Raw genomic sequence first — 72,089 nt, forward strand, 5'->3', positions numbered from 1 at the left:
TCATTACCTATTTTACCATTCATTTAAACTATTTTATTTACTATTTTATCCTCTAATAATATTATTTTAAATTTTATTAAAAAAATTAAATCCCATTAAAACACGAACAATACTATCAATATTATAAACGAAGGGGATATAGATTTTGGGCTAAACATTTTATAATTCCAATTATACTCTTCCACAATTTTTTCTATATTAATGATATATTGTTTGTGGTATTAGAAGATATAAGGATTTATATTATATTTGTTAAATTACTTTTGTTATTGAAAAAGTGAAACATGTTTTTTTTTGGGTTTGTTAGAATTTGAAAGTCACAAATATTTGTACTTATAATTTTAATCAAAATTAAAATTTCACGTAAAAAATCGTTCATAGTTTACACGAGTTATTACAATAAAACGAATATACCATTTTAGACTAACTTTTTCAACTTTCAATTATACCTTTAAACAAATTTGACGATAAAAATGTTATTTTGTTGGTGTCATTCAATTTTATTTACTTCTTTTTTAGTTGTCATATTTCCTTTGCTTAAATATAAGAAGACTAGTATCGATACCCGTGCCAAGCACGGGCTAAAATTTTTTCATATTTAAGGGAGATAATGTTGTGATGTATCAAATGTAAGTAATAGTCTAACATTGAGTAGAGGATTGAAGGTTGAGCAACATATAAGTGAAAAAATTCATACACTTAGTGCCTTAAAATATTGGGTGAAAATGTGGTATCATTCTTATTTGTGTGGTTCCTCTCTATTCGATTCAACTTTGTGGGGAAAGCGGGAGTGATTCAAGGTGGTAGATCACAGATGCAAAGAGTCTCATACTTGAAGAAGAGATGTTAATGTGTCAATTGTGAGTTAAAGTTTTGCATGAACGCTAGAGTAAATTTTAAAGAACATTTAAATGATATACCCATATACCTAGTTAATTCCTTAAAGCTCTATATTGGATGGAATAGTAGATTTCGAAGAAGGTATCAGTAAAAAGACTCATATACTTGATGCTATAAGATATTTTGTATGGATGTGGTATCAATCTCACTCGTGTGGTTTCTAGTATACTGTGGAAATCATACCCAGTGTAGGATTCCCTGGTAGTTACAAAATTATGATGAATTTTTTTGTTAGTTTTTGGATCCCCGGTAGTCCCCCAACAACTCAATATATTCCGTATACTTTCACAGACAAAGCACACACTCCTTAATTTTTTTCCCTTATCATTTCTCTTATGTTAAAATTCATTTTCATACTATATTTTTATTCAACTTCTATTATTTTAAATTCCTTTAATTTTGATATTAGGTGGGATGTAACAATCGAAAAATGCAGATGTGTTATGTTGAGTTTAGAAAATACATGCTTATTAAACATTTTAAAATTATATTGAGTTTTTTTAATTAAGTCTAATTTGTTGGTAAAATAATTACTCAAGATTCCTCAATTCCTTCAACAAATCTATAAAATTAACGACAACTCGTATTATTCACTACTCTCTTATGGACAAAACACACTGCATATTTTTTTCTCTTATTATTTCTCTCATATCCAATGTCCTTTTTCGTATTCATTGTGTTTCTTCTAATTTTCTTAATCTCTTCTCGTGAAAGAAAGGAACATAAACATACATCCACGAAATAATCATCAACCCAAATTTTTGAACATGTTGTGTCTCTATTTTACTTTCCATGACCGTGTCACATAATTAAGAACACATGTAATCACACAGTTGGTTAAAATATGGTAACATTTTCAAGTGTGAGTTAACATTCTACATATTGGATGAAAGAGTCGATTTTGATCAAGATAGAAATGAGATGACCCATTTACCTAGTGCCTTAAGGTTTTTTGTGAAGACGTAGTGTCAATCTAACTTGTTTGGTTGCTAATAACATAACATGATTATCCAACCTAATGTAGGCTCTATTGGAAGGCCTAACATTATGATAAACTGATTTGTTAGTTTTTGAATGTCATTTGTTTGATTTTTTTTTTATCTTAAATTTTAGTTAGTAGATGTCATTCGCTTTAATGCTATATTTTTTATTCAAACTTAATATTTTTTTTCAAATTCATTTACTTTTGGCATTTGATGGGATTTTACATTTGACAAATGCAGATGTATTATGCTAAGTTGATAAAATACATGCTTATTAAAAAATTTAAAATGATATAACACTTTTTTTGGTTTAGTCTAATTCTTCTTCTAGGAAATATTAAATTTAAGTTTTTCCATGTTGTTCTCTTTCATACCATTTATTTCATTCAACTTGTATTATTTCAAATTCTTTTATTTTTGGTATTTGGTAGGATTTAACCTTAGAAAAGCACTTTTATGTTATGTTAAGTTGACAACATACATGTTTATTATACATTTTTAAATGATGTGGTTTGTTTTTAATTGAGTCTAATGTTTTGGTAAATTAATTATCGAGAAATTCTCAACCCTTTCAAGAAACTCATAAAATTACCAACAACTTTGGAAAAATGTGTTTCATAATGTAATTTCAATAATCAAGAACAATTAAACCAATAAACTTTTTTCAGTAAAAAACCAAGATGAGAGATGGCTCATGTATAATGAATATGCTATTTATCATGATTAATTTGAATTAAAAATGCATTTTCTACTTCATTGTGATTTTCCGACTCTAAGGGTTTAATCTAGTGGTAAAAAGAAAAACTTTGGATTTAAAGGTTCCAACTCATTACAGAAAACCCATTGCATATCTTTTTCTCTTATCATTTCTCTCATAATCAATGTCCTTTTTCGTATTCACTTTGCTTCTAATTTCATTTATCCCTTCTCATGAAAGAAAGGAGTGTAAACCTACATCCATGAAATCACCACTAACCCACATTTTTGAACATGTTTGTGTCTCTATTTTACTTTTTATGACTACGTCACATAATTATGAATGCATAAATTCACACACTTGATTAAAATACGTTAATGTATGAAGTGTGAGTTAAGGTTCTACATATCGGAAGAAAGAGTAGAATTTGATCAACATATAAATGAGATTACCCATATGTCTAGGGCTTTAAGGTTCTGCGTGAAGATGTAGTGTCAAATTAACTTGCGTGATTGCTATTGACCTAACATGATTACCCAACTCAATGTAGGCTCCACTGGAAATCCCGGCATTATGATAAACTCTCAGGATTTAGTCTAGTTAATTGTGATTTTCCAACTCTCAGGGTTTAATCTAGTAGTAAAAAGACAAATTTTAGATTTAGGCTAGTATCATTGGAGATAGATGAAATCATATTTCATACCTTTCACAAAATCAACATTCGTCGACATATTTTTTTTATTAAAAATAAAGTCAATATGATTTTTGTTTCTTATTTTATTAACTTCATTAAATATTATACCTCAAAAATCGTTAGTGCAATGATCATTAAAGAGTTATCCCATGTACATTTTTATTTATAAAATTAGACAAAAAGGCATTAAAAAAAGTGTTATTAAAAGACTTTTACATGCATTATGCTATTAAAAGGACACGACATATATACTTTAAAAAAATTGAAATACAGACTTTGTAGAAAATTAGTAAAATTGGAATTTAAAAAATCACCGGTTATTGCTCAAATTTAATTTTGGGTAACATTCTTCTTCAAAACTTTATTATTATTGTTTCTATAATTATATGATTTTTCCATTTTATTGAATAATCTTTCCTAAAAAATGTTTTCGATTGATCTTTTTTCTTTTATAATATGCTAAAATTTAGGCTTTCATTTTGAATCAAAAAGTTGAGATTTTTCATTTTTAATTTTTTTTAAATTTACAATTTAAAAAAAATGATAAAATGTTTAGATGAGTTAGGCTTTGGAAGCTCATCAGGGTCAAAACAAATCTCATGGCTCGAAGAGCATTTAGAGAGGTACTTGTAAATCATTCACTAAAGAAGTCCTCGCGCAAGCACACCATAAGTTAAATCAATTACCTTGCAGTTAAGTCAATTCTTTACCAATTGAGTCTACCTTCCTTTGTAATGCTACTATTAGTAATTTAGTATTAACTTATAAAAAAAAAAATTTAAAGACATGTTACCATATTTAAAAAAAAAAACATGATAGCAAATATTAATACTAATAATATCATTCAATTCTCCTTTTAAATATTGTTGTTATTACTATTTCTATAATTATATGATTTTTCCGTATTGTTAATTTTTTTTCTTTGGCTTAAATGTCACTTTGGTCCTGTAACTAATTTTAAAGTTTAATTTAGTCCCATAACTTTAAAATTGGTCAATTTAACCCATAAACTTATTTTAAAATCTCAGTTTGGTCCCTTAATTTTAATATAAGTCAAATTGATCTCTTAACTTGTGTAAGTTAGTGCAACTGATTAAACTTTGTTAGTATCATTAACAAAAAAAGCACCATTAAATAGAAGCAAATTTATATGTAGTACAAACCTATGGAATATCATCTTTTAAAAAAGGAATAGGTGTAAAAATATGATGACATATTCAATTTCATTATTTTTAGAAAAGTAATAAAGACCGTTTAGTGGAAATTATATTGTTGTATATTGTATGATTATTTTTAGGGAAAATGATAATGAGCATTTATTCACTAAAATATTAATAATGGGTATTTAGGTGTCTTTATATTTTTTTTTGTTAACCATATGGTTCCTAAGAGAAGAGTTCAACCGTGACGTAACTAAAATTTGAGTTTTCCTGAAAAAAATCATTTGATGGAGTTCATAAACAACTTGAGCCAAAATAAGTGATTTTCATATTTATTTTTTTAAATTACTATGATTACGATTTCAAAATCAATCAATTTTAATTTTTCAAGTTTGGAGAAGTGTTTTAAAAGAATTGTTTTTCCGTAGAAGTCAAGGATGGAACGAATATTGTGGAAAGAATTAAATATGGAGTCGTTTTTAAACCATTTGCGATTATAAGTTTTAATAATAGAATTGATGCTCCTTAAAAAAAAAGAATGAATACAAAGATATGGTGTTGAATAAAACATTAATATTTTTTTCTAAAAATTTTTAATAATTTAATAATCATTAATTAGAATATTATTTTTAATAATAGTATGAATTCATTTAAATATTTCATAAGGATGAAGGAAATAAAACTAAAAAAATCAAAAACATTATACACTAACGCAAGGTCTTGTTTTTGTTTTTTATTTATACGCCCATTAATTAATTAACTTTGTCCACTCAAATATCTATTTGTTTTAATTATAAAATATTAGTTTTGTTATCGTCTGTTTCAAATAAATCAAAGGAGCCATAAAAACAATTTTTTTTTTGTTATCTACAAAAGAAAATAGAAACATGAATAGAGATTCGGTCAAAAACAAAGAATATAGAAAAAAGCACCAAAAGAAAAATTTAAAAGAAAATATGAGTAGAAAATAGCAACATAAGAAATCACAATAAAAAGTAACACGTCATTAAGAAATAAACAAATAAAAGAAAAGAGAATGGGGTTGAAAACAATGATTTTTTATGGGAGGAAGATGTAGATGAAAATAATGAAAAACAAATTGTCTCTATATATAGGAAAAAAAATCATGTCATTATCAATTTTGATTGGCTCATGAAAAGTAAATGAGTCATTGATCCATTTTGATTGGCTAACAAAAAGTAAATGATTCAATATCCATTTTGATTGGTTGACAGAAAAACATTAAATGAGATGAAGAGCAAGAAGATGCCACGTGTACTATCGCTTATAGAGGTATGCTTTTGTATTATATAAAGATAACTCAAGTTTGTTAAAATATCAAATTGAAAAATACATGTTATCTATTATCACACTAGAATGGAAAATATCTCCTATACATATTCATATTCACCGTACATAAAATAAAAAAAAATTCCTTAAAAAAATAAAATAAAAAAATTGCAATTATTATTTTAGATCAAAATTATATTTTGTAGATGAAATATAAAAATATTGGTTTGGGTTTGGGCTTGTTGGATGGACCGTTTAGTATAAATAGCAACCAAGTTATACAATTGGAGAATTGATTCATTCCTTCAGCTATGAAGAAAATAAGGGTTATATCTACGAAGAAAAGAAGGGGACGACGAGAATAGACAGAAAAATTAGAAAAGAGGGTTTGTTTAACTAATTCTTCTTCTACGGTTCTGGTTAACTGTTACTGCTTTGTGTATATGTTTGAGAAAATTATTATAGTAGTTGTTATAGAAATGTAATCCCCTGATTATTATTGATGAGAAACTAATAATGCCTAATGAATATACAATAATGTCTAATCAATATAATAGTAATGCCTAATGAATATACAATAAACATAATTTATTCTAATAAATGTCATGACATTCGAAGAGTCGAAACTTCTTTTTCTTTCTGTATCCATTATTCTGTAGGGATCGCAGCTGCCATGACATTCGATTGGCAGTATGAGCTCTCTGCGATACAGGCTCCTCCAAAACCATCTCATGTCACGAATAATATTTCACCATCATCTGTGGATACTTGCGTTCACTCTTTCGCAAAAGATCTCGTGCCAACATCCAATGCTGTAACCGAACCACTTCCCCAACCGGTCTTGAAGGGCGACTCTTTGTCCATCAAAATTACGGAGGAAGTATATGCCAAGGGTATTGCCGCATGTTTGACCGATTTGCACGGAAGGCTTGTTCTAAACAAGGGTGATAAACCCTATAATGCCAAGGAAATCTCAGATAAGTTATCGAAACAGTGGGAAACTGCCGCACCATGGAAACTCATTTCCCTTGGGAAAGGATTTTTTGAGTTCTCCTTTGCCTCTGCTGCAAATATGCGACTGGTATGGGCTATGGGCAAGTTCAACTTGAAACTTGGGCTGCTGCAGGGTTATGGGCAAGTTCAACTTGAAATTGGGGCTGCTGCGTTTGTCTCATTGGACAAAGGATTTCAACAAACACACTCAACGACAAACACATGCACATGTGTGGCTCCGGTTAATGGAGTTGTCACAAGAGTATTGGTTGGAGCGCACACTCTTATGAAACAATAACTCATCCGGTGAATCGCTGATTCTATCCACCATCGTCGTTGAGGCGATGGAAGGAAGCAATGGAAGGGTTTGGAAGAGCGATTAGGCAAACAAGGTGAAAGAAGGGTTTGCCACAACGTGTGAATTATGGTAACTTCTATTTATAAGATTATAGATTACGGAATCAAATAATATTGGGGAACAAGTAAACATAAAAAATCACCTTTAAGAAAAAAAGTAAACATAAAATATCCGTCAAAAAAGTCATAGTAACAAAAATTTCAAATCTTATAATTTTTTTTTTTGAAAAAATCAAAATGATATATTAACACGAAACAACAGACTATCTAGACAGCACATGATGTACCATCTAAGACATCCGAAAGTACAACAAGTGTTCAACCAAAAGTCAAATAAACTAGCCAATACCCACACATAAGAATGGGTTTTGACATAAATAATGAAAACTATAATAAAAGTTTACATATTTAGCTTTAAACCACCAGAAGGAAAGAAGTTTCACATTCTCCAGGATCTGAATCGGAGAGCTTCTATATTTTGAAACAACCTGTCATTTCTTTCCTTCCATAACACCCACGAACAAGCGAACCAAATCAGATGCATAAGCGAACATCGAGATTTGCCAAAGCTGGAAGAAGTACTAAACTGGTAGAAATGATCCACAATATTAGATGGATCAGCCGAGTAAACACCAAGCCAATTCCTAACCAACTACCATAACTGGCCAAAAAAATTTCAAGACAAAAATAAGTTTGCCCACATCCAGAAACACAGAGTTGAGCCTCAGTAGTAATAATTCCTCTTCGGAATATGTTTGTTTTAGAGGGCAACCTATTCCAAAAAAGACGCCAAGCAAACACGGAAACCTTCAATGGAACGTCCGTCCTCAAAAGTAAAGCTACTGGGACATGCATATTGGTGGGCGACCCCGATGTGAGCACTCGATAAGCACCACGGACAGTATATCACACGACCGGATCAAGTGTCCATCTCCAAGAATCCTCAATATAAACATGCAACATAACATTTAGCAAAATAATCCTACACTCCTCTACCAAGGCCGTCTCCCACGCCCACAACCTCCTACGCCACTTCCAAGCCTCTCCTCCCTCATCCCATCCCCAAGCATACATTTGTGCAACAGTCGCCATTTTGTTTTCTGATAAGTCAAACAAACGATGGAACCTAACACAAAGAGGGACCTCACCTACCCACCCATCCAACCAAAAAAGAGAGCTAACACTGTTTTCGACAATGAGACATAAATTTTCAGGAAACCAACTACCCGACACCGCACCATCACCATCTCGGATGCTAGCTATCATCCTTCACCACACCGACCCCTCCCGACCACAAGCCTTCCACAGATCCCCTACTAAGCCGTATCTGGCGGATAGAATTCTAAACCAAAGGCCCTCTCTATCCTCCAACAGTCTTCAACACCACTTCCCTAACAGAGATAAATTAAATTCTCTAATTCTTCTTACCCCAAAACCACCAACCTCTTTAGCCAAACAAATGGACCCCCAATCAATCCAAGTAATTTTTCTGTTATCCTCACCTCCACCCCAAAAAAATTGAATTAAAAGACATTCAATAGAGGTAATGATACTTGAGGGAGCTTTGAAGAAGGAAAGAGCATAAACAGGGGCGAAGTCAGGACAAACTTTAGGAGAGCAAGACGACCACCAAAAGAAAGATGTATGTTTCTTCAAATCTTATAAGATACGACTAAAGCTCTGAGTTCATACATACATACATACATACATACATACATACATACATACATACATACATACATATATATGGGTTTTGCTAGAAGCCACCCATGAAGGTGTCTTTTAGCAACTCGCACCTCAAGGTGTGATTTCAACTTTTTAGTTATAACTTTGCTAAAATACATCTTCATAAAAATTAGTTGGTGTCTTTTAACAAATGCTCAGCGAATAACTTGCTAAAAGACACCTTCTAGCAAAACCCTATATATATATATATATCCTCTAATTATCAAACTTAAAATGTCTAGCAAAAAGACAATATTTCCCCATCTTAATATTTTTCCTTTTGTGAGAGAGAGTAACTTTCAAAAGATTGATGCGATTTTGTGACAAAAATTTCTTTTATATTGGTGCATCTAAACAAACTAAATTATTTTTTATAAAAATAATTTCATTAAATAAACACAAAGTAGATTATGATTTTTTTCAAAAATAAAAAAAATCTCTAAATATTGAATGTCAAAATTATTTTTATTTTCAATCATAACAAACGGTCCTACTAGGTTTTTAATAACTTTAAAAAATAATTTTTAAAAGCATTGTACTTGTTTGTTATAATTTTTTAAAAAACCAGGTTCAACAAAAAAAAATCTAAAAGCATCTTTTAATGATATGAGATTATAGAATCTTTTAAAAAAAATATAGAGAGGAAGAAAATAAGTATCAAAAGATGAAAATAATTTTGTAACAAAAAGTCTATTTTATATAGTTGTATCCAAACAAGTATTTTTTTTTTAAAAGAAGTGACTGTTATTACGATAAACAAACAAAATAGATATTATGTTTTTTCAAAAATTCCCTAAAAAATATTTTCTAAATTGAACGGAAAGAATCCTTTCATCTTAGGGTATTAATATTATTAATTGATCGGTTGATTTCAATCCTTTATCTTTTTGTCATGTTATGATGAGAATCAGGGTGAGAAATCATAGATGAATTGATGATGATTAGGGTTGTTGTTTTTCTTGAGAGTTTAAAAGCCAGAGAACAAAACTAGGGTAATTAAATTAAGAATTTAACCATGTAAAAGATGATTGTAATTAGGTGGATTATGTGGAAATTAGTGTTTAGATGTTAGGGTAACATTAGGGAGATGTTTATGAACAATTTGTGTATGTTTAGGGTCAAAATTGGAGTTGGGGAACCTCCCATGTCGAAATATCACAAAATATGAGATTTCTGCACAATATGTACACTGAGCACGACCATTCCCTCAGGGAGCATGACCCTTGCTCAAATTTCTGCCTATGTTTCATTTTTGTGTTGTTTTGGGGGCGCATGGTCATTTCCATGGAGAGCACTGTTGTGCACCCTTCTTAGACCTAGAAAACCTTACTTTTATGCCTCAAATGAGTCACTAAAGTGTAAGACAAGGTTCCTAACCAATGTTACCCAGGTGAATGAGTGTGTTTAAGTGTCTTGAAAGAGATTCCTTAAAGCAATGGTGAACCTATAGAACATGAATAAGTTAAAGAAGTGAAAGACGATGATAGGAAGGAATATGGAGTAGTTGTTTATGATAGTTTATTATGACACAATAATTAACGTGAAAAACTTCAAAACCATAGAAAAAAAACAACGGTTGTTATTTGTGCTTTAGCCATGAGTACCTAAGTCCTTTGAGATTAGATCATTAGATGATTATGTTCTAGCTCATGACAATGTCATATGTAACTCTGAACTTTTATGAATGACATTCTAGTTTATTCAGTATAAATTGTTCGTAATGATTTTATGATTCTGACCTATTTATACTATCCAGCTTAACGGACAATCTATGGATGGAAAGTTGTTAGGTTGTGAATTTAAAATTAACGTAGTAAAAACCTTTGATGATTATAGTTCACCTAGGAATTAGGTAATTATAATTGGAAAAGAGAGCTCTGGGTCAAGGGATTGACCTGAGCTATTTTGCTAATTGTCTTAAACTAAATAGCATTCTTAGGATTTAGAAGCAGGTTACTAATGAGTGATAAACATATTATTTGAAACACCTAATCCCTTCTCACATCATATTTAAAACCAAGTTTAATTTAAGTTATTTACTATAATTGCAATCATAACCAATTTACCTAAGGCAACACTCATTTACACATAATCCTAAGTGTCAATGAAATTGCTAAATAGAGATTAAACAATCCCTATGGATATGAATTAAATTATTAGTTCGATATAAGTTAGTTCAGTTGTTAATTTTGTATCAGGTACTTAAGATATATTAGATACCATACATATATTATAAGTTATATATATTTTCTTACCAATCAACATACAGAATCTAATACCAAATAACAGAATATCAGAAAGAGTAAACATCATAAGAACCAACCAAAAACAGAATTATGGCTTGAATATTATTGGCAGAATATTCCTACTGCCTAAGAGCCCAGCTCCTTCAGAAAATAATTCTCTCATCATACTCCTCAACCCTTATCAAATACATCACATTCATTCCCTTCCATTTCGTATATTCTTCTAACATCACACTCCATACAATTCAAAAGAAACCGGTTAACTAATTTCTTAGCAAGTCAAAGGTGTGAATGCAAAAGCAAGATTGTTAAAAAAGAAAAAACAAAACCACAACCAAACCAGAAACACAAACGGGAATCACATAAAAATCTGAAAGAACTAAAACAATAACAGAAGGAACAAATAAAACAATCCAGAAAGGATGCTAGCTTAATGAAAAATATCAATAATTATAGAGCCAGAATGGTAGATCACAATAGAATTTGTCAATAGAAACAATGAAATTTCTAGTATTCATCCTTAAATTCAAATGAAAGTTTACATCTTGGAGATTTCCTTGGACATGAGAACAATTCTTCTATAAACTGGCCTTTTTCCAAAAGCATTCCATTAGTAGCAACGCCGATTTTCATGTCCCGTAAAAGAGTCGCATTTTGCAAAATATATGTTGCAAATCGAAGATCATTTGCCGAGCCGTCAAAGTTTAAAATTGTACACATTCTCAGGCGAGACGAAACACATTTAAGCACCAAAATTGGACATTTCCAGTCTTTGGATGAGCTGCTCTTTTTCCACTATCAAAGGAAAAAAAAAAACATTTATCCCAACAATGAAATAACAATATATGGAGAGAAATAAAAGAACAAGGAAATAAACAATCTCATGAACAAACCTTTGTAATATAAATATTTTTAAGCATGGGGCAATTGCGGAGCAGTTCGACTACACCATCCCAACAATGAAAGGAGGAACAAAGAAACAATAGATTAATATATGTAAGGTTTGAAAAAACTGGAATGGCTTTGAAAGAAGCCTCTTGATCTGTGAATCTTGTTATTATGCGTAGACTCTTGACATTATCAATACCATTAAATGGAGCATCTACTGAACCAATACACACTCTAACCAATTTAGGCAATGTCAAGGATTTAAACGCTTCATCTGGTACATTGTTTTCATCAAGATTCTTCTCACTACGTATATAGATAGGTTCAGCATGTGAAAATCTTCTAAGATAGGACAAGCAGAAAGAAAATTTATGTAATCATTCCGATTTTTAAAACAAACGTGTTCCAAATGTAGGATTTTGAGCGATGGAAGATCAACACACGAAGTATCACTTGCAATTTTTAACCATAGAAGTTTGAGAACAACGAGGGTTTGGGAGATAAAAATAATAGGTTTCAAGGTGTGGAAATTCAAAGAGACACACAAGTTCACAACACAACGCCGTTTTGCAGCATCTAACCATGTGTCGAAGGTCATGCGAGTATCCACATCCCGGTGTCTAAAATTACAGTTGAGGTAAAACGTTCTGATGTGTTTGTTTGTTGCAAGAGGAGAGAGCATGAGAGTATTGACAAAATGACTGAAACGATGGAAGGCGTCATAGTCTTCGGTGGTTTCATCTTTAAAGATGAGAACCGGGAGTGAATAGGAAAGTGGGATCCACCGTTTCGAAAGAAGGGTCGTAGCGAAGGCATGTTTGATTGGGAGAAAAGAGAGTATGTGACACAACAACTCATCTGGTAGATCGCTGATTCTATCAACCAAATTGTTTCCACCATTGTAGAGTGCATGCTGTAAAACAAACAAACAAGAGTAAATGAGCATTTTGTACAAGAACAAACAGAATCAGAAAGTGGCTAGGGTTTCCTAAAAAAAACGAAATCAAAGTGTCACGCTCAAACAGAAATTTATGATACAAATAAGAAGAAGAAAGAACCTTCTCGCAAACCCTTGTTGTTCTCAAACTTGAAAGTTTATATGTTGGAAAGGATACTTCGAATGTTCATCTTCCATCGCTCAAAACCCTAAATCTGACATCAGTTTCTTTTCAAAATCGGGATGATTACATAAATTTTCTCTATGCTTGTCCTATCCTAGAAGATTTGCATGCTGAAAATCGGGATGGTCTGTTTAATGGTATTAATAATGTCAAGTTTCTACCCGTAGATATGGAATGCACAAAAGTGGTATCTTTGAGAGCCATTCCACTCTTTCCAAACTTAATTTCCATCAAACTAGTGTTTCCTAGTTATTCACATATTTGTTGGGATGGTCTAGTAGAACTCCTCCGCCATTGTCCCAAGCTTCAAATTCTTTTCATTAAAAAGGTATTTTCGTTTGCTTGTTCTTTTTTTTCCATATATTTTGATAAATGTTATTTGATTGATCTTTATGGTGTCATTCGATCCATGCATAATGTAGATAAACTCACTTAGTGGAATAATGTTTGTTTATTGTTGTATAAATTTTGATAAATGTTAATTTATATCCCATTTGCAGTGGAGGTTTACCAGCTTATCCGAGGAATGGAAATACCCAATTTCGGTTCTTAAATGTGTTTCATCTCACCTCAGATCGTGTACTATTTTAAACTTACAAGGCTCGGAAAATGATCTTCGGTTTACAAAATATATTTTGCAGAATGCGAGTCTCTTGCGGGACATGAAAATCAGCATTACTACTAGAAGAACTTGGAAAAAAAGTTGGATTCAAGAAGTATTGTTCTGCTGCCCAAGGAAATCTTTAGGATGTAAACTTTCATTTGAATGAGTATAGTTACTAGAATTGTCGGTTTTTTCATTAGTTTATATTCTAAATATGTTGCAACTATTTAGTTTGTTAGTTCAGACAACATATATGGTAGATTACCATTGCGACTCAATAATGATTATGTTTCGATGCTTTTAATTTTATTTTTCTCTATTACATTGAAATTGCGACTCAATAATGATTATGTTTCGATGCTTTTAATTTTATTTTTCTCTATTACATTGAAAGTGAGAATTATGTCCTTATTATTGTCAGAATTGTTTGACTGTACTTGTGTTTTGAATATGTTGGCACTGTTAACTGTCAATTCAATGCTACTGCCATGACTCAACATTTTTGGATGATAACAGTTGTTCTATAATTCTTCTTCCAGACCTAGTCGAACAGATAGCCTTGAAGAATTGTATATATTCTTTTGTTGCCTGAACATTCTTGTGCTTTTCTTTTTCAGCTCTTTCTAAAGCTATCCTTTTTCACACCTCTCTTTTTCTGTTATCCTTCAATTAAATACGATAGTTTTAACGGTAATTTATCCTTCAATTAAATACGATAGTTTTGACGGTAATTTTACTGTTATCCTTCAATTAAATCTGAAGTCATATGAGTGTGTGAGCGCGCACTTGTGCATGTATTTATTCTATCCTGTTTCTATGACATATAGCTTATTAGGTCAATTTTTAAAGTACCAATTCTTAGAACCAAAGATTCATAGTCAACATTAATTTGATAAAAAGCCATAGCCAGCAGAAGGAAAAATGTTAAGACACTTTACTTAAAAAAAAAAAAAAAGCAAGATCATCAACATTACAATAATATTGTCGAACATATGAAAGAAATATATCACTATCCCATGAACAAAAACAGTTGTGACAAAGAAACAACTAAATCGTAAACAAGTCAATCCTAGAAATCGTAGTGCCAAGATGATCTTAATTGATTGACATCGTTTAAAATCAAGCTGTCCACACCAGCAGATTGACAGAACTGAAGAATCTCTCTATAACAAGTTTCAACCGAGAAACCTGAAGCAGGATCGGGAATCCATACCAACGCATCTGCTGCACCAGAGTAGACAGAACAGCAGCCAGACTAGCTTCTGCTGAGTTCAGCCGCCTGGTCCATGACAGTTTTCAGTCCTATTTGTTATCCCGCCAATCTCCCATCTTAGCAAGTACAAAGTTTTTGTTTAGTCCTCATGATGTATGAAAGTTTCTGAGATGCTATTTCATTTGACAGTATCCTCGGAAGGCTAGTCATGGGAATTATATGTTACTTTGTATTTTAATATATGAATGTTAAATGAAATAGAAATATATGGTCTGACGCTTCAACTGATATTTGATTTGCATATGCTTAATAACAATTAATTACGAGCAAATCATTTCTCGTATGCTTAACCAATAACACTAGTAATGTAGATCACACCAGTTTGCCACGGCTGATATTAAATTCAGATTAGTAACTAACTTGTCCAAACTTAGTTTTTCTTTTTTTTTTTTGATCAAAGAAAAAAAAATTAAAATGCAAATCAGGAGGAGGCCTGAACCTTATTACAACATATATGTAGGCCAACTGTGACCAATCTATACTAAAAGAAAACTATGCTAATAAAAAGAGCACAACTCAGATGAAAGCTCCTAAAGACAACATTTATGTGGGCGAACCAAGCCATCCATTTGTGTTAAATGACTCTTCCTAGAAACATAAAGTCATGTTTTCCAATGCCTATGATGTTCCACACAAACGGTTTCATTAGGATGTGGTGATATTGAGATTTTTCTTGGATCTTGTATCTATTCTAGCAGAACTTGCTTCAGCCATAGACTTGGGGCTTTTCTGTTTTTTATTCTTCTTGCCACGCTTGACTTTGCCAACTGTTTCAGTGTCACTCAACAAGCACTGATCAGCACCTGTTTGCGTAATAGTGAGGTCTTCAGTGTCAGAGTCATCATCCCCCACATCTCCCCAAAATTGCTTCAAAATTTGGACACTCTTAAGTGCTGCAGCTGTTGGTGTCTTAGAGTTGTGTGTTGTGGTAAAAGGTCTCTTATCAATACTCAACTCAGCATACATAGTAGTATATGGAACAGGCATTAGGCGTGGTCTCAGTTCACAAGCTGAAGAGATGGATGCAGAGGCAACACTAAGGAATGACGGCCTCTCAGTTTCCCCAAAATCACCAGGCTTCGCAGTGCTTTTATGAGGAATAGGGACAACATCCTTCCGAGGGATATTGAGAACAGGCTCCAAAATAGCATGCACCTGATCAGCAACAGGTTGACATTGAATCTGATCCATTAGAGGGTTCTCCTCAAGATGAACTGCACTATCTTCCTGCAACCTGTCAAAAGGATTATGTAGAGTTAAAGCAGAGGGTGATTTTGAGTTCATCCCAAAAAGAGGATTTGAAATCACATCTTTCATGAAAACAGTGATGGCTAGGCTACATCCTCCTCATCTCCTTCCTCATGCAAGTTCTCTGTGTCATGTAGGTCATTCAAGCTTCCAAGTCGTAAATGAGAATCAGAGGAGTTGGTTATGTTGTGTAGTTCAGTAGCAGCCTGTTTAGATTGTGTATTTTCAGTATTGGTGGTTTCAAGGTCGAAAATCTTAACAGGGGAGTTCACAGGCTCAGCAGTATCTTTATGAATCAAATCAGAGCCATCTAGATTCTTGCTAGGCAGAGAGTGTGAGTCTTTTCGAGCACCAGAGACCTTGCCCAACATGTCAGCATCAACCTGTTTCTTGCCATTCAAATCATTTCTGGTTTTCAATTTGACAGGTCCTTCAGTGTTGTTTGATCCATTCAGGTAGAGGTGTCAATAGAGCCCCAAATTTCAAAGCCCACTTAAACAAGCCCCCACCAAGCCCACTAAATTAAAGCCCCCTAATTGAAAAGAATTGTTTGGGGTCAAGCCCACTATAAAATCTATTTATTTGTGGGCTTAATAAAGCCCCATATTATAATTTTTTTCTTAACAGTTTATTTACGCAAAATAGCTTATTCGAAATAGTTTATTTATGCAAAACAACTTATTAGAATGACTTTTTAAAAACCTCTTATTCAAAACTACTTATTTATGCAAAACAACTTATTCCGATCTCATTTTAAAAAACAACTTATTCAAAACAGCTTATTTATGCAAAACAGCTTATTCGAAACAACTTATTTATACAAAACAGCTTATTTGTGCAAAACAGCTTATTCAAAACAGCTTATTCCGATTTCATTTTAAAAAACAACTTATTCAAAACAGCTTATTTATGCAAAACATCTTATTCGAAACAACTTATTTATGCAAAACAGCTTATTTGTGCGAAACAACTTATTCAAAACAGCTTATTTATACAAACAGCTTATTCCGATTTCATTTTAAAAAACAGCTTATTCAAAACAGCTTATTTATGCAAAACAGCTTATTCGAAACAACTTATTTATACAAAACAGCTTATTTGTGCAAAACAACTTATTCAAAACAACTTATTTATACAAAACAGCTTATTCCGATTTCATTTTAAAAAAAACAACTTATTCAAAACAACTTATTTATGCAAAACAACATATTTATGCAAAACAACTTATTCAAAACAGTTTATTTATGCAAAACAGCTTATTCGAAACAACTTATTTATAAAAAAGAGCTTATTTGTGCAAAACAGCTTATTCAAAACAACTTATTTATACAAAACAGCTTATTTGTGCAAAACAGCTTATTCAAAACAGCTTATTTATACAAAACAACTTATTCTGATTTCATTTTAAAAAACAACTTATTCAAAACAACTTATTTATGCAAAACAACATATTTATGCAAAACAACTTATTCAAAACAGCTTATTTATGCAAAACAGCTTATTCGAAACAACTTATTTATACAAAACAGCTTATTTGTGCAAAACAACTTATTCAAAACAACTTATTTATACAAAACAGCTTATTCCGATTTCATTGTAAAAAACAACATATTCAAAACAACTTATTTATGCAAAACAACTTATTCAAAACAGCTTATTTATGCAAAACAGCTTATTCGAAACAACTTATTTATACAAAACAGCTTATTTGTGCAAAACAGCTTATTCAAAACAGCTTATTCCGATTTCATTTTAAAAAACAACTTATTCAAAACAGCTTATTTATGCAAAACATCTTATTCGAAACAACTTATTTATGCAAAACAGCTTATTTGTGCGAAACAACTTATTCAAAACAGCTTATTTATACAAACAGCTTATTCCGATTTCATTTTAAAAAACAGCTTATTCAAAACAGCTTATTTATGCAAAACAGCTTATTCGAAACAACTTATTTATACAAAACAGCTTATTTGTGCAAAACAGCTTATTCAAAACAACTTATTAATACAAAACAGCTTATTCCGATTTCATTTTAAAAAAAACAACTTATTCAAAACAACTTATTTATGCAAAACAACATATTTATGCAAAACAACTTATTCAAAACTGTTTATTTATGCAAAACAACTTATTCGAAACAACTTATTTATAAAAAAGAGCTTATTTGTGCAAAACAGCTTATTCAAAACAACTTATTTATACTAAACAGCTTATTTGTGCAAAACAGCTTATTCAAAACAGCTTATTTATACAAAACAACTTATTCTGATTTCATTTTAAAAAACAACTTATTCAAAACAACTTATTTATGCAAAACAACATATTTATGCAAAACAACTTATTCAAAACAGCTTATTTATGCAAAACAGCTTATTCGAAACAACTTATTTATACAAAACAGCTTATTTGTGCAAAACAACTTATTCAAAACAACTTATTTATACAAAACAGCTTATTCCGATTTCATTGTAAAAAACAACATATTCAAAACAACTTATTTATGCAAAACAACTTATTCAAAACAGCTTATTTATGCAAAACAGCTTATTCGAAACAACTTATTTATAAAAAATAGCTTATTTGTGCAAAACAGCTTATTCAAAACAACTTATTTATACAAAACAGCTTACTTGTGCAAAACAGCTTATTTTTACAGAACTGCTTATTCCGATTTCATTTTAAAAAACAACTTATTCAAAACAGCTTATTTATGCAAAACAGTTTATTCGAAACAACTTATTTATACAAAACAGCTTATTTGTGCAAAACAGCTTATTCAAAACAACTTATTTATACAAAACAGCTTATTCCGATTTCATTTTAAAAAACAACTTATTCAAAACAACTTATTTATGCAAAACAACATATTTATGCAAAACAACTTATTCAAAACAGCTTATTTATGCTAAACAGCTTATTCGAAACAACTTATTTATACAAAATAGCTTATTTGTGCAAAACAGCTTATTCAAAACAACTTATTTATACAAAACAGCTTATTTGTGCAAAACAGTTTATTCATAACAGCTTATTCATACAAAACAGCTTATTCCGATTTCATTTTAAAAAACAACTTATTCAAAACAATTTATTTATGCAAAACAACATATTTATGGAAAACAACTTATTCGAAACAACTTATTTATGCAAAACAGCTTATTACGAATAAGTTGTTTTTGCATAAATAGGTTGTTTTGCACAAATAAGCTGTTTTGAATAAATAAGCTGTTTTGAATAAGCTGTTTTGCACAAATAAGCTGTTTTGTATAAATAAGCTGTTTTGTATAAATAAGTTGTTTTGAATAAGCTGTTTTGCACAAATAAGCTATTTTGTATAAATAAGTTGTTTCGAATAAGCTGTTTTTGCATAAATAAGCTGTTTTGAATAAGTTGTTTTTTAAAATGAAATCAGAATAAGCTGTTTTGTATAAATAAGCTGTTTTGAATAAGCTGTTTTGCACAAATAAGCTGTTTTGTATAAATAAGTTGTTTTGAATAAGTTGTTTTGCACAAATAAGCTATTTTGTATAAATAAGTTGTTTCGAATAAGCTGTTTTGCATAAATAAGTTGTTTTGCATAAGTTGTTTTGCATAAATATGTTGTAATATGTTGTTTTGCATAAATAACTTGTTTTGAATAAGCTGTTTTGCATAAATAAGCTGTTTTGCATAAGTTGTGTTGCGTAAATATGTTGTTTTGCATAAATAAGGTGTTTTGCAAAACATCTTATTCATACAAAACAGCTTATTCCGATTTCATTTTAAAAAGCAACTTATTCAAAACAATTTATTTATGCAAAACAACTTATTCAAAACAGCTTATTTATGCAAAACAGCTTATTACGAATAAGCTATTTTTGCATAAATAAGTTTCTTTGCACAAATAAGCTGTTTTGAATAAATGAGCTGTTTTGAATAAGCTGTTTTGCACAAATAAGCTGTTTTGTATAAATAAGCTGTTTTGTATAAATAAGCTGTTTTGCAGAACTAAGCTATTTTGTATAAATAAGTTGTTTCGAATAAGCTGTTTTGCATAAATAAGCTGTTTTGAATAAGTTGTTTTTTTAAAATGAAATCGGAATAAGCTGGTTTGTATAAATAAGCTGTTTTGAACAAGCTGTTTTGCACAAATAAGCTGTTTTGTATAAATAAGTTGTTTTGAATAAGCTGTTTTGTACAAATAAGCTATTTTGTATAAATAAGTTGTTTCGAATAAGCTGTTTTGCATAAATAAGCTGTTTTGAATAAGTTGTTTTGCATAAATATGTTGTTTTGCATAAATAAGTTGTTTTTTAAAATGAAATCGTAATAAGCTATTTTGTATAAATAAGCTGTTTTGAATTTAAAAAAAAAACTTTAAAAATAGTTTTTTTTTTTAAAAAAAAAAAACTTTAAAAGAAAATGTTTATAGAAATTTTGGGGCTTGGGGCTTTTGATTTGTGGGCTTGCATGAATGTGGACCTTTTAATCTTGTGGATTTTTAAGCCCCATTACTATGTGGGCTGGGGCCAAAACTTCAAGGCCCCATGATATTGACACCTCTACATTCAGTTTCCTACAATTTTGAAGATTGTGTCCCAGAACTTTACAATTGACACAAAAAGGAGGCTGCTTCTCATATTGGATATCAATGGATAGAGCGTACCCTTCAGTTTCAACAACCACTGACTCAAATAATTGCTCAGATAGATCAACATCTACAAGCACCCTTGCAAAGACCCCAAATCTTCTACTAAGAGTAGCATCATCGATAGCAAGAGGAGTGCCTAAACATACTTAGTTATTCAATTTAAAATCCCTCAAATTTGGCATGTAGGATTGTTTATGTGTCCTTACCATTAGTATACTTAATTAATGCTTTTAACTTGGTCAACGTTGCCTAGTTTGAGGTTTCTTTCCAAATTTTGTATCAAGTGTCCTATATGAATTGGAACAAATAGGACTCGGAACAATTCCAGTATATACAAGCACAATCAAACACGTCTGTCAACAAATAGGACTTGGAACCATTCTCACGTTTCAATACAATAGAGAAAACTAAAATTAAAAGCATATCCAAACAGAATCATCATTGAGCCAGATATATGTTGTCCAAACTATCAAACTAAATGGCTGCAGCATATTAGAATAGAAAGTAATGAAAAAAACATATAACTTTGCAAGTCAAATGAGCATTGTTCTTGTGATTCTTTGATGGCAAGTACGCTCGGTAGAAGTGTTCGCTTCGCTTAAATTGTTAAATGTTTGGCCTATTCAACATTGAAATTGGTCCGTCCAGTCAAAAACGTTAGACCTATAGTATTTTAGCATAATTTTCGCATAATTTTTTTGACGTTTTGGAATTCAATTGGTATATTTAGTTTTATGAAAGTGATCTCTATCTGAGATTGGATATCACACAACTGTCAAAACATGACAAGACTTTTTTTTTTGGAATGTGACTATGATTGTTGTAACAGGCGTTTTATTTAAACATCAAAATGTCGATACCGTACATGTATATCTCTATCTCATAATTATATTTTACACTTTACATATATTTCAAATATACACTAAAAACATTGTATTTGGCACCATTTTGCTTGTTGTAAACACATTTCAAACTATTACTGAAAGGTAGTTGACATACAGCATAACTTAATATGAGGGAAAATTGGTAATCAAAACTATAGTCTTTTTTTTTGGATAAGGTAATGAAAATTAAACACCAGGAATGGCCTGGAACCAATTACAAATTACAGTGACTGTTCTAAGGAATGGTAAACCTGTAGAATCTCTATGTAACAAAGGTAAAAGAAAATGTGGAAACACTATCTCCAGACATCAGAGAGGAGCTAAACTTAACTTCTACAATGATGTTTGTGACCATGATAGGGATATTGAGTTCCTTGTCATGAAAATACCGATTGTTATGTTCGATCCAGATTTGCCATATGCTATGAATGATGACAGAAATAACTATTGTCTATGTTAGTGCATGTTCATTATGAAGGTGACTAACTGTGACTACAAATATAATGTGATATCAAACATGCACATTTTTTTGCCACAAAAGACAAAGCCATGGAAAAATCTTTGAATTTTAACCATTCGATAGAATCAATGACAACCTTGAAATAAAAAACTTTTGGGCAAATCCCATGGAAAAATCTTTGAATTCTAAAATATAGCTTTCTATTTGACAGTAGATAAGTACTTTTGCATAACTCAAATTTATATATATTTCTTAGTAACATAACAGAAACGCCAATCCCATGCACATAAAAGATTTGTGTATTTTAAACATGAGAACAAACTTATTAACTTCCAGATTATAAAGACAGTGCCAAAATGTATGCAAATCAACAGCATATGACTGCAACAAAATTTCTGTTCAAATTATCATATTTAAGTGAAGGAGAACAGAAAAAGATAAAGGTGAATTCATTGACAATGCTGATTTTCATTGGATACTAACAACAAATAAAATTTATTCAGAAATAAAAGATAATGAAATAAACTAACAAGTAGAAACGATCTTCCTTTCCATGCAAGGTCACCGAACATCTTCATTATCAAACTAATTAAGAAAGTAATGAAAAACAGTGATGATTCTAGAATAAATACTTAGTAAATTCTAATCAAAGTTTACATCCTGGAGATATCCTTCGATAGGAGGACAATTCTTTTCTAATTTTACTTTCTTCCAAATGCATTACATAAGTAGTAGTAACGCCAATTGTTAGGAAACATGGCATCCATTGATGAAGGAGAGAAAAGCTTATGAAACTCTTTGTATTGAAGGAAAATGAATATAATTACAATATGAGAAAGTTGTTCCACTAATGGGGTTATTACAAGTATATATACTAATAGGACTAATACTACTTGTAACTAAACTATGTATCTCTAATAGTCCCCGTCAAGTTGGAAGGTGCTCAAAACACTTCCAACTTGAAATGAGAAAATACAAGGAAATACATCAAGCAAATGAAAATACAAGGAAAGATGCCGGAAACACATCGACTAAAAACCAAAGTCATCAAACAAGTGCGTATCCAACAAGAAGCAACCACAACTCAAGGTTGAACCAATTGAAGGAAGAAGCATCAAAGCAACGCTTAACCACCATCCGGTAGAAGCCAATATCAACAAAGCCAATTAAGGCACAACGCTTAACCATCAAGAGTTATCAATAACTCAAGACAGAAGCCAAGAAAAGAAATACAAGGATATCCAAAATCAATGATGATATCCAAAAAGAAGTGCAAGGAAGGGCCATAGTCTACAATGGAAGGAGGTCATATACAAGACCAAGGTTCCAAAGATAAAAAGTGATGCCCTCCAATTCCGAGCCGAGACAAGGAAAAACTAAATACAAGCCAATAGAGATGCATAGCCATGTGATGTGTCTTCAAACCATAGAAAACAAATCCATGTGGATGCACTCAAATAGAGACCAAAACCAATGCTTCCAACAAAGAAGCATAACAGAAATCTAAAAGTCTTCAATTGTCACAATAAGAGACAAACCTTCAACAATGAAACTCAAACATATCCACAACAAACTGTTTGTAATTAAACAATCCTCTGAGCAAGAACTTGTATTTGTCTTCAGCCCATGTACACAAAACATATAAAAGGTATAAAGTGGATCAGATCTCCAGTAAAGTGCAGCTGCTGAAAAGCAGAAATAGAATACAAAAGTTGGGTACAATTATGCAGTCAACATGTACCAACTGATGAATGGCAGCAAGCCTTGTACTTTCAAAAGAAGAAAAACAATCCACTAAGAATCAAAGGCTGTGAATAATGGTCCAAATACGCACAGGAGAAATTATGTAATGCAAATGAGTAATAGAACACATAATCCAGACGACAAAAGCACCATTCTCATTGATCAAAAGCATTCACCATTTTCAACAGAATCAGATAGGACAAGAATCCAATCGGAGGCTAAAAAAAATGATGAGGTCGAAGCAGATAACACAAAACTGATAACTCAAAATTCAAAGCCAAACAAACTGAACTTCCAGCAGAATAGCAAGAATGAATAATCACAATAAACGCTCAAACCAAACAACCTAACCTTCAAACCGTCTTCGAGAGTAATCTCACAGCAAAATCGGGAGCAAGAATTAATTGAATCAAGAACAATGCTTCAAATCCAGGCATAAATTCACAAATTGCTTCAGTGAAGACTTTTCACAAACACCTTGAGAGCACAATATTGCCTCACACCAAAAACAAACCATAGTCCAAAGCATCTTGAACCAAACTTCAAGCAGCAACAGTGATGACAAATTTGTGAGAGAAAGGAATCGCGATCGAAATGAATCAAGGACAGAACGCAAGAAAACGAATCAAAATATGAAACATAATCACATACTGGAACGAAATGCTATCGAAATCAAAAAACATAAACCCTAGAATTTAGGAATTGCGAACAGAAATCTCAAAATAGAATTGATTAGAACAGAAAGGTGATTCAAATGAGGAAATCGAAGCAAAAACAAACAAGACTTAAGAAACTGATTTGAAAAATTGAATCATGCAAGAGAACAGAAATCGGATTGAAGAAAGGACCTGAGGATTGGGGAAAACAGTTATGTAAAATCAAGAACAGTCGAAAGTGAAATTGATCGAGAAGAAAAGGAAAAACAATGCAAAAGGAATCAGAATCAATGAAGAGAAAACGAAGGAGTATGAAATGATGAAAGGAAAATTGGAACGAGAGAAAAAAAAAATGAAAGTGAGAAAATTGAATTTTCTCGAGAAAATGCAGCGGAAAATCCTTCAAGGAGGATACCAGATTTGCTCTGATACCATGTTAGGAAACATGGCATCCATTGATGAAGGAGAGAAAAGCTTATGAAACTCTTTGTATTGAAGGAAAATGAATATTACAATATGAGAAAGTTGTTCCACTAATGGGGTTATTACAAGTATATATACTAATAGGACTAATACTACTTGTAACTAAACTATGTATCTCTAATACCAATTGTCATGTCTTGTAAAAGACTCGCATTTTGTAAAATATATTTTAAAAATCGAATATCATTTGCCGAGACATTGAAGTTTAAAATAGTACATGATCTAAGGTGAGATGAAACACATTCAAGAACCGAAATTGGGCATTTCCATTCCTCGGATAAGTCAGTAAACCAACCGTTATTAATACAATTAAACTGACCATCCGTTATCCTTATACTCAATCTAACCAACTTAGGCAATGTAATGGATTTAAGCTCCTCTTCTTCTTATGCATTGTTTTTATCACGTCTCATAAAAAAGATAAGGTCAGCATGCAAATCTTCTAGGATAGGACAAGCATAAAGAAAATTGATGTAATAATTCCGATTTTCAAAAGTAACTGATTTCAGATTTAGGGTTTTGAGTGATGGAAGATGAACACACGAAGTATCCTTTTCAACATCTACGCTTTTAAGTTTTAGATCAACAAGGGATTGAGAGACAAAAAGACGGGGCTTCAAGGTGTGAGAGGGCAATATGATATGAATTTCCTCTATATGACGCTGTATTGCGGCTTTTAGCCATTTTGACACAATAAATTTTCTCTCTTTCGGAGGGTATTCATACTGATCACACTTTATGCGAATCGTTTTGAAGAGTGAATAGCGAAGTGGGGTCCACCGTTTGGAAAGAATGGCCATTGCAGAAGCCCGTTTCTTTGGGAATAAAGAGAGAATATAAAGCAATAACTCATATGGTAAATCGCTGATTCTATCGACCAGATTGTTTCCACGATGTGCCTGCAGTGAACAGAGGAACAAAGAATAGAAAGTATGAAAAAATACAAAGGAAAAGATGGAACAAATTCAAAGGAAGAAGAATAAAAGGATCAAATAAAAAAGTAGCCACATTATGACGGCTAGCATAGTTCTCCATTTCCGCAACACTACGCGTACGTAGCTGCTATAGCACTGATATTGACTACTCGGGTAAATGCTAATGCCTAGACATAGGGTTAGGTTTGCATTCATACACATTGCTCGATCATATGGAATTAAATCAATCAAATATTTTGCTTAGAATTAAAGGTTAATTGATATAATAGATTTCGCGTCATTAGATAAACATGTCACCGTACAATGAAGAATAGATGGATATATAATTGAAATATGTTGAGTATATAATCGAATAATGAAAAGGACATTAAACGATTAGTTAACAAAGCTTAGTACCGACCATATAATCTCTACACTCTTATTTCTTTACTTACATCGCACAGACTAAAATATATGTTCACACAAACCAACTTTCCATACTCTAAATAGTACTCCCTTCGTCCCTATATCTAACCACCCATTTGACTTTATTTTTGTTCCTAAATCTAAAACTCTTTTCAAATTACAAGATGCATTTGTTATTTTTTCCTAAACATACCCATAATTAATACTACTAACTTATCTTGAAATTTAAAAAGTCAAATTTAATACATATACAAATAAAGGACAATATGGTAATATTAACACACAAAACAGACATAATAATTACACTGACAGCTTTTCTTAAGAAATGTGAAAAAACAAAGGGAGGTTACATTAAGGGACGGAGGGAGTATTAATTGTTGAATGACTTTTGTATCGCGTGAGTACCTACGAATATGATGAATTGGAATACTAAATTTTGATGCTGGTAAAAGCAACTTAACACAAACTACATGATTGAATTACAATGAATCTAGGCTAACTCTCACTTTGAGAGGATTTACAATATGCTCCTGAATAATTGTTCTTGGCCTTTACAATTGATTTGATTCCAACTAAGAACAAAAACCTTTTTTCTTTATGTGTGATTTTTGTGACCACTCACACTGATTTTTGAAATTCACATTGAAGGAAGAAGCATTTAAGCTCAATTGGTTGGTTGGTTAAGTGTTTTACTTGTTAGTGCAAGATAAACGTCAATAGAAAAAATTGTAATAACCACCAACAAAAACATTCATCCAACTTGAATAGCTTCTCTTTATATATTGGTGACCACTTGTCATTACCTCAATTATAGTCATATGTCTACTTCAGATCTTGACGTTTTATAACCATAACATTAATACTAGATGATGACACTAAATACTTCATTTGTCTTCTATTAACCTACATGCCTATATACATAGTTAGTAGAAGACTTAAATCAAATTAGACGAAACCAAATCAAAGCTAAGAGATGAAAATGGGCTTATTAGTAGAAGACTTAAATCAAATTAGATGAAACCAAATCAAAGCTAAGAGATGAACCTATATATATTACACCAAAGTTGTTTACGGTGGTTGTTTGCGTTGGAGTTTTGTTTAGGTGGTGAAGTTGGTTTCGGTAGTGGTGGGTCTTTTGGGTGTTGAAGGTTCAATCATTAGTTAGGTGATGATTGTATTCGTGTCTTTATTGGTGTTTATTTTGGGTGTTCCGCCTATATACGGCGTCTTTGTAATCTTTGATTTATCGGTCTCAGTTCATCTTGAGCTAGTATATATAATATTGATATTTTATTTTTTGTGGTGGCCGGGGTTTGAACCCAGACCTTACATATATTTATGCATTATCCCTATCAGCTGAGCTAAGCTCACGAGGACATATATAATATTGCTATTGTTTCTAGTGGGGTATTTTCTATTTCAATTGGATTTAATTTTTTTAAATAAAATTTAGAATATTATTATTAAAGGATAAAATAGTAAATAAAATAATTTAAATCAAGGGTAAAATAGGTAATGAAAAAGTCAACTCAAACTCATGTATTTTAAACCTATTTTATTTATATACATAGTATAGATTTCGTTGATTAAATTATCACTTTTATGTATGTTTTCCTATGTATATGTTATTTCAAATATAAAGGACTATGTCGGAAGTTGCATGAACTATCAAAGGTATTATTGAAAATTAACATAGGAAATACCAACAAATTTGTTTTTTCTATATATGTTATTGGTTATAAATTACAAAAATTGCAAACGTATTTTCAGATTATTTGTGATATGGCATGTATTTCATGTTTTATTTCTTTAGAATTGCAAAATTGAGATTTTTTTTAAATCATGTTATTAGAGATGATAACAAGTTTTAACTCAAAAAGAAATATTTTATAAGAAATCATGAAGATTAAAATTTGACACATCTACCCACAGTAAACTCATGATTTTCTAGGCCAAGGTTGACAAATAGTAGTCTATGGTCAAACATGATATTATTTTTTATTTGATTGTCAATTGTATTTTACCCCATTTCAAAAATACTTACAATTTCCTCTCAAAAATAATCAGACGCTCAAATATATAATCCACTTGAACTTTTCATAAAATCCTAACCAGAAAGAAGTTTAAACATCATTATAAGATCAAAAATCTAGTTTGATACACAAACCATAAACTTTTATTTTTATATGATCATATAATAAGTACGATTTAATAATTTAATTTGGGAAGAATATGAAAGAAAGCGAGGTAAAAGTGATTTGGTGGCTTCTCACCCACAAATGATACATAGTTGTTAGAAGTTGAACCATTGTTTGCAGAAATGTTGAAGATGTAGTGGGTCTCATCGTTCACATCAGAGGCTAAACCACCGACAAGTTTCTCAAACTTCAATTTTGCCTCAATAACTTGCTTGTTGTGTTCGGTAACAGCAAATTTAGCGATATCAATCACGAATGGATCACTGATGTTCAAGTCTCTGATGTGTTGGGCTTGATTTGTGGCCGTTGAGGCAAAGAAAACAACAAGTATAAGAAAAAGAGATTGAAATTTCATGATGCTTGTATTATAATTGTTATCTTTTCAAGCTTTAAAAGTTTTGTTGGTGTGAGTAAGCCTTGGCTGATTATGCTGTTATATACACAAATTATATAAAATTGTTAATTCTTTTTTCTAGTGAAAATACATAAAATTAAGTCAAACCTATTTTTACTCAATTAAGTCAAATTTATAATATTAAATAAAATAGGGGAACTTATATACTATTAAGTCAAACCTTTGTTCCTAAATATACGTTACAGTTTATCACTCCACACATGTATAAAAAATGTAGACTGATTGTAATTTTATACTCATTAGCACAATAAGAAGAGAGGTCATACGGACACCAAATGCCCGTTTAAAAGGACTAAACTCTAGTCTTAATAATGCATATTGTAAAGCTACAACATGAACGAAGGGAGTATAGTATACTAGCATGCAAATGGGCGCACTCTATTGCCTGTATGTCTTCTCTTTTTGTTTTATTTTATGCTATCATGCATATATCCTTCCTTCCTTAAAAAAATGCTAACATGTGTATAATTTTTTTTTTGTCAAATGACTTAGTTGCTAGAGCTCATGCATTTAAATGCAGAGAAGTGGGGTGTTCGGGGTTCGAAACTTTCCCCACGCATATCCTTATCCTTATCATTATCCTTATTATCTAATCCATCTTAACATTGAAAACCTAATTTCCTAACCCTGACCCTTTTTTTGGGCGCCAATTTTGCCTTAATCACTGTAATTATTATTCCAACTAACTATCACACATTACAACACAAATTTAAATTTCAAATTTCCCAATGAATCCTTTAGGGTTAAGTCTTTACATGTACCTTATTTTGCATTAATGATGTTATATTTCCCATGCACAATTTCATATGTTTCCTTCAACCCACTAAATTGCATTAATGCAACCTTATCTTGCATTAAATGATGTTATATTTCTCATGCACAAATCCATATGTTCCCTTCAACCCACCTAATGCATTAATGCAACCTTATTTTGCATTAAATGATGTTATATTTCCCATGCACAAATTCATATGTTCCTTCATCCCACCTAATTGCATTGTAAATACTATCTCATTTAAAATGCACTATCTCATCCTCTTCAATTTCCAAGGAAAAAGTAACATACAACTTCTATCTTTGTCAAGATCTCGTACCTTCTCTCTCAATTTGATCTTCATTCATCTTCTTAATTATTCCCTCTCCCTCTCTCTCTCTCTCTCTCTCTCTCTCTCTCTCTCTCTCTCTCTCTCATAACCATTTTTATCATCAAAAATGTCTTTTTCCTTTGTTAACTAGTTACAAACCCGTGCTTCGCACGGGTTCAATAACGTATTCGATAAAAAAAAATCTTCGAAAGAAGAGATGTTAAAACGATGGAACATTGTGATTCATCATAAAATATGTATGTGCTGATTAAGAGAGCATATAATCAGTTTATGATATTAGGAATTGACATAATATTTAGGATGAAAACAATTGGAACCAATGATGTGTGAATTATGATTACATATTTTTCAAAATTATAAAAAAGAGTTTTGTTGTTAGAGAGTTACCAAAAAAGGATTGATACTCATATTTACATCAGATGAAATCAAGCAAAGAAGTAGCATCAGTGAGTGAAGATAATCTAGTCTAGGATTAGAGTTAAGGTGATCTATTGAAAGTGCAGATCATGAACACCAAATCTTTATTTGGGAACGATTTTGAACGTGCATATTTTTAGGTGGCTTCTCTAGATCAAAAATTAGCTTATCACCTACCTCTAACATATGTTCTCTGCAAAAGTTGAACCATTGGCCGCCTAAGTATTTTTCTTAACTTGCTCTCTTTGTCGTTATCAAGCGACACTTATACCTTTTTTGAGCTTGTTTGTCGATGAGTGTGATTGTTTTCCGTGTTCCTTTTAGAAATGTCCTTGATATCTCATTTGGGAAGTGCCAGATACAAAACAAATTGCAGTGTTAATTAGATGTTATAAATATTATGAATAATTATTTGAGCCTAAATATTATGTCAGTTTCTTATATCATGAACTAATTATTTCTTAGAACAATCTTTCTTTGATTGATGTCTTCAAACATTTGGTGCAACTCTCATAATACCATCCAAACAGGTTAGGATTGAATTTAGTTGTTTTCTAAATAGTGATGCAGTATGTATCCTAACACAAATTATGCACATGAAATAAAAAATAATGCAATATGTATTTTTAATTTGTGCGTAAAAAAACTCAAAGCATGTTTATGCGTAAAAAAAACAGACCTTGACTAAGTTTATAAATTCAGAAATTGGCCTAACCTGAGACAGATTGGAAAAATCGTTGTACGAAGTACGTTGAGAAGAAGCCGAACTCTGACCTAAGTTCTGACTGAAGCTTTGACTATGAGCTTGAGAAGTGTTAAGGTCACGGCAACAATTCAAGAAACATGGTCAAAAAACAATCAAATCAGATTGTGAAATAATAAGTTACTCTAACACTGTATTGTGAAATTATAATGCAAACTTACTAAGTCTTAAACTTCTCAACAACCGGATGATGTAGGTTGATGAGCAGCCTCGAACCTGACCAATTGTTTTATATATTTGGGTTGTCATTGACTACAAAATGGAAGCAAAGAACTCAAGGTAAATAGATGGTAAATGATAAAGCTACGAAGTATTTTTCCCATAGTGTTACATCAACTATATTCCCACTGCATAAGGAAAGACACCTTTCAGGTCATTATCAAACTTATACAAAATCCTATCATCTGATGCTGACAAATTAGAAAATAATACCTTTTATCTTTCAACACAATGTTCGTACACGATTTCTTTCCAGTCCCAATTGGTGTTGTCTTGACAATCTCATGAAGAAGCCTGATGATTTCTTAAAAAAAAATTACTTCTATAAGAACATTATAATCCGAGAAAACACAGAAATAAATTAAAGCACATAACTATACTATATAAAACGTCAGTTTTGAATTTTCCATCTTGAATTTTCTTAAATGACTTAAAGCGAAATTCATGAGTAAGAACGTTAGTTAACTTGTCATACTTCTGCACCTTTGTACCAGAACCAAAAACAAACTTAAAGGGATTAAATGCAATGTCATTATCAAACACACCGACAATTATACAAAGTATAAGTTGTGTTTTCCTCAATCAAAGTCTTCCAATGCTCCAATTCTCTATATAGAGTTATTACATGAACTCGATCACCCTAAATCCGAGAAAGAAACCAAAAAATATAAATAAATCAAAATGTACACTAATAAGTAACATTGATAAATCATAAAGGAAATTACAACAAATTTTAACTAACTCATCTAACATTTGCATCACAAATAATGAACTTCATATGTTGATTCTTATTACTACCGGTCACAATCCAAGAATCCAGCACTCCAAATCCTATTTTCCAAATGTCCAGATCGTTTGTGAGATCCTTAATGTAGTCATAATCCATTGACATTGAAAGTCCTATATAAAAATACAATAATACATCATTTAATTTTATTCCCTTTGTTAATTCTGATATCGAAAGAAGCTAACATATTTCTATGTGATCAATTTTTGTATCATCAAATCAACTTGATCTTAAATGCACAAATTTCTGTATCATCAACTTTCTGAATCTCAATGATATAGGAAAAAATAAACCAAATATGAAAACTGTTACAGCTTTAGGATTACTCACAAAAACTAAAATAACTCACATGCATCAATTTTTTTCAACTACAGTACCAGAAGCTAAAATAACAATTGTGTCAAAACCTTACCATGAGCTAAAATTCAATCATCATGACCTCTACTATACTCCATTTAACAAAGGAAGATTTTTCTACAGCCATGCAACATAACAATTTCTGGTACATAATCCACTAACAATTGAAAAAAAAAAACCATAACATGCAGAATCGTGAAAAAAGGAAGAAAACCACCTATGATGAAGCAAAAACTAAAACAGTGTCGAAAAATGAACCACTCAAGTCATAAAAATCAGTCAATTCAAGTCATGCATGGTCTCAGAACCATGAAAAAAGGAAGAAAATGACCTCTTATGAAGAAGAAAGTGAAACAGTGTTCCCAACTGAACTTAGATACCGTTTGTCCAAGGTTTTTTACGGTCTAAAAGTTACTTCAAAACAAAGTTAAAATAAAGGCCTTTAAGAAAGAAGCTAAAGTTGTTTGGTTTCTTTGTTTTTTTAGTTTTAAAGCTATTTTTAAGTTAAATGTTGTTTGACAAAATATTGTACAAACATTGATTTTTTTTTTTATGGTGTCTGGGGTTCGAACCCCGGACTTGGCATATATTTATGCCTTTATCCTATCATCTGAGCCAAACTCACAAGGACAAAACTTTGAAACATATATGTTTAGTTTTCTTGAATAAGAAAAAGATATGCATAGTTTGTTACAATATAAAGGTGCAATATATATATATATATATATATATATATATATATATAAGTATAATTTTTTTAAGCATTTAGACCTTTTTTGAAGAAAAGACATCTACAATTTTACTTTTAATTAAAATCAAAATTTTATAAAAATAATCATACGCATTAAGCAACGCCAAAAAAAATTATACGCATTAGCGCAACATAAAAACAGACACACATAAAGTATTACTCTAAACGCTAATGTGTGTGTGTGTGTGTATTTGCGAGATTGAAGAAAGAAAATAAAAATATTTGGTATCATTAAATGACAGCATGAATAAAAATATTTGTGAGGCTGTAATGATTAAACGATATTGAAATTAAATATATAAGTGATAAAAAGATAATAAAATTGCTTTAAAAAAAGGTAATAAAATTAAATGGAACCTCTTTAAAAAAAATAAATGGAACGGTTCAAAAAAAAATTAAATGGAAGAAAAAAACATATTGAAATATAATATTAAAGAATAAAAGAAAAAATTCCCAACGTGAATTGAAGAGAGATGTTTGTGAAATAAATTGTCGAGAAGTAGTTTTTTGAAGTAACATTCAACAATTTTTGGCCAAAGCTCGTTCCATTCAATTTTATGCATTAAAAAAAGTACATATTTTAGTAAGTACTTAATTGATATTGTATTTGGCCTAACTTCTCCTTAAAAATGTAGAGAAGTTGAAAAAAAAACCGGGTCAAACGGTATCTTAATCTCCCACAGCGGAGTGTAGAAGCAACTGAATTTGGGAAAAAAATTTGAAAATAGTTAAAAATAAAAAAATTGGAAAATAGTTAAAAAAATCGGTGAGGTAGCACTCAACCAAGCAATACTAAAAAAAATTATATACATTAGCGTAACAAAAAAACAGACAGACGGACATAAAATATTACTCTAAACGTTAATGTGTGTGTGCATATTTGTGAGGTTGAAGAAAGGAAATAAAAATATTTGGTATCATTAAATGACAGCGTGAATAAAAATATTTGTATGGTTGTGATGATTAAACGATATTGAAATTAAATATATAAGTGATAAAAAGATAATAAAATTCATTTGAAAAAAAGATAATAAAATTAAATAGAACCTCCTTAAAAAATTAAATGGAACGGTTCAAAAAAAATAAAAAAAATAAAGTTAAATGGAAGAAAAAAACATATTGAAATATAATATTAAAAAATAAAAGAAAAGGTTCCCAGCGTGAGTTGAAAAGAGGTGCTTGTGAAATAAATTGTCGAGAAGAAGTTTTTTAAAGTAATATTCAACAACTTTTGGCCAAAGCTCATTCCATTCAATTTTATGCATTCAAAAAAATACGTTTTTTTAGTAAGTACTTAATTGATGCTGTGTCTGGCCTAATTTCTCCTTAAAAATGTAGAGAAGTTGGAAAAAAGTCGGGTCAAACGATACCTTAATCTTCCACAACGGCAATGTAGAAGCAACTGAATTTGGGAGAAAAAATCGAAAAATAGTTAAAAGTTATTAAAAATATAAAAATTATAAAATAATTAAAAAAATTAGTGAGGGGCAAAATGGGAAATTCACCCATATCATGGTGAGGTGGCAACAACCAAGTTCCACTAATTATGAAATTACGAAAATGCCCCTCATAAGGGCAAAATGGTAAAATTATAGGGATTGATATTTAATATATAGTAAGTAGATAGATGTTTTAGGCCAAACTGTTCAGTCTTCTTAACTATAGAAGTTTGTGATAATCTAAAATGGATGCTCAACCAAAGATATCAAACACAATGAATTTTATTACATAACATCTAGTGTGGTCTATATTGAATCAAACCAAAAGCTCCTCAATAGTGCCAACAAATTCCAGTAACAAGTACAATCAAACGACTGTGACAATAAACAAGCCTATATAGAAACTAGAAAACATTGATAATTCTAGTAACTATACTTAACTTCAAATGAAGGTTTACATCTGTTGTGAATTCCGGACTCAAATTTCACACCAATACAAACTATGATGTGTGGAGCAAGTATCAATGGCAACCAACGACCAAAATTAACCACAAGCAACAACAACAATATAAACCTAGTCTATAAACCAAGTGCATAGCAAAACCACAATCCAACCAAGGAATAAACAAGATAAAGAGAGTAAAGAAAAATAACAACACCAAGAAATGTTCACCCAGTTCGGTCCAACTTGACCTACTCTGGGGGAGAGATTGATCTCTCCAATCCACTATCAATGAGTTCTTACAAAGAGATACAAATGGGTTACAAGAAATTAGCTTCAACAAGCTCACAAAGAACAACCCTAATTTCTACCCATTTTCCCAATCTCACCAATGAACAAGACACTCATGAATTTTCACTCTCCCAAGGTGTTTACAATTGTTTCCCAACACTAGAATCTAACCCCCAAAAGAGAACCAACCCTTAGCCTTTGATTTCACTAAGGATCTTCTCTTTTGGTTTCACAAGACTCACCCATGTTGCTTACAAAAGACTCTTCATCATGTGTTTCCCAACCCCATGAATCTTCCCCAAAAGGCACCAACCCTTTTCCCAAGAGTCCCCTCTTTTGGTTCTCCAAGATTCACATCTTGAAGCTTTGAACCTCACCCAAGGACCCTCAACCTTTAGTATCTAAAACCCTAAAAGTTCCCTCCTTTGGTTTCCATGAGATTCACCAAGCTTACCCAACAAAATGGGTCATGGAGTGCTTAAAACGTGTTTCAGATCTGTCAAAATCGTGTCACGTTTGTCCAAATCGTGACACGGTTGATACGTACGACCCAAGGTACGACCAACCTTATCCTGAAAACTTGCCCAGCAAGCCGAAAATCGTGTCACGTTTTCCCAAAATCGTGTCACGATTGAACATCCAGAAAACATGTTCACGACATACCAAAATCGTGCCACGCTCACGAAATCGTGTCACGATTTCTCTGTTCCTCCAAAACTCCAAAACACCAAATTTTGAGTCATCCTCAACAACATCCTAGAGATATCCTTGGACAAGAGGACAATTCTTCTATAATCCTGCTTTTTTCCAAAAGCTGTCTAGTAGTAGTAACACCGATTGACATGTCTTGTAAAAGGCTCGCATTTTGTAAAATATATGTTGCAAATCGAAGATCATTTGTCGAGCCTTGAAAGTTTGAAATAGTACATGATTTGAGGTGAGACGAAACACATTCGAGACCGAAAGTTGGGCATTTCCTTTTCCTTGGATGAGCTGGTCATTGTCCACTGTCAAAAAGATAAGAAAAACGTTTATCAAAGTAAGTGAGAGAAAAAAACGTGCAAACAAAGTAACAAACATACAACTCAACAAACCTTTTTGATAAATAGAATTTCAAGCCCGGGACAACAGCGGAGGAGTTCTATTACACCGTTCCAGCAATTTAATGAGCCTAAACCAAACAATAGTTCACAATGAGTTAAGTTTCGGAACAATGGAATGACTTTGAAAGAAGCCTCTAGAGGTCTGGTTTTGAATCCTGTGATTATGGGTAGAAATTTGACATTATCAATACCGTTAAACAGATCATCCGTTGAACTGATACTCGCTCTAACCAACTTAGATAAGGTGAAGGATTTAAACCCTTCTGCCTCTTGTGAACTTTTTTCAACAAAAATCTTATCACTAACTATATAGATATATTCAGCATGTAAATCTTGTAGGATAGGACAAGCAGAAAGAAAAATGATGTAATCATTCCCATTTTGAAAACAAACAATTTTCAAATGTAAGGTTTTGAGCGATGGCAGATCAACACACGAAGTATCAATTGTAACCGCTCAAGTTTGAGAACAACAAGGGTTCTAAAGATGAAAATAATGGGATTCAAGGTGTGGAAATACATATTAAGATGAATTTCCTCAACACGACGCTGTTTAATGACTTCAAGCCAGGAGGCAAAGCCTTTGTTGAAGATTCTATGATGACATTGCATGCGGTTTCCAAACCAATAGTTGAGGCGAAATGATTTGAGGGATTTGATACTTGAAAGAGGTGATAGCATGATAGTATCGACAAAACGACCAAAACGATGAAAGGTTTTCAAGGTCTTTGAAAATTTCATTGTTGAAGTCAAGAACAGGGACTGAATAGAAGAGTGTGGTCCACCGCTTGGAAAGAATGGTTGTAGTGAAAGCTTGTTTCGTCTGAAGAAAAGAGAGTATGTGACACAATAAATCATCTGGTAAATTGCTGATTCTATCGACTAAACTGTTTCCACTGTTGAAAGGTGCATCCTGCATGTAAACCCGAATTTGTGTTAGTTTAATAATCCCTTTAACTGAATGATCAAGAAGTTTGACGCTCCAGCAGTTTGACGCTAGTTAGGGTCTAATCAAATAAAAAAAAAACAACAAACGGAGTGCAGTGAAACTTTGAGAACCCAATCGGTGTGTAGAAATTATGAAGAAAAATTAGTGAACCTGAATGAATTGTTCCTTCCGTTTCTTCATAGCTGCAAATCTTGAATGCTAATCTCCAAGTCGGGATATTTATATTAAAAGGCCCAATTTTTAATATATATATATATATATATATATATATATATATATATATATATATATATATATATATATATATATATAGATATCAGATGACTATTTCTTTTTCCACCCTAATACTTACTCACGCCCTATTATTTTTTCAAAAATACCCTCCTTTTTGGATTATGAAATCCGAACAAAATTGTAGGGATTTTTGGTCGCTTCAAAGACTATGGAACCTTTGATCGCTTGTGTCGGTTTGTCGCTTGTGTCGGTTCTCAACTTCGACGATGATACCTTCAAAGACTATGGAACCTTTGATCGCTTGTGTCGGTTTGTCGATGATCTCATTCTCGATATACAACCAACAGACCCCTCAAAACGTTTTGCATCAACTGCTGGTCTGGAAGCCTCATTCAACGTCGCATCATCAACGAACGTTTAGCCTCAAGGCTTGAAGCCGCATTACAGAGAGGTGTAGAGCAATTTCATCTCTATTTGTATTACCACACCTTGAATCCCATTATTTTCCGCTCCCGAACCCTTGTTGTTCTCAAACTTGACACGTTACACATTGCAAGTGATACTTCTTGTGTTGATCTTCCATCCCTCAAAACCCTAAATTTGAAATATGTTCATTTTGGAAATCCGAATGATTACATAAGTTTTCTTTCTGCTTGTCCTAACCTAGAAGATTTAAATGTTGAACCTATCTGTGCACTTAGTGAGATAAATGGTGATGAAAACAATGTACCAGCAGAAGGGATGAGTTCCTTGACCTTATCAAAATTGGTTAGAGCGAGTACTAGTTCAACGGATGCTATGTTTAATGGTATTGATAATGTGAGTGTTTAAACATAATAACACGAGCCACATATCAAACGGCTTCTTTCAAAGTAATTCTAGTGTTTCCAAACTTGATTTATATTAATCTATTCCTGGATGGCTCATTTCATGGATGGGATGATGTAGCAGAACTGCTCCGCCATTCTAGTATTATTTTGTTTGTTTGCTTGTTCCTTTTTTTATGTATTTTGTTAAATGTTATTTATGATCACTCTGACAGTGGAGGAATAACAGCTCATCTAAGGAATGGAAATGCCAAACGTCCGCTCTTGAATGTGTTTCATCTCACCTCAGATCATGTACTATTTCAAACTTTCAAGGGTCAGAAAATGATCTTCGATTTACGAAATATATTTTGCAGAATGTGAATCTCTTACAAGACATGAAAATCGGCATAAGTACTCATGAAATGCTTTTGGAAAAAAGTCAGATTCTAGAAGAATTGTCCTCCTGTCCAAGGATATCTTTAGGATGTAAACTTTCATTTGAATGGGATAGTTACTAAAATTATCGGTTTTTTCATTAGTTTATATTCTAATATGTTGCAACCATTTATTTTGATAGTTTGGACTACATATATAAGTCTAATTAGCTGGGATGAATTCTATGGTAGATTACCATTGTGGCTCAATAATGATTATGTTTGCATGCTCATAATTTTGTTTTGCTCTATTACATTGAAATTGAGAATGGAATATGTTGGCACTGTTAAGGAGCTTGTGGTTTGATTCTGATAAACTTCATGGTTCAGATTGGTACACCTCGTTAACTGCATTGTCCATGAAGTCAGCTATCTCTTTCTCTGTTATCCTTCAATTAAATACGATAATGTTATTGATTTGCATACATTTTCTGCAGTTCTTAGAGGCTTTGACAATGTTTTTTCTACTATCTGAAGTCATGTATGTGTTTGTGCACGTGCTTGTGGTTGCATTTATTCTATCTTGTTTCTATGACATATAACTTATCTGGTTATTTTTTAAAGTACCAATTCTTAGAGGCTGTGACAATGTGTTGAACAAAATTGTATTGTAACTACCTCTTGCCATTGTATTTTCTTTGGATCTTTCTATTGGTAACAAAGAAAGTGTAATAGTGGCAGCACTATGAATAAGATAATTACAGGAATATTAAGTTTTGTTTGCAGGAAAGAGAGTATGTAACACAGTAACTCATTTTCTTTATTGTCAGATCAGTTGTTTGATTCTGGATAAATGTTAATTGATTTTCTTACAATATTTTGTGGGTGAAACCAGAGCTAATAACTTTGACAGAACAGCGGCCAAATTAACTTCTCCTGAGTTCAGCCGCCAAGTCCAGGACAGTTTTCAATCCTATTTGTTATTTAACCTTTCAAGATGTATGAGAATTTTCTGATATGCTATTTACCTTAGAAGGCTTGTTATTGGAATTAATTATAAGCAAATCCTCTTCTATGACTATATAGGACAACAACTCCATAATGTTGGATGAAACATTGTTTGTTGATTATCATTGTGACAAAGCAAGATTAACAAATAAACAAAATGGGTAACGAGAATGTAGTTACCCATGTAGTGCATAAATAGTAATAAAATGAAGGTATACTTAGCAACATCATGTAGTGCATAAATAGTAATAAAATGAAGGTAGAAATTATTATTATTTGCCTAGTAGGTTCCTTTAGAGGAAGTAACAATTTCGTTTTCACAGTTTCCAGGCCGCGATAGTGATGAATCTGAAGCAAGGGAGAGAAGTGAGACTGATGAATTTGCAAAAAAAGAGTAGAACCGCTTGGTCCCATCCAATGTTGTTGAGCTGCATGGCAATAAGCTCAAACTAACAAAGATGACGAAACAAAAGCCATAGACTAAAATTAAAAACGAAAGAAGATAGAAAAAATATCGTTCAGAATTTCACCCATGAATGTGCCAACTTCCTTGAGTCTAAAGAAGAATATAGGAATTCATGTTTTATATTCTCCCCTTTGGAGTTAGAAAACTTAATTTCACCCATGAATGTCCCATTTTTTGATAAGTAGACAATAATTTTCAGAAAGCTGTAAATTACCTAGACCAGACTAAGTCCTAAAACTTTTAATTTTGACACTAAAAGTTTTAAAAACGGATACAGGATTGCGCCAAATTCTCAGATATTTTTCATGCCAAAGCCAACGTTTCTATTTTTACTCGCAAACTAGCAAAATTTTAACCTTCAAAAGTTACTGCATTTTCTATTAAAGATTCCTATCAGCACAAAACAAAGTAACAAATATCCAATAACTGAATATTAGGTTCTTGCGATAATATTAGTAATATATATGTCATAGAAACAAGAATATATTGATGAGACAGTAATCAGTGTGAGTAATAAGCATTACCCTTGGGAGAGAAAAGGAAATTGAATAGAAAATAAATATGAAGACTTTACATCCACAGAAGTATATATATAATTCACTTCCGTAAAAACAAGACTGTCCATTAAGTAAAAACATATACAATTCATTTTTTTAGAAGACTGTCCATTAGGTATAATCATTAAGTAATGTGAAAACAAGACTGTCCATTTTTTAATTGGATTCAAATTCAAAAGCAGAATTTTGCCTCCTCCTCTAAATAATAGAATATGGAGAAGTGGAAACAGAAATAATATGTCACACTGTAGACAAGTACGAACATAAAAAAATGTATGCAAATCAACAGCATATGACTGCAACAAAATTTCAGTTCAAATTATCGTATTTAAGTAGCCTGTGTTCATTGCATACTAACAACGTATACATTTTATTCAGAAATAAAACATATTGAATTAAACTAACAAGCAGAAACGATCTTCCTTTCCTTGAAAGGTCATGGAACATCTTCATATGTCAATGATCTAAACCAATTTGTGTAACACTGGTGCTTGATTTATTCTTTTGGTTTATTTCATTCAAAACAACTCTGACAATAATCAGGACTTGGAACAACCCTCACATTCAATGCAATACAATTAAAAGCATGCGAACAAAATCATTATCAAGCCACAATGGTAATCCACCATAGAATTCATGATTACCAAAGGTCACCATCCGGTGGATTTGTTCAATAGGACCAAGCCTATCTATAGAATTCAAAAATAGCAAAGATCACCATCCAGTTGATTTGTTCAGTAGGACGAAGCCTATATATATGTTGTCAAAACTATCAAACTAATTGGTTGCATATTAGAAAAGAAAGTAATGAAAAACACTGATGATTCTAGTATTCACGCTTAAATTCAAATGAAAGTTTACATCCTGGTGATATCCTTGGATAGGAGGACAATTCTTTTCTAATTGGACTTTTTCCCAAAAGCTTTCCATAAGTAGCAACGCCGATCCTCATGTCTTGTAAAAGACTCGCATTTTGTAAAATATATTTTGCAAATCGAATATCATTTGCCAATCCAATATCATTAGCCAAGCCATCAATATTTAAAATAGTACACGATCTAAGGTGAGATGAAACACATTCAAGACCTGAAATTGGCCATTTCCATTCCTTCTGTAAGCTGGTAAACATCCACTGTCAAAGAGATAAAGATTAACATTTATCAAAATATATACAACAATAAACAAACATTGTTCAACTAAGTGAGGTCAGCAACAACATTTATCACATGACGCCATAATGATCGGTCAAATAACATTTATCAAAATATATGCATAAACAAAAAACAACTAGCAAACAAAAATACCTTCTTAATGAAAAAAATTTGAACCTTGGGACAATGGCGGAGCAGTTCTACTACATCACCCCAACAAATATATGAATGACTAGGAAATACTAGTTCAATGGAAATTAAGTTTTGAAAGAGTGGAATGGCTTTCAAAGAGAAAGCTTTTGTGGAATCCATGCCTATGTGTAGAAACTTGACATTGTTAACACCGTTAACCACAACATCCCTTATTCTTATACTCGCTCTAACCAATTTAGGCAATGTCAAGATTTTAAGCCCTTCTGATGCATTTTTTTCATCACGTTTCAGAAAAAAGATAGGTTCAGCATGCCAATCTTCTAGATTAGGACAGGCATAAAGAAAATTTATGTAATCATTACGATTTTCAAAGGAAACTGATGTCAAGCTTAGGGTTTTGAGTGATGGAAGATGAACACATGAAGTATTCTTTCGAACATCTAAACTTTCAAGTTTTAGAACAACAAGGGTTTGAGAGACAAAAAGATCGGGTATCAAGGTGTGTAAAGGCAACGTGAGATGAATTTCCTCTATATTACGCTGTTTTGCGGCTTCCAGCCATTTAGTTACATTAAATCTGCTATTTCTCTGGTGGTATCTGAGGAGACAACTGAAGCGGAAAATTTTGATGGGTTGGTTGGTTGAAAGAGGAGAGAGCATGACATTATTGACAAAACGACGGAAGCGCTTGAAGGTTCTACATTTTTTTATGGTTTTATAGGTGAGGTCGACAACGGGGAGTGAATAGCAGAGCGGTGTCCACCGCTTGGAAAGAATGGCCGTCGTAAAAGCCAGTTTGGTTGGGAGAAAAGAGAGAATGTAAAGCAATAACTCATCTGGTAAATTGCTGATTCTATCGACATAACTGTTTCCACAACTGTAGAGTGAGTGCTGTGAAAAAAATAAATTTATTAGTTGGATATGAAGAAAAACTATGATTATTTCATACAAAGCAGATATGATTCTCAAACAGATATACAAAGCAGTAGCAGCTAACCTGAACCGTAGAAGAAGAAGAAGAAGTTGAACGAACCCTTCTTTTCTTCATAGCTAAAAGAATGATTCAGTTCTCCAATTGTATAACTTGGTTGCTATTTATACTAAAATGCCCAAACCAATATTATCACAACACACCAAACCCTAATACGTATCAGAGCAACACACCAAACCCTAATATAAAAATCAGGGGCGGAAATCAAGATGGTGAATCTGACCCGATACCGTGTTGTTTCAAAACACTAAACACATGACATTGATAAGAGTATTTAAGTATAAATAGCAACCAAGTTATCTCTATTTTAAATCTGACCCTAAAATGTTATCTCTATTTTATAAGAGTATTTAATTTACCAACGATGATTAAGGCTTATTTTTTTACAATACATGACATTGATGATGCTTATTATTTTTCAATATACGCAATATCAATAATGTCCAGGATGGATCATTCAAAGCATATAACAATCAGCCGATTTGTTAAAAAAAAACGATTAGCTTTATCGATCGGTCAAACATTTCAATTGCAACATTTAACCATAAGTTTTGGTACTTATTTTTAAACCAAATACTAATAATCTTTATTATAAATATTTGCCGTTTTTTTTTTTTTGAAAAGTACACTTGAAACTCCTTCTTGCTTCATCTCATTAATTGCTTGATCAAAGATTCAAATTACCATATATTTACTCACATGCTATTTATGTCATTTGCATCACTCACACAAATTTAATTTATTTCAATTAATTTACTAAAAAGCAAAATGGAAATTATAAACATTTTAATTTTAATAGCCTATCATGAATATGTTTTGTATTATCAACCAATAAAAATTGACCATGATTCATGATTTAAATTATCAACCAATCATGATTCATGATTAAAATTACCAACCAATCAAATTTGAGCATACATGTCATCCTTTTAACTTTTACTTAGGTTTTTTCCCCCTCTATATAGTCAATATGTCTGTCATCATTTTCATCTTCATCGTAGCACACATCCTTTCTCTCTATCTTCATTGTGACACACACCTTCTCTCTCTCTCTCTCTCTCTCTCTCTCTCTCTCTCTCACATATGTTTATAATTTTATTTGTTTTCGTTTCCTTTATTTTTTGTCTTTTTATCACAACAATTCTTTTTAAATATGAAGAGACAGCTCTCTAAATTTTAGTAACGTCTTCCATAGTTTATGCAGCATGAAAGGAATGATATGGTACATAATATGTTTATACACATTTTTAGTTTTTTTTGTTACACATTAAAATTAAATAAAAATATATTTGGTCAAAAAATAGTGTGCGTAAGTAGATGTCAAATATATGGTTATCAATAAAATAAAATTGTCAAAAAAAAAAGTTATCAATAAAATAAAATCATTTGGTTTGAATTATTACGATTTTGTTTCTAAGATCAAATGCACCAATTGATGAATATTAATGTACAATTTTTTTTTCCGTTACAATATGCACGAATCAAGCACTTGATTATTTTGGTTACTTTATGTCTTTGGCTATAAATACCCGTTTTGACTCTCACACTTTTCACACAACTCTCTATTCACAATTCATATTATTGAAAGTCTTCTATGAACCTCTATTTTCTCTCTTTGTTACAATGTCAATTTTTTACACATTTCTCTTATTAATGTACATGACGCATGTGTTGTTACAACTTATTTGATTTCTTTGATATATGTAAGAGAATCACAAGTTTTGGTAATTCATATTATTGAAAGTCTTTTCTAAGTATGTTTTTCTTTTTTTAACAAATACAATGTAGTTTTTCTTCTTCGGTATAAAGTTGTGTTGTTGAATATTTTATAACTTTTTTTGTGTGTTTTGACTTTTTAATTTGCAGAAATTATTCATGAATAGACGATATTCATGAAGATTGAATTATGGAAAGGAAAAAAAAGTATAGTTGAGATCCAAAGGGAACAAAAGACAAACGTGCTTCTTTATTCTTTTAATTGGAACTTTTTATTTGGCATGAAAGTGATAATTATGATAGTAGCTATACTACCATTTCAGTTGGAAGATAGATGTTAATTATAATTATAATAGGTGGTGACGTTATAAATTGAATCAATATTCTATATTTTTAGGAAATTGTCTTAAGGATGTATCTAGCAAGGGCATGAACAAGACGATAGAAGACAATACTACTATTGTAATTGACCACACATTAATATGACAATTGATTTTGCACTTAAATTCATCATCAAAATAAAACCTATTTACTACGTTAACTACCTTGCCTTAACTATATTAAAGTAAATAATTGTAATTACTGTTTATTAGGGTATTAAATTATTTTGATATTGATTGATTTACATTTATTAATGTATATCTTTTCATTAATGTGCAATATTTTTTGTAGAGAAGGAAATTTGTATTAATGAAGTAATTGTATTATTATCTTTTTTTTAAGCAAAGAAATAAATATTAAATAAAGGCAAGTATAAAAGCTGAGAGTATATAAACCTGACCCCGCAACCACGAAATCAACCTTAAAAGGATATTAAAACATATGATAAACAACAAATTGTATTGCTATCAATATTGATTAAACTCATAAAAATAAGTAATATAGAATAAATTGATTTTGATATATCAGCAACTAAATTAAATTGATTTTTTTCTAAAAAATTCTTGAAAAAAAAAATCAAAGTACATCATGTCTTTTAGTAGGATTCGGATTCTTTACATTGAAAATTCTCTCAAATCTTCTTCAGTGTAATCTCAACAATTAAACATGAGAGAGAAGTTGAGAATTAAATTATAAAAAAAATGGTTTTTGTATTTTAATCGTGTAGATTGAAAATGGATAAAAATTGAGAAAATTTTCAATGGAGATAATCCAATTCCCTTTTAGTAGCATAGTGCACATAAAAGTCTTTTATAATAAAAAAAATAATAATACATTTATGGTTAATTTTATAAAGAAAAATATAAATGGAATAACACCTTAATTATCATTGCACCGTAATAATTTTTGAGGTTTAACATTTAATGTCGTTATTTAAATAAAATCAAAAACCACAATGAATTTCTTTCTACCAAAACCATAAAAGACATAAGTTATATTGGTCACCTCACTTATATGTTGCTCAAAATATACTTTTGAATTTAATGTTGAACTTTAACTCATACTTGACACGTGAACATCTTTCCCTTCAGTGTGAGACTCTTGATGTCTGTGCTATAAAGATATATACAAATAAGATCAGACAGAGACACAACATGCTAAAAAAGGTGGGTTAGTTGTGTTTTCATACAAGAAGATTTTCATTCCTTTCTTTCATGAGAAGAGGGAAATAAACTTAGAAAATATAACAAAATGACAAATGAATTTACACCTAAGAAAAATGATAAAGGAAAAAAAAAAGTGTGTGATATGTTCTTAAGAGTATAGGAAATAGCGTGAGTTGCTGGAAATTTTATGAGTTTGTTGAATAAGCTAGAGATTTATGAGTAATTATTTTAACAAAAAAATTAGACTCATTTAGAAAATGCGACATCATTTTGAAATATCTAATGAGCATGTATTTCGTCAAATCAACATCATATATATGCCTCTTTCCATTTTCACATTCACCAAAGACAAAATGTGAAAGAATTTGAACTAATGGAGGTTAAATAGAAAAAATAGCATAAAAATGAATGACACTGAAAGACTTGATTTTAAGATCAATGAATTAAACAAATGATATACAATCTCACTAAGAAGTCATAATGTTGGAGCTTCAGGGGGAGCCTCGATCATCATATTAGGCTAAGAGCAATCACACAAGTGAGATTAATACCTCATTTCACCTAAAATGTCTTAAAAACATGTATTTATGAATTCAGCACAACACAACTACATTTTGCCATTGTCAGATCCCACTACATATAGGTAATTATTTTATCAAAAAATTAGATCTAATTAAAAAAACCTCACATTATTTTTAATGTCTAATAAGCATATATTGTCAACTCAGCATAACACGTCTGCAATTTTCCACTCTCATTTGCCACTAAAGACAAAAATTGAATGAATTTGAAATAATAGAGGTTGAATAAAAAAATTCACATGAAAGAGGAAGACATCAAAAAACTAAATTTAAAAAAAAAATGACATATAAAAATAAAAAATAAAATATTGTTCATCGTAATGTTGAGACTTTCGAGGGATGCTACATTGAATTTGATCATTACATTAGACTAAGAAAACCCACTTAAGTGAGTTTGACACCATATCTTCATTCTAAACCTTAAGACATTAGGTATATAGATCACATCACTTATGTGTCGCTCAACATACACTCTTACCTCCAATATGAAACTTTAACTCAGACTTGACACATTAACTTCTATCCCTCAAGTATGAGACTATCCACTGCAGGGATCTACCACTAGGAACCTCTTCTGCTTCCTCACAGTCCAATCGAGATATGATGCCATCGTTGAACCTTATGGGGTAGTCAACACTGGTGTGCATTTATCCATTGAACAAAGATCAACCACACAAATGAAAATGATACTAGACTATGCTTGGTGCAGGTGTTCATACTAAAGAATAAACATTTAACTTACCAAAAATTTAGGCTCGATTAAAAAAAACATTTAAATGTGTCTAATAAACACGTATGTTGTTAACTCAACAAATCACATAAGAGTTTATCCATGATTAAATCCATAAAAACCAAAAGTGAAGGGATTTAAATTACTAGAGATTAATTAGAAAATATTGCATGAAGGTGAACAACATCTTAAACCTTAAATTTAATATAAAAGTTAAACATCTACTCTTATATTGGTCATCTTTTTTTTTTTTTTTTTAGCATAAAGAGGTAGCAGGATGACCGCTAACCTCTAAGCTTCATTAAGAAAAGAGAAAAAAATACAAAAAGCGACTTGATGCATCAACTATGAAACTTTATTGGTCATCTCACTTATATGTTTGTCAACATCTACTCTTGAATCAACTATGGAACTTTAAGTCAAAATTGACACATCAACATATTTCCCTTATGTGTGAGACTTGATGCATTTGTGATTTGGTGACATAGGCACAACATGGTAAAAAAGGTGGATTGATGGTGGTTTATGTAGGTTTATGTTCCCATATTTAATGAAAAGAGAGAAAGGAAATTAGAAAAGAAAGAATATGAAAAAGCAATTTGAACATGAGAGAAATGATAAGGAAAAAAAGTTTGTATTTTGTCTGTGGAGGTATTAGGAATAGAATGAGTTAATGGTAATTTTATGGGTTAGTTGAAGAAATTGGAGATTTATGAGTAGTATTTTACCAAAAAAAATAGATTCAATTAAAAAAGTCCCACATCATTTTAAAATGTCTCTTTGTCAACTCAACATAAAACATTTGTGTTTTTCATTGTCAAATTCCACCAAAGACTAAAAGTGAAGGTGCAATAACAACCAACAACAACCAAGTCTTATCCCCACCAAGTGGAGTTGGCTATAGAGATTCAATTTTGTAATTTTTTTTTATGTTTGTTGTAGATGCTAACACAACCCTCTTTTTTTATATTTGGGATTGGGACCAAGGCTACCATAAACAAGATTAAAGTTCAAAAGTGGATGTATTTGAAAGAACATAGGTTGAATAAAAGCAATTGCATGAAAGTGAGCGTCATCCAAAAACTTTTCTTTAATATAAAAAATTAAGTAAAGAACATCCGAAAACTAAGATAACAATTTATCATAATGTATGGAGCTCCGAGGGAACCTGTAATCACTTGGATCATCACATTTGGCTAAGAGAAACCCCATAAGTGAGATTGACACCACATTTTCATCCAAAACCTTAAGACATTAGGTATATTTGTCATTTAACTTATTTGTTGCTCAATATATACTCTTGCATCCAATGTAGAAATTTTACTTGCAAATGACACATTACCATCCCTCCCTTAAGTGTGAGATTCTTTGTGTCTATGATATGGTGAGATAGCAAAATAAGATAAGAGGACCAATATGGTAAAAAAATGTGAGTTGGTGGCTATTTCATAGACGGGTGTCTTTGTTCCTTTCTTTAATGTGGAGATAGAAAGTAAATTAGAAAAAGAAAGAGGAAAAAGGAATTTGAACAAGAGAGGAATGATAAGAAGTAAAACTAAGGAGAGTGTGTTTTATCTATGACAATATAATTAATAGAATCAATTGTTGGTAATTTTATGAATTTATTTAAGGAATTGAAAATTACTGGGTAATTATGCTACCAAAATAATAGATTCATTAAAAATGTCGCATCAATTTAAAATGTCTATTAAATATGTATTTTGTCAACGTAGCATAACACGTCTATATTTTCCATTGTCAAATCATACCAAAGACCAAAAGTGAAGGAATTTAAAGTAATAGAGGTTGAATAAAAAATTGCTTGAAAGCGAATGACATCCTAAAACTAAAATTTAAATAAAAATTAAACAAATGACACCCAAAAACTAACAAAACAAATCATTATAATGTTGCGACTTCCATTGGAACCTACATTGGGTTGTATCATCATATTAGTCAAAGAGCAACAACACAAGTGAGATCGACATCACTTCTTCACCCAAAGTCCTAAAGCATTAGGTATATGGATAATCTCCCTCATATGTTTTTCAACATCTACTCTTGCATCCAATGTCAAATTTTAACTCATAATTGACAGATTAACATATCTCCATTAAGAGACTCTCCATGTCTGTGACAGACCACCAAGAAGCACTCCATCCGCCGTCCACAATGTTGAACCGGGATATGATACCACCTCTGGGCTTTATAGGGGAGTCAACATTGACGTGATTCGACACATTACAGAAAGAGAAACCACACAAGTGAGAACGATACCACATCTTCATCGAAAAATTGAAGACTAAAACATGAGTTTCATTAATTTATTTGTTGTTCAACCTCCACTTTTTTATTTAATATTGAACTTTAACCGACACTTGATACATCAGAGCATTTTCTCCCTCAAATATGACGAAATTATATCCCGTGCTTGACACGGGTGTCCATTTGAGGCGTTTGACACTTGATAATGCATCGTTATTGTTTTGAGGCGTTTGACCGAACCATGCGCGATATAATGTCTTATGATGGTGTCGATAATACAGACAAACCATTTGGGGTCTTTCTGTGGTTTTCGGCGGTGATTTCAGACAAATTTTTCCAGTGATAAGAAAAGGATGCAGAAAAGACATACTTGCTTCATCCATCAACTCATCAAAGTTGTGGAGTCACTGTAAGGTTCTCACACTTACAACAAATATGTGTTTACGTGCTTCAACCGTTCGTGTCGAGCAAGATGAGATAAGAAAGTTTGTCGATTGGATGCTTTCAATTGGAGATGGAATAGGATCCACCAACGAGAGTGGATAAATTAAGGTACCCATTCCTGATGAGTTGCTGATAAAAGATTCCTCTGATTTGTTGCGTTCTCTGGTTGATTTTGTATATCCGGATTTTTTCGCAAAACATGAAGATCTCGGATTTTTTTCCAAACGCGAGGGATACTTGCTCCCACGCTGGATGCAGTTGATCACGTAAACAAATTCCTTCTATCATTGGTTCCAGGAGACAAAAAGGAATATACCAGTTCTGATTCAGTTTGCAAATCAGACGAGAATAGTGAGGTACAAAGCGAATGGTTTACCACCAAATTCTTAAACAATATCAAGTTTTCTGGTATTCCAAACCACAAGTTGAGATTTAAAGTTGAATGTCGAGTTATGTTGTTGAAGAACATTGACCAAGCAACTGAATTGTGCAATGTGACTAGGTTAATTGTAGACAATCTTGGGAAGAACTTTGTCGGTGTAACTGTTATTACCAAAAAAATGCTGGTGAAAAAGTAATTATTCCAATACTAAACTTAGTTCCAGGTGATCCTGAACTGCCTTTCAAATTTACTACGAGACAGTTCCCGCTGGCTGTGTGTTTTGCAATGACAATAAATAAAAGTCAGGGTTAGTCGTTGTCTTATGTTGAAATCTATCTTTCCAAACCGGTTTTTACTCATGGACATTTGTATGTCGCTGTGTTGAGGGTCACTTCCAAAAAGGGATTGAAAATGCTTATACTGGATGAAGAAAATCGCGTGTGTACTGAGACCACTAATGTTGTGTACCGTGATGTTTTTTGGATTGTTTAACCGGTCGTTCCTGATGACGCAGGTGGGTATGAGTTTTTTTTTTCTCTTTTAAACTTCGTTGTAATATATATTTTTTATTTGGATATGAATTGGTTGTTTCTACTTGCAACCATTCTAATAGTTGCATAAAGAAAGAGTAATGGATTGGTCATGTAGATAAACTACAATTCTAGAACTAACAATTAAGATCACACTTCTTATTTCATTGTATAAAATCCAATGACATTTATTGTTGTGCAAAGAACAGGCCGAGTGATCAATTTTTATACAATTTGCTATATATCCGTCTTTTTTTTTCTTTGTTCTTTGGAGCGCCTATGTCTATGTGCATGCACAGGACAATTTTGTAGTCCTTTTTCAAGCCTTTTCTGTTGTGTTTTTATAACATGCTTAGTTAAAAAATGTGATAGATAGTTGGTGTCTTTGTCGTTGTTTGTTATACTTATTTGTTACACGATTGAATAATTACAAATTCGTGTTGGATGTTAAGATGAATCAAGTGTATGCACGATATTGTTTTATCTTGGTTTTCGGGTGTCAAACATTGATTGCGTTTGAACCTTTTTAACCGGTGATATCTTATTTTTTCTTGGGAAGGGAAAAAAGTAAGCAAAACCCTTGAGAATCGAGGTCCGGGAGTTGTTTTCGCTACAGGAAGGTGTTAGGCACCCATAACGACTATAGTAACCTATAGGAACCGTTTTTAATTTCTACGCGCGCGCTTTATTTTTAAATGCTATTTTGAAAGTAATTATTAAACCTAAGAATTTCTAAGTGAAGAATTGGAGGGAGAAGAATGTTTTTGGATTTTTATTTTAGTTGAATTGAAGGAATTTTGTTCCTTGCCTACGTACCCGTTTAAGGGATCAAATCCACCGTAGTTCTCTTCCAAAAATGTTTTTGTTTTTGTTGGTTGATTTTAAGTTTGAAAATGGGATTTTGGAAGAATAGAAAGAGGCCTCAAGGGCATGAGGTTAGGAAATTGTGAGGTTGAATTAGTGATTTGCAAAAGAAGTCAAAGTTTGATTATTTTCATTGAATTTTTGATTAAGAAAATAAAAGGAAAATTCAATGGGGTTTTGACCCCAAGGTTTATTGTGAAAAACGTTTGAGTGAAGTTTGTTCAAGTTTTTTGGGAAAATGATTTTTCTAAGTATAAGGCCTAAACATTCATCTAAACATACAATCCTAAACATACATCTAAACATGCATATTCTAGCTATATAGTGATGTGTGTGCATGTGTCGGTGCTTGTGTCGGTGTACATTATTAGAGTCCATTGTCCTTATTACATCATGCCCTAGATACATTCTATGGTCTTACAAGAAACTTAAATTGCATGAAAGTAAAATATTACAAGAAACCCTAAATTTTTACATTCTAATCTTTTGCATGAAATTGAAACTTAAAGTGTAAGATATAAAGTGGAAAGGAAGGATGATATGCTTATGGAGTGCATGAAACATAAGATGAAAGAGGTTAGTAACACCAAATGTAATGAAAAAAACAATAAGGCAAAAGAACACTAAACAAATGCAAAGAACACAAAAATAAAGGGTTAGGATACACTAAGAACTAATCACAATACTTCAAGAGGCACATGACTTATAATTTCCACATTATTGCAATTTTTAAATGGGTTTTAATGCAGCAAGAATGTGAGAATTAGAGGTTCATGCTTAAATTACAAGATTATGACTCATTCCTAGATGCATTTAACATTTTATCTTCACAAACAATTATCAACATGTCTTGCAAAGCAAGTGACTAGTCACAACACATTAACATTCAATGAAAATACATCAAATATGGAGGTAAACTCATCACAAGTTCACACATCATCAATCACAAACATGCATCAAGAAATAGAGTCAAGATCATGCAATTTTTCATAAGCTTTTAACACTAGGCATCACAAATGAGCAAGGAAGGCATCGTATTATTTTTTACCAATTTCTAACATGCGAAACCACAAAAAAGTATTGATCATCCAAAACAAAAGCAATAGAGCTCACAATATTTTCAAGAGATTTTTAGCAAGACCTTTCAACAAAAATTTATCAAGAATTAAAAGAAATACATTGACAAAAGACAAATATTTTTCACATATTTTTGAGTACTTATCATGCAAGAACTATCAAGAAACAATCAAAAAATCGACAAGAAAGTCGATAGAAAATGGTTTGGAATTTTTCAAGAAGTTTTAGCCATCACAGAGGTGTAAAGAGCACAAACAGCATAGGAAAATAGCAAGAAACACAAGCAAAAAGAAAAGATTGTACAAACAGAGGCCCAAGCCCACAGAGAAGCTTCAGGAGCCACTTGATTAATCATACAACCAGGACAGAGAGGGAGCATGGTAATATAATGGACGGCATGCATGGAATAAAACAGGATTGAAGCTTGTTAATTGAAGAAAACGTTGGAACAGAAGCTCAAAACGTCTTCTTCTTCCTTCTCTCGCCCACACCTTATCGGTCTCCTTCTCAAACCAAATGCAGATTCTATCCTTCCTAATGAATACCGGTGCGGCAGTGGCTGGCCTAACAGGCGGCGCCACCGCACCGGAGAAATCAAAGTGTTCCGATTCTAAAATTAAACATGGATTTAGATATCCTTTTAGATTTTAACGATGAATCTGCACTTAGTTTTCGAAGAACTTGCTTCTAAATTGCTGGATTTAAATTCGAATCCAAAAAAGCAACAAAAGGATGCGGCAGAAAAGCAGAAGGAAAAAAAAACGGTTCACCATTACCTCTGTTCTTCGATGCTTTGAATTCAGATGCGCCTCTCCTTCCTCTTTGTTCTTGCTTCCGATCCAGGATTTGAGTTTGTTCGTCGTGTTGAAAGGTGAGTCAGCTTGCTGCTGCTGTAATTGATTTCATCCGTTTCCTTTCCTTTGCGTTTCGCTCGATCCAATTCCGTAATCCCTTAATGGCCGATTCAATTGTTGTAGAACTAGATGATGATGCGTTTGAATGAGTCTTGAAAATCAGTGTTGTCGATGCGTTTGAATGAGTCGAATCTGCGTTTGGTTCGAACAAATCCGTTTGAATTGTTTGAAGATTTGAATAGAGGAATGAATGTGTTGAAGGGATTGGATGAAGAATCGTTGAATTTTGGACTGTTTTTGCGAAGAATTGAGTTAATTAGGGTGGTGGAAGTGGCGGTTAGAGGTTGTTAGGGTGGTGGTTATGGTGGTTTGTGGTGGTTGAAGGTGGTTATGGAGGTTGAAGATGAAGTTAGTTAGAGGAGAGAGAAAGTGGGGGAAAAATAATTATGAATTTTGTGATTTTTTTTGTGGAGTTTTTTGTGAATGATTGAATTGTTAAAAACTGACCTTGACTTTGACTTATATAGGTGATGTGGGAATGCTTGGACCAATTGGAATGGGACATGTGGCATTGGACTTGTAACAAACTTTTAAAGACCAATAACATTTGGACACATGGCACTTGGACTCTAACAAACTTAAAAGGGATTAAAATGCAAATAACGAAAGTGCGCGGACTAAAATGAAAATTAAAACTAAAATTGAATTGAAAAAGTAAAAATGAAAATTAACGTAAAGCGAGACGATTAAAAACAACAAAGCAGATTAAAACGAATCAGAAATATTATGTGCAATGACCAAAACGCCCCTAGGGACTAAAATGACTCGAAACGACTCAAATGCAATTTAAAAATGATTTTTTTTAACAAGGGATTAAAGCAAGAATTCATACAAGTAAAATAAAAGACTCAGAGACAATTTTTAGAATTTAAACAGGATTTTAACACGTGAAAAGACTAAAATGCCCCTAGGGGCAAAATTGACTCGAAATGACTTTAAATGCAATTTTTGAAATGGATTCTGACATAGAATTGAAATGAAGACTTATTCACGCTATTTGAAAGGACTCAAACAAATTTTGAAAGACTGAGAGACATTTGACATAGGAAATGACTAAAATACCCTTGCATGTAAATTTTGCAAATAACATTGAAATAAAATGCAGAGAAAGATGCAATTGATCAGAGACATATCAAATGACTTATAATGCAAGAAAAGAAGAATTGAACAAGTATTTTTAGGTCCAAAATTAGGGTATAACAGCTGCCCCTATTTAAGTTTCTTTGTCCGGGGAGTCAAGAGACGAAGTCTTAGAATTGACGGGACGAAGATACTTAAATATTAACATTTGCACTGCTTTTGGACATAAAAATACGTTTTCAGATTTTCAAAAACATGAATGCCATGCAACATTTCATTTATGAATGCAAGACAATCAAACCGGAATCTACGGGCTGTGTCACACCACCAAGGGATTTATAGACATCAAGGTAGAAAGAACGGGCAACAAATAGACAGGTACAAGCTATTCTTTGGATCGAACTAGCCACTTGACCAAGGAATACAAAGCAAGAGATAGGTGCAAGCTGTTCTTGGGATCGAACTTGGCACTTGACCGGAAACATAGACATATAGCCAGATACAAGCTGTTCTTTGGATCGAACTTGACACTTGATTGAAAACATAGACATATAGGCAGATACAAGCTGTTCTTTGGATCGAACTTGACACTTGATTGAAAATACAAACGGATAGACAGACACAAACTGTTCTTCGGATCGAACTGGCCGTTTGGCTGGAGCTATAGACAAAAAGGTTGATACAAGCTGTTCTTTGGATCGAACTTGCTTGTTGGATTATCACCACATCATGTGGGAAGGTGCAAACTGTTCTTTTAGATCGAACTCGCCGTTTGACCGATAACAAAGCATAAGCTGGGTACAAACTGTTCTTTTAGATTGAACTTGCCGTTTGACCGATAACAAAGCATAAGCTGGGTACAAACTGTTCTTCAGATTGAACTTGCCGTCTGACCGATAACAAAGCATAAGCTGGGTACAGACTGTTCTTCAGATTGAACTTGTCGTTTGTCCGGAAGCATAGGTATACAAGCAGGTACAAGTGGTTCTTTTTTTGGATCGAACCTGGCACTTGACCAGTAACAAGATACAAATTGAAAGTCTGGTTTAACAAGATACCAATTGAGGGTAACTTGTCATTGACTTGATTTGAAAGTAGACATGACCATTTTTGTTGGCCCAAGAGTAAATTGAGAGTAAATTGACATTGATTTGAATTGAATTGAAAGTTGAAATTGACATTTGACATTGGCTTGGAAATTGAAATTGACATTGACATTGACATTGATATTGACATTGGCTTGGCAATTGAAATTGGCATTGACATTGACATTGACATTGACATTGGCTTGGCAATTGAAATTGACATTGACATTTGACATTGACATTTGACATTGACATTTGACATTGACATTGACAGTGGCATTGGATATTGACATTTGACATTGACATTTGACATTGACATTGGCATTGGATATTGACATTTGACATTGATATTTGACATTGACATTGGCATTGGATATTGACATTGACATTGAAATTGACATTGACATTGACATTGACATTTGACATTGACATTGACATTGACATTGGCATTGGATATTTGACATTGACATTTGACATTTGACATTGACATTTGACATTGACATTGGCATTGGAATTGGAATTGAAATTGACTTTGACATTGGAATTGGAATTGGAATTTGGAGATTGACATTGAAGTTGGAATTGAGATTGCTTCGAATTTGACAGTTGAATTTGAAATTAAGATTGCTTCGAATTTGACAGTTGAATTTGAATTTGAGATTGGAAATTGCTTCGAATTTGACAGTTGACATGATTTGAAAGTTGGTATTGAAATTGAAATTGACAATTGGAATTGAAATTGAAATTGAGTTTGACAGTTGGAATTGAAATTGAAATTGAGTTTGCCAGTTGGAATTGAAATTGAAATTGGCATTGAATTTGACAGTTGACAGTTGGATATGCACCATGTATGTATGGTATAGCAAGATTATTGGATGTATGAGCACATAAAATGCATGATTATGCATGTATGAATGCTTGGAATGCATGATTGGCTGGCAGTTTGACAGAGAAGTTTCACAAAGGCAGATGAGACATTGGAAGATTGGGCACGTAGTGGCTCGTGCTGCCACATATTCACAGGGGAAAAACCTCTTTGGAGAGACCGTCGTTGAGAGACGTATCGAAACCATGGCTGAGGGCAATAAAACTTGTAAAGGAGAGACCCTTGGGAGGTTCTTGGATACAGGTCGCCGTTGCTAGGCGTGTCAGTGCTGGGTAAACATTGGATGTTCGCATCTGTGGTCAATGCTTTCTCAATATTCTTTTCATTTTTCATTTTCAAACCCCATTTCTGCCTGAACCGCCCTTTCGGGTTTTCGATTCACCGGGGAATAATATTCTTTTTATTGCCCCATTTTTGCCTGAATTGCCTTCATAGGTTGTCAATCAGCGGGGTGCTCACTTTTGCCTAAGCCGCCCTTTCGGGTTTTCAACTTAGCGAGCTCTTCATTTTCATTTTTCAATTTTTCTTTTCATTTTCATTCTGTTTTTCATTCTTGCTATTGACCACAGATCATCCCGGGGGGTATCCTGCTTGTAGCATGTATTGAAATAGACATTGACACTCATTCATTCATGCATGTTTCATTGAAATGTACCCTATTGCTCAGGTTTGCTTTCAAAATAGACAGAAAAAGATTTTTCAATTTTCAAAAGATGTTTGTTTCAGACATTAACATCATCAAAATAGAAAGAAAATGTTTTGTATATAGCATTGAAAATAGAAAGAAAAACATAGAGTTTCAAACAATAGAAAGGCTCAAATTGATGTAGAAGAGTGAGAGTCAGCCAAAAGCATGACTTCACGGATTTACAAAGCTTGGAAAATGGTAATTTTATTGGTTGGTGATACATTGAACACGATGACCGCTACATTTCATAGAAATTTTGAATTCACAAATACAGAAGCCTCTGATGAAGACGATCGTTGACAGTTGCAGATGCCCCAAGGGGTGATGGTGATTTGCCAGATATAGTTACTTGTCTTTATTGTCAACCTCATTTTTGCATGAGCCGCCCTTTCGGGTTTTCGGCTCATCGAGGCGCTCATTCTTGCCTGAGTTGTGTACAATCTCAGCGAGCTTTTTCATATTCATTTTTTTGTCCCTAACTTTTGCCTGGATCGCCCTTTCGGGTTTTCGATCCACCGGGAAGCGCATTTTTGCCTAGGCCGCCCTTTCGGGTTTTCGACCTACCACGCTGTTCTTTTCTTTTTAGACAAAGTATTTCTTGACTATATCGGCATTAACAGGATTTGGGAGTTCAACACCATCCATGTGTGTAAGAATCAAAGCACCACCAGAGAAAGCCTTCTTGACAACATAAGGACCTTCGTAGTTAGGTGTCCACTTGCCCCTTGGGTCGGGTTGCTGGCTTATTCTTCTTTTCAATACAAGTTCGCCTTCCTTGAATTCTCGAGGTCGGACTTTCTTGTCAAAAGCATTCTTCATTCGCACTTGATACAACTGTCCATGAGTCATAGCATCCATACGTTTCTCTTCAATCAGATTCAACTGGTCATACCGACTTTGACACCATTCAGCCTCAGTTAACTTTGCTTCCATGATCACTCGAAGAGATGGAATCTCCACTTCCAGGGGGAGAACTGCTTCCATGCCATATACCAGAGAGAAAGGAGTTGCCCCGGTTGAACTGCGCACTGTAGTACGGTAACCATGCAAGGCAAAAGGTAGCATTTCATGCCAGTCTCTTCTTGATGTTCTTGTTAGCGGCCTCAACTGCACCATTCATCTGAGGTCTATAAGGAGAAGAGTTGTGATGTTCAATCTTGAATTCTTCACATAAAGCTTGCATCATACTATTATTCAGATTGGAACCATTGTCAGTGATGATCTTGTTGGGAACACCATATCGACTGATGATGTTATTCTTGATAAATTTGACAACCACTTGCTTGGTCACATTGGCATAGGAAGCGGCTTCAACCCACTTGGTGAAATAGTCAATTGCCACTAAAATGAAACGATGTCCATTGGAAGCTTTCGGTTCAATTCTTCCGATCATGTCAATGCCCCACATAGAGAAAGGCCATGGGGAAGAGATAACATTGAGAGCATGTGGAGGCACATGAATCTTGTCAGCATAAACTTGACATTTGTGGCATCTTTTGGCATGTCTGTTGCAGTCACGTTCCATAGTTATCCAGTAATATCCGGCTCTTAACAGTTTCCTTGACATGGCGTGACCCGAAGCATGGGTCCCAAAGGTACCATCATGTACATCATGCATCAACTTCTCAGCTTCTTGTTTGTCAACACATCTCAACAAGACCATATCATAGTTCCTCTTGTATAGGATTTCTCCGTCCAGAAGGAATTTGCTAGCCCATCGTCTCAAAGTCTTTTTATCCCTGTTGGAAGCACCAGGTGGATATTCACGATTCTGCAAGAATTGTTTGATGTTATAATACCAAGGCTTTTTATCATTCACATCTCTATCAGCTTGATCTGGCATATTTTCAATAGTGAACACATGAGCGGGTCTATCAAGACGCTGCACTTTGATTACAGGCACATCATTCCAGTGATTCACACGAAACATGGAAGACAAGGTAGCAAGAGCATCAGCCATCTGATTTTCATCCCGAGGGATGTGGTGCAGCTCAACCTTTGTAAAGTATGTCAACAGACGTCTTGCATAGTCACGGTATGGGATTAGCTTCTCATGATGAGTCTCCCATTCACCCTTTATCTGATTAATAACAAGTGCAGAATCTCCATAGATGTCAAGGTGTTTGATTCTCAGGTCAAGGGCTTCTTCAATGCCCAAGATGCATGCTTCGTATTCAGCTATGTTGTTCGTGCATTCAAAAGTTATTCGAGCGGTGAAAGGAATGTGGTGCCCCTGCGGAGTTACAATGATGGCTCCAATTCCTTTACCATAAACATTAACAGCTCCATCAAACACCAATCCCCATTTGCTATTGGGATCTGGCCCTTCATTGATCAGTGGCTCTTCACAGTCTTTTGCCTTCAGATACATAACTTCTTCATCAGGGAAATCAAATTTAATTGGCTGGTAATCATCAAGAGGTTGACAAGCAAGATGCTCAGCAAGGACACTTCCTTTGATTGCTTTCTGAGCTTTGTACACAATATCATATTCAGACAACAACATTTGCCAACGCGCAATCTTTCCAGTAACAGCAGGCTTTTCAAAGATGTACTTGATTGGATCCATTCGGGATATTAACCAAGTTGTATGATTCACCATGTAATGGCGCAGGCGTTTGGCAGCCCAAGCTAAAGCACAACAAGTCTTTTCAAGCATTGTATACCGAGTCTCACAGTCGGTGAACTTCTTGCTCAGATAGTAGATAGCATGCTCTTTCTTACCAGTCTCGTCTTGTTGACCGAGAACACAACCCACTGAATCATCCAACACTGACAGATACATAATCAAAGGCCTTCCTTCCACCGGTGGGACAAGGATAGGTGGCTCCAACAGGTATTCTTTAATGCTATCAAAAGCTTCCTGACATTCATCATTCCATACAACAGGCTGATTCTTTCTGAGCAATTTGAAAATTGGTCCACAGGTGGTAGTCATGTGAGATATGAATCTTGAAATATAATTCAGACGTCCGAGGAAACCTCTGACTTGCTTCTCAGTTTGAGGGGCCGGCATCTCTCTGATGGTTCGAACTTTGTCGGGATCAACTTCAATGCCTCTTTGACTGACAATGAAGCCTAGCAACTTTCCAGATCTTACACCAAATGTGCATTTATTAGGATTCAATCGCAGCTTGTACTTTCTCTATCTTTCAAACATCTTTTTCAAATACACCACATGCTGCTCTTCATCACTTGACTTCACAATCATATCATCAACATATACTTCAATCTCTTTGTGAATCATATCATGAAACAGAGTTGTCATACCTCTTTGATAGGTAGCACCAGCATTTATTAAGCCAAACGGCATTACTTTATAACAGAACGTTCCCCACGGAGTGATGAAGGACGTCTTTTCTCTATCTTCAGGTGACATCCGTATTTGGTTATAACCAGAGAAACCATCCATGAAGGAGAACACTTTGGATTGAGCAGTACCGTCAACAAGCACATCAATATGAGGCAATGGGAAGTTATCTTTTGGACTGGCTTTATTCAGATCTCTGTAATCAACACACATTCGAACTTTCCCATCTTTCTTTGGCACCGGTACGATGTTGGCAATCCACTCAGGATATTCAGCTGTCATGAGAAAACCCGCATCAATTTGCTTTTGCACCTCAGCCTTGATCTTTAGAGCCATGTCTGGACGAGACCTTCTCAATTTCTGTTTGACAGGAGGACATTCAGGTCTTGTCGGTATCCGATGTTCCACAATCTTGGGATCTAGACCCGGCATATCTTCGTAGGACCATGCAAAGACATCTGGATAATCATGTAGGAGCTGAATGATCTTCTTTTTCACTTCTGGCTCAAGTGCTACACCAATCTTGATCTCTCGCTTGTTTTCTTCAGTACCCAGGTTGATGAGTTCAACCTCTTCCTGGTGAGGCTGAATGGCTCTTCTTTCTTGCTCAAGCAGTCGAGTGATCTCATATGGTACCTCTTCATAATCATCATCCTCATCTTCAGCTTCATATACAGGGAATTCAAAATTTGGAGGAACCATAGGGTCACTGTGTTCAACGGGTTTATTATGGTTCAATCTGCATAATATGATTGGGATGATTTTAGAAAAAGTTTTTCATGCAGATTTTTGAAATTAATAAGAAAAATACAGATGTTTTGGTTTTTTCTGGCATTACCATTATTTCCAAGAAAAAGGCACTAAAAAGTAAAAAACAAAGAGTCGTGAGAAAGACGACAATTTTTATTGATAACGGCAATGCCGAAACAAACACGCCCTTACAATGATATCACTTTCGCCTTGGGCAGAGCGAAAGGATTGTTATTTTGAAAACAAAAAAACATGAGCAACAAGACACATTACATGGAAGCATGCATGACTAAAGGAACATCAATGGCTTCCCAATTTCTCACAGTGCCTCCTGGTATAACAAATGTAGGCACGTGACTTCCTTCAGCAGCATCTTCAGTAATAGCGTTGATGAACCCAGCACTGTAGAAAGTTCCCTTTGAAACAGCAGATGTCGGGGAGAATCCAAGGCCCTCTTTACGCTTGTTTTCCAAGATCTGAATCACTTTGCCCCAGCCAGCAGCCTGCCCTTCTTGAACAGCCTTCTGGGCATCCTTCAATGAAGCCATGCTAGCACCAGCCCTCCGGGGTTCTGCACCCTCAACAGTCAATCCTTGAAATGATGTCCCTTCAGCGGACCCTGCTTCAACACAAGAGAACGATGATACTTGGCTAACTAGATATGCTTCCTCACCATGCACAGTGACAATCTTACCATTCCTCATGAACTTGAGCTTCTGATGCAAAGTAGAAGTTACTGCTCCAGCGTCGTGGATCCACGGTCTTCCGAGGAGACAACTGTAGGAAGCATTGATGTCCATGACTTGGAAAGTAATCTGAAATGTCTCAGGACCAATGGTGATTGGCAAGTCCACTTCCCCGAGAACATCTTTGCGGGATCCATCAAAAGCCTTAACCAGATAGCTGCTACCCCTCAGAGAAATTCCATGATGACTCAACTGCCTTAGTGTGGACTCAGGCATTACATTCAACGACGATCCAGTGTCCACCAGCACATTGGATATCATGTCAGACTTGCAGTGTACCGAGATATGCAGAGCCAAGTTGTGGTGTTTCCCTGCTTCGGGGAGTTCATCATCACCAAACCCAAAGTTATTGCAAGCAGTAATGTTACCCATTATTCCATCAAACTGATTCACAGAGACTTCATGATCAACATAAGCTTGTTCCAGTACTTTCATCAACACTTTCCTGTGAGCCTCTGAGCTCATGAGCAGAGACAAGATGGATATCTTTGACGGAGTTTGCAGCAGCTGGTCAACAAACTTATAATCACTCTTTTTAATAAGCCTCAAAATCTCGTCCAGATTAGACTCTTCAATGGGCTGGCCCGAGGGGCTGGCATTCTCTTCCTCAAGGTTAGCCATGTTTCTTCTCCTGTACAATCTTGTTTGATGAATTCTAGCCGGTTGGTAAACCTTACGAGCACGAGCCACCTTTCAGACTGCGGCGGAAAAACCAGGAGACAATGAGCACGGGAAGCCATTTGTGACCGATGAATGATGCATATGATGCATGATATGCAAATGCGAAAAGACTCTTTTTGTCAGAGGACTTTGTCAAAGTGGTTGTGAACATCACGGAGAAACACGGTTTTATTTGAAAATCTTGAGCAAAATTAGAAGTTTAGTCGAGATAGTATCACTTGGTGTTCACATCAGTGATGTTCAAAAGATGACTTGTCTAAGTCCTCCGATAAATGCATGGAAAAAAGTTTATGCATGTATGCATGTATGCATGAATGCATGATTATGTTCAAGTTCGGAGAAAACATGGTGGGTTGAAGTTCAAAGTCAAGGAGTCACGGGTGGACACGGTGTCCGGTGAAACTAGGGCTTTAGGAAGTAGTAACCGGGTTCTACAAGTTGCAACCTCTCCGACGTATATCACGGTGTCACGAGACAACACTCGCTCCATGATTATACGTGGAAGGTCTAACTTGAGTGTAGTATCGCGTGACGACTAAAACTCGAGACGACACACGGTTTAGCCTCCGCACTACATCCTAGAAAATGGCCATGGATGGGTTTGGTTATCTACGGTTCATAGCGTCATAGAACAATTAGAAGTAAAGTGCCTAAACGCGACAACACGCGCCGACAACATCACCCCCAAAATGCCTCAGCTATGTGGGATTGATCGCATAATCCAAAACACGAGGCAACCCCCGGAATGAATTGTCGATTATATCCCTCCTAAATCCTAAGTTCACTCAGCCCGGGTGCAGGGCTTTTGATATTCTCACCCCACACGTTTGCAAGAAATTAAACATTTATTCACATAGGAAAGCAAGTGAAAGAAACAAGTAAAAATACAAGCGCAAGCGTGGAAATAAAGACTAGGCGTAACTCTCGAATCTCCCCAGTGAAGTCGCCAGCTGTTTTATCTTGGTTTTCGGGTGTCAAACATTGATTGCGTTTGAACCTTTTTAACCGGTGATATCTTATTTTTTCTTGGGAAGGGAAAAAAGTAAGCAAAACCCTTGAGAATCGAGGTCCGGGAGTTGTTTTCGCTACAGGAAGGTGTTAGGCACCCATAACGACTATAGTAACCTATAGGAACCGTTTTTAATTTCTACGCGCGCGCTTTATTTTTAAATGCTATTTTGAAAGTAATTATTAAACCTAAGAATTTCTAAGTGAAGAATTGGAGGGAGAAGAATGTTTTTGGATTTTTATTTTAGTTGAATTGAAGGAATTTTGTTCCTTGCCTACGTACCCGTTTAAGGGATCAAATCCACCGTAGTTCTCTTCCAAAAATGTTTTTGTTTTTGTTGGTTGATTTTAAGTTTGAAAATGGGATTTTGGAAGAATAGAAAGAGGCCTCAAGGGCATGAGGTTAGGAAATTGTGAGGTTGAATTAGTGATTTGCAAAAGAAGTCAAAGTTTGATTATTTTCATTGAATTTTTGATTAAGAAAATAAAAGGAAAATTCAATGGGGTTTTGACCCCAAGGTTTATTGTGAAAAACGTTTGAGTGAAGTTTGTTCAAGTTTTTTGGGAAAATGATTTTTCTAAGTATAAGGCCTAAACATTCATCTAAACATACAATCCTAAACATACATCTAAACATGCATATTCTAGCTATATAGTGATGTGTGTGCATGTGTCGGTGCTTGTGTCGGTGTACATTATTAGAGTCCATTGTCCTTATTACATCATGCCCTAGATACATTCTATGGTCTTACAAGAAACTTAAATTGCATGAAAGTAAAATATTACAAGAAACCCTAAATTTTTACATTCTAATCTTTTGCATGAAATTGAAACTTAAAGTGTAAGATATAAAGTGGAAAGGAAGGATGATATGCTTATGGAGTGCATGAAACATAAGATGAAAGAGGTTAGTAACACCAAATGTAATGAAAAAAAACAATAAGGCAAAAGAACACTAAACAAATGCAAAGAACACAAAAATAAAGGGTTAGGATACACTAAGAACTAATCACAATACTTCAAGAGGCACATGACTTATAATTTCCACATTATTGCAATTTTTAAATGGGTTTTAATGCAGCAAGAATGTGAGAATTAGAGGTTCATGCTTAAATTACAAGATTATGACTCATTCCTAGATGCATTTAACATTTTATCTTCACAAACAATTATCAACATGTCTTGCAAAGCAAGTGACTAGTCACAACACATTAACATTCAATGAAAATACATCAAATATGGAGGTAAACTCATCACAAGTTCACACATCATCAATCACAAACATGCATCAAGAAATAGAGTCAAGATCATGCAATTTTTCATAAGCTTTTAACACTAGGCATCACAAATGAGCAAGGAAGGCATCGTATTATTTTTTACCAATTTCTAACATGCGAAACCACAAAAAAGTATTGATCATCCAAAACAAAAGCAATAGAGCTCACAATATTTTCAAGAGATTTTTAGCAAGACCTTTCAACAAAAATTTATCAAGAATTAAAAGAAATACATTGACAAAAGACAAATATTTTTCACATATTTTTGAGTACTTATCATGCAAGAACTATCAAGAAACAATCAAAAAATCGACAAGAAAGTCGATAGAAAATGGTTTGGAATTTTTCAAGAAGTTTTAGCCATCACAGAGGTGTAAAGAGCACAAACAGCATAGGAAAATAGCAAGAAACACAAGCAAAAAGAAAAGATTGTACAAACAGAGGCCCAAGCCCACAGAGAAGCTTCAGGAGCCACTTGATTAATCATACAACCAGGACAGAGAGGGAGCATGGTAATATAATGGACGGCATGCATGGAATAAAACAGGATTGAAGCTTGTTAATTGAAGAAAACGTTGGAACAGAAGCTCAAAACGTCTTCTTCTTCCTTCTCTCGCCCACACCTTATCGGTCTCCTTCTCAAACCAAATGCAGATTCTATCCTTCCTAATGAATACCGGTGCGGCAGTGGCTGGCCTAACAGGCGGCGCCACCGCACCGGAGAAATCAAAGTGTTCCGATTCTAAAATTAAACATGGATTTAGATATCCTTTTAGATTTTAACGATGAATCTGCACTTAGTTTTCGAAGAACTTGCTTCTAAATTGCTGGATTTAAATTCGAATCCAAAAAAGCAACAAAAGGATGCGGCAGAAAAGCAGAAGGAAAAAAAAACGGTTCACCATTACCTCTGTTCTTCGATGCTTTGAATTCAGATGCGCCTCTCCTTCCTCTTTGTTCTTGCTTCCGATCCAGGATTTGAGTTTGTTCGTCGTGTTGAAAGGTGAGTCAGCTTGCTGCTGCTGTAATTGATTTCATCCGTTTCCTTTCCTTTGCGTTTCGCTCGATCCAATTCCGTAATCCCTTAATGGCCGATTCAATTGTTGTAGAACTAGATGATGATGCGTTTGAATGAGTCTTGAAAATCAGTGTTGTCGATGCGTTTGAATGAGTCGAATCTGCGTTTGGTTCGAACAAATCCGTTTGAATTGTTTGAAGATTTGAATAGAGGAATGAATGTGTTGAAGGGATTGGATGAAGAATCGTTGAATTTTGGACTGTTTTTGCGAAGAATTGAGTTAATTAGGGCGGTGGAAGTGGCGGTTAGAGGTTGTTAGGGTGGTGGTTATGGTGGTTTGTGGTGGTTGAAGGTGGTTATGGAGGTTGAAGATGAAGTTAGTTAGAGGAGAGAGAAAGTGGGGGAAAAATAATTATGAATTTTGTGATTTTTTTTGTGGAGTTTTTTGTGAATGATTGAATTGTTAAAAACTGACCTTGACTTTGACTTATATAGGTGATGTGGGAATGCTTGGACCAATTGGAATGGGACATGTGGCATTGGACTTGTAACAAACTTTTAAAGACCAATAACATTTGGACACATGGCACTTGGACTCTAACAAACTTAAAAGGGATTAAAATGCAAATAACGAAAGTGCGCGGACTAAAATGAAAATTAAAACTAAAATTGAATTGAAAAAGTAAAAATGAAAATTAATGTAAAGCGAGACGATTAAAAACAACAAAGCAGATTAAAACGAATCAGAAATATTATGTGCAATGACCAAAACGCCCCTAGGGACTAAAATGACTCGAAACGACTCAAATGCAATTTAAAAATGATTTTTTTTAACAAGGGATTAAAGCAAGAATTCATACAAGTAAAATAAAAGACTCAGAGACAATTTTTAGAATTTAAACAGGATTTTAACACGTGAAAAGACTAAAATGCCCCTAGGGGCAAAATTGACTCGAAATGACTTTAAATGCAATTTTTGAAATGGATTCTGACATAGAATTGAAATGAAGACTTATTCACGCTATTTGAAAGGACTCAAACAAATTTTGAAAGACTGAGAGACATTTGACATAGGAAATGACTAAAATACCCTTGCATGTAAATTTTGCAAATAACATTGAAATAAAATGCAGAGAAAGATGCAATTGATCAGAGACATATCAAATGACTTATAATGCAAGAAAAGAAGAATTGAACAAGTATTTTTAGGTCCAAAATTAGGGTATAACAGATATTAACTTTGTATATATAAGGGTATCCGCTATAGAAATCATGGAATTTTAAAGAAATTATATATAAGGGCATCTGGTAGAGACGATTGGTTAGGTAGGGACAATTAATTGTATATGCAGCGGTAGGCCTCGAGACTCCAACACCCACAGTTATATGCAGAACATAAAAAATAAAAATAAAAAGACTCACGTCTCCGTAATAAATTTTAGCCATCTTAGCCATCCATGTAAAATATTCCGGCATTAAATACTAATGTTTCGACGTTACATCCGTTAAATCATTCCTGTTTAACGATACGAAAATCCAAATAACTATATACACGTTGATATTTGCATATATAAGCAATCGAAAATCCGATAACAATGCGTTCTATTTATATATTGTGTATAAAATAATGAATTTGCTATTTAATTAGATTTTATAAAAAAAAAAATAGTCGTAATTCTAGCCCGTGCTTGGCACGGGTTTCCAAGCTAGTTCGTATCAATATTGGGAATATTTGTAAAATGAATTTTTTTTCACTACCAAAAAAAAGAAGATTTTTTTTATAAAAAATATGCAATATTATAAAATAGGTGGATTCTATAGTGATTCAATTAAATCCCTCACCGTTGAAATATCATTAGATATCTAATTAATGGTCTAAATTTTTTTTTTTTGGTCTTAGATGAAGTGGTAATCCACTGAAAATAAACTCACACACAACTGTGAGGTCTCGGGTTCGAACCCGGGTCATGACGTCCGGCCTTGCAATTTCGGCATTTGCCAGTTGAGCTAGGACTTCTAGACATTAATGGTCTAAATTTATTAAAATAAAAAATGAGACCATCAACACATGTTCATACACAACTCTAAGCGAGAGCTTGCCGCCTATTTAGGTTCCACAATACTCGAGGGATTAGTCTCCGCAATTATGTCTTCCTCATCTACCTCCCCTGAATTGCATAAATGTTTGTTGAAGATTAAAAAATTGTGACTAACTAGGGTTTGCAAACATTCAACTTTTGTAAAAGATGTACACTTTAATTAGTTGTCTTTTCTTATATATGTTTGCTAAGACCAAAAAGAAAGCAGATCAACTTTACAATGTTCCTCCGAATTATTTTAAACTTGAAAGGCCATTTTTTATCACATTCATTTCAACCGAAGTTTCAATTTATTTTTTTGTATTGAAGGCCATAACCTAACATTATTCTTGGTAGCGTTTTTCACCATGAAGTATTTAAAGTTTCAAATTTTATGGTTTCTCTTTTGACATCGTAGTTATCAAAACTGATTTTAATTTTGCATTTTGTAACGGTGTGAAAATGTTTGGTGAAAGAAATAGTGATCATTGACACTTTCACATCTCTACTTTTTCATTTTCGAATGGATGTTGATGTTTTCCGCAAGATTTCAAGATTTCAGGGAAGAGGATGAAGAAATATAATAGGGACAAGATTGTATAAGAAAATGTCTACATATTACGAATTTTATTTTCAATAAATCTTGACCATTGATTCAATCAAAAGGTATGTTTCTCATGGTCCGCCGGTGAGGGACTTAATTGAGCCCTCACCCTAGAATCCACCTATAAAATAATTGATTTTTTTTCAAGTACTCTAGTGGCTGGAGGTCACACAAATATTATGCATTGTCCCTATCAATTGAGATAAGCTTAAGGAGACATGATTGAAAATTTTATTATTAATAAGTGTGGCACTAATATTTCAAAAAAAATAAAAGTATTGTGGCATTAATGATCATTTACGACTATTAAATTTGAGATATGAACAATGTCTCTTTTTAATACGCTACCATGTGTGTATATTTTATTATGCTTGTTTATATAATTTTGATTAAAATTTTAAATTTTTTAAATATTATTGGATATTGTACAACGATTTATCTATAATTATTGTCAAATTGTATAACAAAATTATTTATTAACCTGATGTATTTTGATTTGTCTGTATATAAAATAAAAACAAAATGTCGATCATTTGTTGTTTATTCCAATGATAATTAGTAAAATGATAACATAAATATATAAATGACTTCATCTTATCCAAATCTTGCATCATCAGGGTAATGTTGGTGGGTTGTAATGAGATAGGGATGCAAAATATTGCTTCATCTTATCCAAATTTTGCAAGTTAGTGGGATGTTGGCTTACTATTTTCTAGTCAAAATACATGAGAGTCGAAGGTGATTCATGATGTGAGGATGTGATTTAGTCAGTCAAAATACAAGAGAAAATCAAAGAAAGATGTGTCTCAATCAGGAATCTATTATGGGTGAGGAATCAATTGAGGATAGGATTCAATCATGAATACACGAGAAAATCAATTGTCATGAAAAGGATCGGGTGCAAGTGAAATACAAATGGCTAGCAGAGGAGTTTCGTTCCAGGCTATAAAGAGGGTGGAGAATCTGAGAAAATCAAAACGAAGAATAAGGACAATCGAAGAAATAAAACAAAAAACGAAAAAAAAGCTTTTTCTCCCTCAAACATGCATTCACTAACACAATTTTTTTTTTTTTTATCTTTCTTCTCATATAGTACGTCATGCTTTCCTACCTTTTCATGTTCAAACATCCAATAAAAAGTCTACGTGAATTTCCTAGACTTGCCTGTCTTAAATGCAACACTTGGATACTTGTACGACCACAAAATCTCAACCTTGTCCGTTGTTTTTATGGTGTCTTTGCCAACTCCCAAAAAATTACATCGTGAGTTAGCAGGGACACTATAAAAACCACTGAAAGGGTTGACGTATTGTGGCACTACGAGTATAAAAGTGTAGCATTTAAGACTTGTTGTGGATTTTAAAAACATTTATTGAAAAGCAAAGACTATTTTTCAAAGCCACGCAAAATGTAGGGACCAAAAACATATTTGACATTAAAATAATTGAGACCTACTAACTGCCACATCATCATTCCGTTAAAGAATTAACAGCAGAGACTAATTTTGATAACGAAGATAAAATGTGAGGATTTTAAAAACATTTAATGAAATGTAGAAATTATTCTTTAATAAGATCATGGTTTTCTCTCCTAGGGTTTTCCATTGAACATCGTTGGAATTCCTTTGTGAGTGTGTTGTTGTCGATCGTTCTGGATCATCCAGACCTGGTCGTTTAGGCTTGGGCACCGTTTGTGTGTTGGAGTTATTTTTACGTGTGTTTGCATCTGTCTTTTGGCACTCTGATTCAAACTCCTCTTTGCTAAATTGGAACCCTTGCAATAACAAAGTCCTTTTCCCATTCCATGTTATGTGATCACATGGGCTTTCAAATACATTGATTATGGAAGATATTTTTGATGGAGGCTTGGTTTCATCAATTGCTTATCATATGACAATCAGATCAATTAGTACATCAGGTTTGTGATTCACGTGGCTTTCTCTCTTGCATCCACAAATTGATATATAATGGATTGGTGTGGCTGCGTCTTTATTTTATGCTGTAAAAAAAAGGTTTCTGTCCATACTATGATCAGATCATGTCTTGCCTACGCCAATACATCAGACATGGTTTAGTGTCCAACAAATGAGTGTTATCGGTTGGAATTGCCGAGGTTTGGGCAGCCCGAGCGCAACTCCTGATTTAAAATATCTCGTTCGGCACTTCAATCCGGACGTACTCTTCTTAAGTGAGACACTAGTATCCCGAAATAAAATTGAAGTTTTTCGTTACTTGCTTGGCTTTGATTCCTGTTTCTCCGTTGATTGCACCGGTAGAAGTGGTGGCCTTGCTTTATTTTGGCGTACCTCTTCAAATTGCACGCTTGTTAATTATTCTAATAATCATATTACCATTGAATTTTCTGATTCTGTTCATGGTACTTGGAGACTCACCGGTTACTACGGGTACCCCAATGGAGAACGTAGGAGAGCTGCGTGGGAGTTTCTTCGTCAGTTGTCTAACCAATATGCA

General features: G+C 33.2%; 1 protein-coding gene, 1 long non-coding RNA gene and 2 pseudogenes across 2 annotated transcripts; 1 reads left to right on the forward strand and 3 right to left on the reverse strand.

Annotated features, from left to right (window-relative positions):
- Window positions 1-11,552: 11,552 nt before the first annotated feature.
- On the reverse strand, window positions 11,553-13,068 carry LOC146913256 (F-box/FBD/LRR-repeat protein At4g26340-like; annotated as a pseudogene).
- Window positions 13,069-13,133: 65 nt separating this feature from the next.
- On the forward strand, window positions 13,134-13,939 carry LOC146913257 (uncharacterized). The gene is made up of 2 exons (XR_015013184.1): window positions 13,134-13,382; window positions 13,555-13,939. It is a non-coding gene; the product is annotated as an uncharacterized LOC146913257 (long non-coding RNA).
- A 22,517-nt stretch (window positions 13,940-36,456) lies between these two features.
- LOC146913258 (putative F-box/FBD/LRR-repeat protein At5g25850) lies at window positions 36,457-37,584 on the reverse strand (annotated as a pseudogene).
- A 4,174-nt stretch (window positions 37,585-41,758) lies between these two features.
- Window positions 41,759-43,414, reverse strand: LOC146913259 (putative F-box/FBD/LRR-repeat protein At4g13965). Its single transcript, XM_085718838.1, has 3 exons — window positions 43,338-43,414; window positions 42,367-43,231; window positions 41,759-42,194 (listed from the first exon to the last, which is right to left on the reverse strand). Exons 1-3 carry the CDS (start codon window positions 43,412-43,414, stop codon window positions 41,889-41,891), a joined length of 1,248 nt encoding a protein of 415 aa, XP_085574964.1. The 3' UTR covers window positions 41,759-41,888.
- Window positions 43,415-72,089: the final 28,675 nt, after the last annotated feature.

Source organism: Medicago sativa, chromosome 6 (genome assembly GCF_051527215.1).
Source record: "Medicago sativa cultivar Bolivia chromosome 6, Bolivia_mono, whole genome shotgun sequence".
In the NCBI taxonomy this organism is placed as follows: domain Eukaryota; kingdom Viridiplantae; phylum Streptophyta; class Magnoliopsida; order Fabales; family Fabaceae; genus Medicago; species Medicago sativa.

Bases quoted from the DNA above. Each gene is read 5' to 3' on its own strand.
- LOC146913259 (XM_085718838.1), bottom strand. From the start codon at position 43,414: ATGAAGAAAAGAAGGGTTCGTTCAACTTCTTCTTCTTCTTCTACGGTT. The intron at 43,232-43,337 runs GTTTGAGAATCA...TTGTGGAAACAG, and splicing joins TGCTACTGCTTTGTATATCT to TTATGTCGATAGAATCAGCA. The intron at 42,195-42,366 runs GTATTTTTGTTT...TCTCTTTGACAG, and splicing joins AAATTTTTTTCATTAAGAAG to TGGATGTTTACCAGCTTACA.